Source organism: Oreochromis aureus, linkage group 4 (genome assembly GCF_013358895.1).
Source record: "Oreochromis aureus strain Israel breed Guangdong linkage group 4, ZZ_aureus, whole genome shotgun sequence".
Lineage (NCBI taxonomy): Eukaryota > Metazoa > Chordata > Actinopteri > Cichliformes > Cichlidae > Oreochromis > Oreochromis aureus.
Genome location: NC_052945.1, coordinates 7803955 through 7876043, shown reverse-complemented (window position 1 = coordinate 7876043; position 72089 = coordinate 7803955). Strand labels below are relative to the sequence as shown.

Below are 72089 nucleotides of genomic sequence, written 5' to 3'. Positions count from 1 at the left end.
TCACCCTAACCCATCTCTGTTTTTGTCCAAACTGACATGATATACCTGAATACAAAACTTTAAAGCCAAATACCTTTCCAATGAAAGAATATCTAAATATGAACAACTAACCAGCTTTAGTGCATGTTTTTGGTTTGGGTTTTTCAGCTCTTTAGCATTCTTGCAGCAAATTACAGTCAGGTTATTTACAAGTTTGAACCAAAAATGCAAAACACTATAATCACCTTTGCACATGCACAGATGCTTCATGCAATATTGTGTCAGTCACCTGGGATAATGTCAATTTTCTGTGCTATTTTCCTGTTCTATTGTTTCGACAACAACACTGCTCCTTAACCAGCAGTCAGCAGAGTTTAAAAGGGTGATGGCCTTTCTGTTATTATTAGCTCTAAGGTCAGACTATGTCAGTTTGTGGCAGTCAATGGCAGGCTAAGACAGTTTGTGCCAGGATGTCTGGAGGCTTGAGAGTTCGACAGGAAGAGCCTAGAAGACGGTAAGAAGAGGACAGGTCATCACTGACTCCTACACAGACACATCAAGAATAGCTGGCTACATTAACTCTGTCCATTAGTGGCTGTCTCTTTGCAGACAGGAAATGACTGATTTGGGCAGATGTGTGGGATTTATTTATATCCTTGCCTGTTTGGCTGCTTTGGTTGCTGGTTGCTTGTCAAGCATCATGTCCAGGGTATCTGTGATAGACATGGATAAGCTGGGAGAAATTGTGAGTGCTGTGTATATGCATGTAAATGTGGTTAGTTGCTGTTGTATGTGAGTATGTGTGAACCAGAAAGACAAAGAGGAACAAAGGATCAAGAACTCATTTGGTTCAGGGCTCTGTTTTTACTGTTTTCCAGCATAAATAATCAACGGAGTGCAAAGCCATGATTGCATTAACAAAGGGACACAAAGGGACACAAAGGGACAAAGAGGGGAGATTTTTTCAGATCTAGAAAAAAAAAATCAGTTTCTAATACGCCATCATAAAAACCACCCAATTATTAGCAGGTGAAAACGAACAAAAAGCTGCCATGACAGTTAATTACATAAACTTAAGTCTTTATTGTGCAGTAACCCTACAATATAGCTCCCATTATTAAAGCTTGAAGTTGGTTTTATTATAGGGCTGTGGCTGTGAAGATAAAGAGAATACAATGCAAACAAAGAGAACCAACTATTCCCTTTATCCAGGCAGCAAAAGTCACGAGCCAAATGTATAAGGTGAAGACTAAAATTCCATTATATGCACAAAAACTATAATATGCATGTATATTCTATTCATAAGATTTTTGCAAAGTGAGTATTCATGGTCTGGTTAATGGATTTTCATTTTTATCGAACCTGCACGGCAGTCCTCATTTCTAGACATTACCCAACAGAGGTGCATGTGAGAACACAAATGTCCCACTCATTCAGATCAGACTATAAATACAAAATCCATACGATGTTCGATTCTGGAGATTTGGACCCACACGTGAGTAGCAAAGGTTTGTTCACAGAGAGCAAATTGACACAATATTCAATACCCAATACTCTATTCACCTGACAGCACCTTTAACTTGTGTTCTCACTACCAGGAACACTATCTGACACAGACTATCTCCTGCTGGGAGCTACATATGAGAGAGTAACTTTGGACAATGCCCTGTCTCGATGTTTTTAAGAGTTTTTATAACTGAAAAAAAGCTTCAATCATGATGTAAGTGGATCCATGTGCACAAGCTGACAGCCATAAATCCTCTAATACATGTGCCTCATCGGTAGCTCACTTGAAGTGTCAGGGAAAGAAAAGGCAAATGTTATCCTCAGTGTTGGGAAGGTTCGTTTTAAAATGTATTCCACTACAGATTACAGAATACATGCCCCAAAATGTATTTTGTAACATATTCTGTTACATTACTCAGTGAGAGTTTAGTTCTTAGCAGTTTATTATCATTACAGATTTTTAAAGTTCTTCTGACTAGAAGCTGAAGTACGCAGGGAAATGATGCCTTCAGTGTAAGTTAGAAGAATAAGATAAAATCAGGAGACCGTAATGAAAGGAAATTGTTGAATATTCTCTTAAATGCAGCTTTGATCAGCATAGAATAACATATTTATATTTGGTATTATTTTTATGCATGACACAGCCTCACCTCACCTAATTTATTTACAATCCAAGTGACAAACCCCACTGCAGCTGTCACAGTTATGACTCGTGTTTGTCATCCACATTAGTTCACTTAGGGAGGATGTTAGAGCGGATGATGGGTAAACGTTACATCTGATATGGCACAGAATAAGACCGCTGTGAGTAACTAATGCTACATACTGTAATATTTATGATTTTAGTATAGACAATTTTACTCAAATTATTTTGTGCTCGGGTCTTAAGAATGAGGTGAAAACTGCAAATCATGTTCAGTTCAGTGGAAAGATTACACATCACTAACACATTTTATAGATCACGCTATTATTCAAATGCATACAGCAGTAGATTAAGATATATTTATTCATCCAACTTCAAAGCAGCACCAGACGATATAATGGCTAAGATTTCGCCTTGTGAAAAAATACATGTAAAATATATGGTACATAAAAAAATACATATACAAGATTAACTTTATCTTTAAAAAAAAAATGTATTTCATTTATGTTCTGGTTTCAAAATATACTCTAGTGAAAGTTTCAGCTGTTCTGCAAAAAAGCCTCAGCAATCATGATTGCATCACGAGTGTTCCTGTGCCTTTCACAGTCTTTCAGGAAAGAAGTGAATATCATGGTTGACAGCAGTCTGAGTCACAGGAATGTTAATGCTACCGATTCCGTCACTGACAATGATGATTCAACACACTTAGTTGAGGTTAAGGGCTCAGAGGCAAAGATTTGTTCAGTCTGGCACTGAAGATCTCAGCAGGTGGGTCATGGGGTGTTTTTTCTGCGACAGCCACCATGCAGTGATTGAAAGCAAAGCATGCCTGAGTCTAGCCACAATGCCCACCGACATGTTGACATTCTAACCCATACAGTAAGTACTGATTAGTCACACTGACTACATTGTTACATAATTCAAATCACACACACACACAGACATATTGCAGTATTGTGTTGATAAACTCTGTCCAGAGGTATCCAGACGGCAACATTTTCATTTTCTTCGGGGCCACAGTTTGCTGTAAAGACACACACACAGACTCACAAAAAGCAAACGGTATCAGTCACACTTTGTTGTTGATATGATTTCACAGGAATGTTGCCTGATTGACAGAGTAAGCTACAGAGTAAAAAGTCTTTTTGATATCTAGGACAGAGCCCTGGGGTCTCTCTGAGTGATAGGTGACCTACAGACACTGGCTACTGTTTGTGCGAGCGTGATCCTTCCCAGTTGCTCTGCTCTAGTTCAGGAACTGGAGATTTGAGAAGACTTAAGTTCCTCCCGGGTACACACACAACACAAGCGGAGCTGAAAAAAAAGAACCAGATCACGTCAAGGGAGGCAGGAGCCCTGCCTTTCCACTGACCCAAATACTCCAAAATCAGTCGGTTTTCACTCGTCAGATGTGTGGTTAAATGAGAACGGTGTTTGAACATGCAAGGACGTACCGTGTGAACACATAAGTGAGAAAAACACGTTGGCCCGCTAAGGAAGGATGATTGATAGATGTGGGTTTTTTCCCTCCTGACATTTGGTTTTCTCCAGTTTCAGTGACATTTTTTTTTCTTTTGAACTTAACCACGAAACATAGGAGCATAGTTAGGATTGGCTCACGAGGGACAAAATCTAGCTTCTGTCTGCTGTCCTTTAATAAATTTCATATTTTAATTGTATTCTCGTCATTTGCACCTAATAGCCCCTGCTTTGATGAATAAAATCTAGCATAGCCTTTCAAAAACAATTTGGCACGAGACATATGCTTATAAATATTTATTTTGTTGATGCAGCTGCCATCATTTGACATCTTGTTGACACACATATTGGGTTTTTGACCTGATATAAATTTTTGCAGGAGAATTTCAGAGACTAATGCAATCATGAACTGTTTTTTTCCCTTGCCCCATCTTTCTTGCTCTGTATTGACAAACTATCAAAACATGATTAAAAAAAAAAGACGAGTGCCAGGAGATAGAACCTGTAGAAATATCACAGACTTTTGAAGATATTAGTTATTTTCCTCCCCTGCCTGAGCGTCTCTCTCTCTCTCTCCCAGTCTTTCTCGCAGTCTTTTGTCTCTCTCCGGAGCCTATATTAACAACCGAGGTGCAATATTCTGACAGCTTTGGTTTAGTTTTGTGCTCAGAGTTGGTGTGAATGGCAGGAGGAGATGTTTATTGAAAAGAATGACAAAGATGATGTCTGTAGCCTGAATTTATAAGCAGATTAGTTTTAGATTAGCTGCTGCCTTTTTACAGTTATGTCATTTCATCTAGAAGATGTCGTTACCTGTTCTGATTTTTGTAAATAAGGTAAGTGTTGTTCGCGGACTATGCTTAGTTAGTCCATACTTTTTATAATGTTTTCATACTGTGATCAGATTAACACACAAACAAAACAAATCATTTGCTGTCAGTCATCATCCATCACTGGCAGTTTTGTGTGTGTGTTTCCTCTACATATTACCTATGGTGTGTAGAAATCACAGTTGAAATCACTATTTACTGTTGTCAAGTTGGAAAAACATTAGCTTTATCAGCCATGAATTACTTTTTCATTATCTAATTTTAAATCTAAGATATTGCTTCAATATTTTTTAAAATAATGTAAATTTCAAATACTGGCACTTATTAATCTGCCATAATCATTATGTGGAAGTGCAGTCTTTTAATGTTTAAAGAAGTAACTTAGGGGAAACATTTACTGGACAAGTGTGCTGCTTCTACAAATGTTTGGGAAAAAATGGGTCGCTCTCAGGAGCTCAGTGAATTCCAGTGTGATACTGTGAGAGGATGCCACCTGTGCAACAAGTCCAGTCATCAAATTTCCTTGCCACTAAAATTTCCACAGTCAGCTGTCAGTGTTTTTCTAACAAAGTGCAAGTTATTGGGAACAACAGCAACCTGGCTATGTAAAATCACAGAGCAGGGTCAGGAGATGTTAAGACGGATGGTGTCCAGAGGTTGCCAACTTTCTACAGAGTCAGTCACTGCAGACCTCCAAACTTCATGTGGCCTTCAGATTAGCTCAAGAACAGCCCATATGGAAAAGAAATAGTAAAAACTTATAAAAGACTTGCATAAGATGTGGCCTACTTCATATAGTGAATCATATAAGGCTTATATGATTTACTCATGAAAGTGGCCACTTTCTCATTGCTTTCATATATTGTTTTCGTAAGTATCCAAAACATACAAGTTTCATTTATATAATTTTTCAGGGGATCTTATATCTGTTTTCACTCTTGTATGCTTTTCATACAAGTTTCACACAAGACAGATACAAACTTTATAAGATTTATATATATCTTTTCCATATGGGAGTGTATAGAGACCTTCAAGAAGTGGGTTTCCATGGTCGAGCAGCTGCATCCAAGCCTTACATCACCAAGCACAATGCAAAGCATCAGATACAGCTGTGTAAAGCACCCCGCTACTGTTCTCTGGAGTGAGGAATCCCACTTCTCCATCTGGCAATCTGAACAGAGTCTAGGTTCTTGTCTGAATACAATGTGCCAAGTGTAAAGTTTAGTGGAGGGGGGATTCTGGTGTGGGGTTGTTTTTGAGGAGTTACTCTTGACCTTACCTTCCAGTGAAAGGAAGACTTAATGCTTCAGCATACCAAGATAATTTTGTCAATTTTATGCTCCCAACTTTGTAGGAACAGTTTGGGGATGGCCACTTCCTGTTCCAACATGACTGCGCACCGGTGCACAAAACGAGGTCCATAAAGACATGGAAGAGCGACTTTTGTGTGGAAGAACTTGACTGGCCTGCACTGAGTCCTGACGTCAATCCAAAGGAACACCTTTAGGATGAATTAGAGTGGAGACTGTGAGACAGGCCTTCTCGTCTAACATCAGTGTCGGACCTCATAAATGTGCTTCTGGAAGAATGGTAAAAATTCCCATAAATGCACTCCTAAACTTGTGGAAAGCCTTCCCAGAAAAGTTGAAGCTGTTATAGCTGCAGAGGGTGGGCCAACTTCATGTTAAAGTTCAAAGTTCATATGCGTGTGAATAGACAGTTTTATTTAATAGTGGATGTTTTCCTAATCCTCAGTGGCCGATTTTGTGCGCAGATGTTAACCATAGTGTTAATGTCACAACATAAACATTTTCTTGTATAATAAAATTCACAATAATTACAGTAATTTAAAACAGAGGTGGAAATTACAAATCATGCCAATTTTTAAAAACTGTTCAGTTCAGAGTAAAGTTTATTAGACGTCTACACGTAAAGATCAGTCATTCACATGCAGTCCAGTTCAGTACACACAGCAGTAGATTAAGATATATTTATTCATCCCACATCACAACAGCTTCTCACTACATATTGCCTACACTGTATAGACGTTATGTAAATCAGTGTACATCAATATTTTTGATGTCAAAGAAGACTCTAAATTGGAAAACATGAGCTTTATCAATTATGAATATAAAACTGTAAACATTTTATTGCAGCTGAAATTAAATAGACTTTTTCATTATCTAGCTTTGACTCTATTGAGATGTTATTCCAGAAGAAGTGGAAAAAAATATTTTCCCAAAATCTGAGCTTTTAAATCGGCCATAATTGATTTTTAGAGGTGCTGTAACATCAGCCTTTCTTATAAAGAAGTTTTATTGAAAGCGGTTGCCTGCAGCAGAAATTGGCAATATTAGTTAAGTTAATTTATCTTGTGCAGCCAAGACGCTGAGATAAAACTCCTCATATTCTGTGTTCAATTTGTATATAGCATAAGGTACACAGATATAATGAAAGTGATTGCAGCTGTAATGTTTTGTACTTTTGATTTTTTTGTGTGGACCCCAAACACAGTACGAATCATCCAGCACTTTGGGATCTGTGCTCTAATAAAACTTGATTACAGACTTTGGTCCAGACCCTTTGATCTCCTAAAAGCTGCAAGTCTACCCTGCCAAAGAGATGTGTGTTTTGGTTTGAATTTGTAACAGCGTCAGCAATGTAACTACCGCCTTCCTCTAATACCAAAGGTACATAGCTTGTAGACTAAAAATAGCTATCTTCTATAAGATTGCAGGCCAATGAAATTCAGTCCTATTTTTTGAACATTGGTAATATATATGTGCAAAATATGGTTGCATTTTTATGTGTTAGATGTTATTTTATGTTTTTGGTAATAGAGTCCACTGAAGATTTCCTGTGGGGAAGTGTAACTTTTGAATATATATTTTATTGGTCCATTTTGCAGTTTCTCGTCCCAGCTCTCTTTAAACTTTAAAGTCATAAATACAGTCATAAACAGACAGATGGACACTTTTACCAAGAAAGCCTATAACAAAAGAAAGGTAGTATAGCCAAAATATATTACTTTGTAGCCATACAGTATGTCAGTTACATTAAAAATAATAACCTCTGTGGCATCATGACCTAGAGTAACCTCTATCGTGTGCTTGTCAAACTCAGCTGTGTGCGGAAAACGAGGGCATTTTAAGGTCGGTGTAAAGTGGTTAGAAATTCGTGTTTTGACTTTGTCACATCACAGAAAAATATGTTATCTACAAGCCAGCCAGATTTGAATAATTAAAAGAATTTTCACAGTTGGAAAATGTGAATAAAATGATCAGTGTCCATGCTCTCTGTGTGCTGCAGGGAAGACTGCAGGGTTACTTTTATAGGCCAACCCAGAAATTAGCACTGCCCCGATTCACTGGAATAAGTTGGATTTTTCCATTAGGTTTTCAAGTATTTCAGAAAGCAATCTCTTTGGGAAACAGAAGTTTATGATACATGTTTGGACACTTTTGATTTTTGAAGCTTTAAAACCTAACGCTATTCAAATGCATTACACCAATTGCAAGATAAGGAACCCAAAAATGAACAAAAAACGTTTTGCTAACTTCAGCGTTAAGTGTACTTGCAGAAATTGTTTTACCTTAAGCACACGTGGTCAGCAGCAATACTTGGGTAAGCTGTGGAGTTTAAATAATAATCCTAGAGGCCCCAAATGTGCCAAAAAGGTATTTCCGACAACATTGCACCACCAGCACCCTGATTTGATAAAAGGCAGCATGGATCCCTGCTTTCATGTTGTTTATGACAAGTTCTGAGGCTACCATCTGAATGCTTTAGCAGAAATCAGGACTCATTAGACCAGCCCATATGAAATGTAGCCTCGGTTTCCTGTTCTTAGATGACAGTAGTGACACTTGGTGTGTATATTGATACAGATAGAAAGTGTTACTGTGTATTGAGTTGCCATCTGAGTTGTTGGTCCCCATGTTCCCCCATTAGCAAACTTTATAACTTTATGGTTTAAATGGTCATTGTAGTGGCAGGAAATTTAGCTAAGTAGACTAAGCTGTTCTGTAACTTCTGCCATTTGAAGTAAAATCATTTGCAGAATATTGCCATAGCTAGCTCTAACTCTAGGCTGTGATAAGAATAATAGGTGCAGTAACTCAAGAAAACCCCTGATGCTAATGAGCAGTTAGGAGAGATCTCCTGCTAGGCAAGTTTGATGACAGTGCGTTATTGTAATTCTGGCCGACCCCAAAACAAACACAAAACAAGACCAAAAAGTTGCTGGGTTATTACACTTTCTCACAGGTTGTGTCTAATAATTTTGTACAGCGTGCTTGAAAACGCATCTGTTATTTATTTTTTGATAATTTTATTTTAAATTTTCAGAATATAAAATGAAAACAAACCCCAAAACAAACAAAAACAAACAGGCTAAGATGCGTTACAGAAAAAACTATTTATTCAGACAAACATGCTCTTCACAAAACACCACAGGATAGAGTACCAAAAGCTGGAGTTGATGAGAGTTTACTAATCCGGGTCCAGTTTAGCCCAATCTGGTCCTTGCAAAGTGTTCCAAAAAGGGTTCCAGACACTCAGAAGAGAATCTATTGAGTCTTTGCTGAACTTTTCCAATTGTATTATGGACATCGTGTCTGTTACCCACAACTGAAAGGAAGGAGGAGTGGGGGACTTCTATTCCCTCAGGATTAACCTCTTGGCAGCAATCAAACCTAGTTCCAATGGCCGCTGCACTGTAACCGGAAGTAGCTCTGACGCTGGAGAACGTCCAAAAATTACAAGTTCAGGTTCAGGCTGTAGAGGTTTCATATATGCCTTGGAATACCAGTAAAATATTTTAAACCAAAAGTCTGTTAATGAGGGACAAAGACCAAAAGGCATGGAACAATGTACCTTCTGCCAATCTACACCTGTCACACATTGGGGAGATGGAAGGATAAATCTTGTGCAGTCTGACCTTAGTGCATCAGAAAATGCATGTGTTATTTGATTTCATAAGAACTTGATTTTTCTATAGATTGATAGTAGATGGAGGAGGCTGTGGCTCGGGTAATAGAGCGGGCCGCGTACCAAGAGGAAGGTTGATGAATTGAGTCCTAATTCTTCCAGCCTGCATATGAAGTGTCCTTAGGCAAGGTATTGAGCCCTGCTTTGCCCACCCCCCGATGCACTGATTGGGGTGGTGTGTGTGTGTTTTTGTGATTGGTTGCTTCAAGTGCTCAACTGAGTAGAAGGGCCCTATATGAGAACAGTCCATTTAGTTTATGTTGTTTTTTTGTTGTTGTTGTTGTTGTTGGTTAAAAGTGCTCAAAATGTGTTGATTTGTTGAATCTCTCATGTATCTCATGTACACAGAGGAAGTGATGAGGTTTGCTAAACACCAGCAGAATGAAACTCTCTAAAATGCATGCTTTTTTTTTTTTTTTTTTTTTTTTTTTAAAAGACATATTACAAGAAAAATTACTCTGTAGTAATGTGCGTGGTAGATTGTTCTGGTTCATACTTTGGAGTTTCGTCTTTCTTATCGTTGTCTCTTTATATAGTCCCAAATTATGAGAGGTGCCTCAGTGCCTCATACATCCTCATTTGTATCTGTCACACTTTAATGAATGCTTAGGTCATGAATATTGCATGCCTTAAAGGGTAAGTATATGCAAACTGAATGGTAAGAGACATGTAATTTGTTATGTTATGTAGGGAACAGTATACATTATGCTTTCTGGTACAGGTACATCAAGGGAATAAAATTAGATTGTAATTATATTATAATATAATGCATTATAAGATTTTGCTTAACAGGAGCTGAATGTTTTGACATTTAAAAAAAAAATCAGACAAACCAATGACAGTATATCATATTAATTAGTACTCTAATGGGTGCAAGCGGATTCTGCTTCTGAAGCGATAAACAAATGATGACTGATACAGTCAGTACAAGGTAAGGTGTCAGCACACAGTGTGCTAACTGTGTTTGACGGGGCTAAATGCAAGAGACCTGTGGTTCTGCCTCTCTCCACACAGACCTGTCAGGATCATTTGGAGCCCAACCCTGTTTTGCAGGCGAGGCGCTTTGTCAGCAACACTGCATTTGGCTTCTGTTCCCAAAGGAAGGATTCTGCCATATTACATTCATTGAAAAGAAGCAATAAATGAATAGTTTGTTTACTTTAATCAAGCTCTGGCTCGAACAGTGAACAGAGCAGCACAAAGCAGAGAGAGCTTGTTATCTGAGACAAAGTTTGAGTCTTACTTTGCCAATAGATTTGATGTAAACTGCCTTATTCTAATGTTTCAAAGCTAGTGAAAGGAAGTAAATTGGTTTTTTGTTCCCTTAAGACTCGCGTCTATCAGTGTGAAAGAAATGCAAAGAGGCACTTATTTTACTAATGAGACTTAGATATTCACTGTGGAGCCTTTCTGAAAGGACAGAAAATGCATAGTTTCCCGCCTAATGTCAAGACCCTTACAACCCATAGAAACGTGCCCTCCAGTCAGCTCAGAGTAATCTCCAGTGTGCTCTTGTCAAAGCCAATGGGGTGCAGATAATGGAGGATATTTTAATAGAGAGTAGACAGTGTGATTTTTAATGCAGTTTTACTTCTTAATTTTTGTTAAAGCTCCAAAACTCCTGAATTTATCCAAACCTAAATATTCATTCTGTAGAGGGGAAATGATGAGTTGTGAGTAAAACTCTAACATTTTATTTAGTTTTTATCCATAAATAGAGAACTACTAGCCCACTCAACCAAGCTCCAAGACTCATTTGGCATATTTATTTATATCTGCCACACGCTGAGTCTCTGATGCTACAACCCAGTATCACGGCAAAACGTGTAATAGACACACTGGTCTACTGTGTCCATTTCATGTGTCCTCGGCATGTTTTGCCATGATATCAGGCTGGATCCTATGGGTATTACCCTCATGTGTTGACAGAGACTAATTTCAGTTGTTAGCAAGGAGACTCGCCTAGCTCTAACAGCCTACGTATGGATTTTGACCCCACTAATCCTCTGATGATGTAACCAGCTACCAACCCTAACAGTTAGGTGCGATCAACAGCCACAGCCATTAACAGCCACTCTCCTCAATGATCCTCGCTCTTGGTGAAAAGGCTAGGTTATTACTTTAGTGGCCAGGAAAATAGGCCCCTGGGAACGTTGAATTTTCAGAGCTAGAAAAACTGGTAAGAACCATTAAAAGATGTAATACTTATACACAACCTTTACTGTTTGACAAAGAGTTAAAAAAGGAATTATTTTGAGCGTTTCTATATTTCACACTTTTTCTGTGGTTGCCATGAGGTTGCCAACCAGTCTCTAGGCCTGTGTGACTGAGATTTACCCTTCACCTAAATGCTTTTGATAATCAGTCCCGAATTCTAGAAAATCAACAGTGGAAAAAGACTTTAAAGCTCAAAGTCTTGGGATGATTTCAGGCTTCAAGAATCCTCAAAACATCCTACCAAGTGAAGAACTCTTGAATGGAGAGTTTACATTAAAGAGAAAGTACACGGGGTGAAAACTGGGTATCAGTCTAAAGAATATAAAAGGCAAAACTGGTGAAGACCTGGCAAAGTGTTTGCTAAAAAGCAAACCTAAATTTTGTGCCTCTTTGTCAGTGATTGCGTTCAGTCATTTTTGTCTGTGCAAATTGCCTCTCACACCCACCACAAATAAGCAGACAAAACAATACTGACACATTTTACAAGTGCCTAGTAGTTTTTTATCATAAGAAGAGGTAGTGTTTGTTTCATGGAAAGTCACCCAGCTTAGTAATGCTTTGGGAATCTCAGCTGAATTGTTCTATTTCTATTCTTTTGAATTTCATTAACAATCAAAACTGCAGCATAAAAAAAAGAAATAATCTAGGTTCTCACTAATTAATTTTGTAGCCTTGTTGGTGATTTGCCCATCGCTCAGCAAGTTAACATTTCAAATAATTCTTTTTCTTTTCAGCTCATATTTGTATTCGTGCTCAGCCTCTGCTCACATAAGCGTCTCCAAAGTGCTGACAAAATGTACCAGAAACAATTAACCTCCACAAATTTAAGCTGACAGCAGTCATATTCATTCATTATTAATTACTTATCACAAATTAGACTCTGTCAACTCACCAGAGACAAAGATTAACACTAATATACGTAAATCCGTTCAGACCGCTCTGAAGCTTCATACGGGAGATGCTTATTAACCCTGATGGGACTTTAAATCTTCACAGTGTTTGTTTACACAATGAAAGCCGTCACTTGATGATTGTATAACAGTCAGATACGCCTAATGACATAATGATCTAAATCATTAAAGAAACGGAAAGTCCAATATTTATCAAATCCATTAGGAATCATTGCATATTAAGATGAAACTGCAAGTGAAGATGGAGGGGATGAGAGTGGAACATTTTTGAAATTTTCCACCAATTTGATTTCCACACATTCTTGAGAGAGCTTTTTGTCTACTCCTTCATGCACTCAGAATCCATAAATGCATGTTTTAAGAGGAGTTTCAGATGAATGCAGTGATCCAGTTAACACCATATCCTCAGGCAGGCCATTACAGAGCTACAAGAGCTCAATCACGCTTTCGCCACATTTTTTTGTCACATCGCTTTCTGAGCTGTTTCCATTATCTTGACAGGAACACTCAACACTCGGGAGGGAGAAATCAGCTTTCTCAGCTCACATACTGTTGCTCAGTGCTCAACATTTGCTTCTGTCTGACCATACTGTCGCAAACTCATCGTTTATTTGTTTATTTAAATATCAACTATGATGAAGTGGGAGAAAAAAAGTTTGTTTCGCTGTTTCTCTTTCTTGGTTTTACTCCACTATTCTTCAAGGGGCTCAGATATCAGGACAGGTGTGTGTGCAGACTTAAAAGCTTGTTTGTGTCCCCGCTGGTGAACGTCAGCCATATCTGGCAGAGAAAAATGAATCATTTGGAGAGCCATCTGTCTGTCAAATGTTTTCTTGCCTGTGTAAAACACCAATAATACTGGAAAGATTACATTTCTGGGTCGAATGAGGTTTGACGCCACCAACATGTGTCCAAGTTTTTCCAACTTTAGTAAGCAAAGTCATTTTCCGTTTTTCTCTTGATGTGGAACTAACAGGAACTGACATCCACTCCTCAACGTTCCTTCTTTCTTAGACTTTTTTGCTTTTGGCAGAATGAGAATTCAGTTAGGAAGTGTTTTGTCTTGTTTTCTTCCTTTGATCTTGGAGGCAATTAACCATAAATGTCAAAGATAAACTTTGCATTTTTATCAACGAACCTTGTTTGTACTAAGCAAGTTGGCAAAGGAGTAGTGTTGGTTGGATGTAGCGCTGCAAATTATGAATCACTTGGCTGACAAGTTGACGTGTTCTTTAAATTCAGTTGTGTTTTCAAATGGCACCAGCCTACATTGACACCAACCATTGAGGAACTTCATGTTTTAGAGTATAGAACCTATAACAATATAGAGAAAACACCAGTGATCTTATACCAGGAAGCACTGGGAAACAGTGGGAAGAAAAAAAATCATTGGCAGATCCAGACTCACAGAGGGCAGCCATCTGCCATGACCAGCTGAGATGGGGGAATGAGAAGAGAAAGGAAACAAGCACAGAGAACATAAACAATAAACAGTATAACAACCCCCCAAAAAAAAAAAAACTTGGGGTTATGGTTTTAAACCTGCAGATGAGGTACTCCAGAACTGGTGATACCTGCAGAAAAGTGCAGAGAGAAGTATGTCAGAGGACATAGCAAAAACCAAACAAGAGACACAAAAGTAAAACCATCAAGTGGTGCCATATAAATTCATATGTAGTGAAGGAGTAGGATAAAAAAGAAAAAGTGCTTGGTGTACCATATGCAGTATCTATAGCAGTTTCACCTGATCCACCAGAAGCTATGAGCAAAAAGGGAAAAAAGAAAAGTTAAAGAGTCTAACTGTCTCTTGAAACCAAAATGGGAGATGGTTTGACATGAGAGGAGACTTTGGATTTTGGAATATCTGTCCCTGCACTCTTATAGCAAAAATGCATCATTGACAAAAAAAATTACTTTGAAGTCTTCAGGATATAATCTTGGTCCCTCCTTTGTATGTAAGGAAAGGGTTCGAATTTTTTTTTTTCTTGATTCAATGGGAGCCATTGAAGAGAAGTAAGAGCCTGTTTTAGTTCTTACTAGTGCTCTTGTTGGAGCTTTTTAGATCAGCTGGAGGCTTTTTATGGAGCTATCAGGACAACATTTTTCAACATCACTCAGAGGCAGGATGTTTTTAGAACATTGTACAGGGAAAAGAAGGCAGTCATAGAGACTTATGTTCTTTATAGTGAGTGGACACATACTTTTGTTATGATCAGCTTGGACTGAATCTGTTCCTGTTTGGTTTATCAGGTGTCCATCATGTGGCAGATTATTTAAGATGTAGTCACTGCCAGATTTTAAACATGTAGGGGAGACCGGGGATAGTTGTAACATTTTTGACATTTCTGTCTGTAAATTGGAGCTCTTTTAAGGTAGTGGATTGAAAATTTAATGCAAAGTATTTACATGTCTCTGCTATTAAATAGTGCAGCTATTTTCTCTGCAGCACAATTACCCATTGCATGGTATGGTCTCAAACACAAAGAGTGAAATGTTACAATTAACCCCATAGTCTGGGTTAGTTGTAACATATCCTGGGGTGAAATGTAACACAATGAAATAAGGGTACTGACAAAACATTAACATGTAATCTTTTTTATTCAACACATGAATGCACTTAGAGCCATTTATGTAGCTATGTGTGTGTGACAGAATGCAGAAATCTAGCTTTTGAACATATTCCAACCCCCCAAAAAAGACAAATGATGGAATTTTCTGCAACTGAATATTTCATTAATTTTGGTTGGTCTTCCTTGAGTTTGGCCTCATTGGCTCAGTGGGCATTATAACCTACAACTCTTGCACCAACTTTTGAACATAACAATGAAGCTGAAAAAATGTAGTTGTGCACCAGCATCGCAAATCCATTACTTTTTATCATGGCTTACCTTGATGTGGTTTGCAAAGTGCTTCAGGAAGATGAGGAAATCTGTTTCTTGCACCCATCCTGATTTATTTCCACTACCAATACTTCCTACTGGTCCATCTCTGACACAGTGGTCTGCATAATGTATGTGTGGGAACACAAACAGTGGAGGAATTGTGTTGCCAATGGCATTAACCGCATATACAAAGGCGACCAGTGAACCTCTCTCTGCTGATGTCGTTGCCCCAACTTGTTTAATATAAGTTAAAGTAATAGTGTGGTAAGTTGTAACATCTGCATTATTGTTACAACTAACCCAGACTGTTGCTGTTACAACTGACCCAGACTCCTATAGCCATGAACTAGCTAACATTACAGCCAACGGCTAAAACATTAGCACTAAAGACCTACACAGAATATATCCCCATAGACATACAAATAACATAATTTAAGTTTGATGAGTTTAACTGCAAAGCAGATAATGCTATTAGAAATTGAAATAAAGTAGAAAAACTTACTTTTGGCATACAAATTACTTTTTTTCGTGTTAAATTGTCTGTGTTTGACAAAATGTGCTGATTTTTCACATGTGATAGCAGAACTGAATTGGGCATGCACAGGATGAGTCACATCATTTTAAACTTAGCCCTGATTGGAGAAATTGGAAGTGTTACAACTGACCCACGTTACAACTATCTCCGGTCTCCCCTATGTCATTCGAAATTCGAATCTCACCCAGAATATTTTTCTTCTGCATTTGCTCTATTTTGCAACCTTCTGGGGTTCTATATTGTTTTCATTGTAACTTGGATTTGTTATTGATCTGTTGTTCAGTGTATTGTGTAGTGTGTATACTTGTACACAATTCAACGCTAAGTTGTGAGATATAAGTTTTCCGACTATTCAGTTCAGTATATTCAGTCTGTTGATGATTCACAGTGTTTCAAGCTGTTTTCCGTTGTGAAATATACGTTTAATCTTAATTTTAATTGCATTTCTCAGTACGTCATTTCAGTCTCTTAGAAAACCCAGACGTATTTTGTGAGCAATACACACACACACACACACACACACACACACACACACACACACACACACACACACACACACACACACACAGAGAGAACAGTGTATACACAACATTGTCATCAGTATCACCCTGCCGTGACTGACCGAAGTTGACTAAGGTCGGGCTATTGGCACGCTGGATGTTGGCACACCCATAGCCAGCATCCGAGCTCTTGTTGCGGCTTTGGAAGTCCATGAGAGCACCACCTCTGAGTCCTCTGACTCCTTTTGGTTTGTACACACACCGACTTAATTTTTTAAAAGTGGGACCATGTTTAATTTGAGAATCCACCATTAGGGATACACAGCTTGATTCATATGAAACTAAAAACTGTAGTTGTAGATAATAGTCATAGATAATTACATTTCCCAAGAGGGAATGTTTTTAAATGAGTTTCTGACCAAAAAGTAAGTTCAGTGAATCACAGCTGAGTGCACTAAATTCAGTTTGATGAGTTGTTTGTTCATGCGCTTTGGGTGCCTTGAAAAGCGCTATATAAATCCAATCCATTATTATTATTATTATTATTATGTGCTGAACTCTAGTTGGTGGATTTTTTTATTATCTTTGAAGAGAGCCAGAGATGCTGCTTCTCCCTGCCTTCAGTTTGAACAAAACAGAAAATGCAAGATTCCCCCAAAATATCCAAATATTCTTCTGTGGTTTTGACACAAAATTGCTACCAGGTCTGTTAAATTGTATACAGAATGCAACCTCTAATAGGAAAATGTTAGAGACAAATTTACCCGCAGCAAAAGTGTAGGCTGCTTACACCGAGTATTGTTTCTCGCCCCAACTATGTCAGACATGAGATGAAAGCAAGGTTCAGATGCAAACAAAAGGCACACATGCAAAGAGAACAATACCAAGTATGATACGCTGTGATGATTTGCTCTGTCATCACTCTCTTGTTTTTACTGTACAGATGTACAGATGATAGTGACAGAAAAGTCACAAGGTAAGTGAAGATGATAATTACAGATTATCTGACATCATGCTGTGTGTCACCAAGCTAGGCGACACATTTTGCTGACATGTTGCTGACATATTTTCTCAGTGGTGTCAAACATGCATTGTATCTGTCTGGGAAAAAAAGAGACTACAGCACAGACAGCTGCAGTTGTCCCCTTTCTGTCATGTCTGTGATTTAAAAGCCTCTTGGCTCTGATCTAAATGGCTGGCAGGTTTCTGTCTCAGATCTCTGGACTAAAGCCTTAGTCATGAAAATGAAACGGTGAAAATGATCCTGTCCCACAGAGATGTTTCTTAATCAGTTCAAAAAAAGTCTAAAGACCTTATCTACATCATAAGCATGAGATTTGAAACCATTTAGGGAATGTTAAATGTGCCAATAAATTCTTGTTTTTCACTTATGGAGAAAAACAATGACATTAGGTCTAATAGAAGTAATAACTCTATATCAAATATATTATGATATAAAATGAAAAACAAAGCATTGTATTTTTCTATAAAATGGTCTTATCTTCCTCCTAGCAGCTACAAACACAGGTCTGTGTGAATGTTTGTTTTTCCTGGAGTACAATGGTTGGTGTAATGAGAGCGTTTCTGCTTCATGCATAGATTAGAGCTTGACACACAGTGGAGCTGACTCCATAACTCCAAACAATTCAGCATATGGCACACACCCTGTGGAAGCCTCTCAGAGTCCAAAACACATTGTTTTGTTTGTTGAGTCTCAAATATCTGTGGCTGGCATTCACTACAAAGATGTAACAGACACCAGATTCCTTCAGTAGAAAACATTATAAAACAAGATTAGATTAGATTTTGTTTGTTTTTTTAAACCATCAAATGAAAATCAATTCCATAGTCTTATGTAGAAATTTTTGCTTTCACTGAAAATTAACATGATCATGCAGATAGGAGCCAGAAGGAAGTATTTCAATGGCTAAATTTCACCTGGCGTGTTACATTTAGGGGTTAAATGGGATTTTATTGAATCTAATTACATTAGGAATCTACATATTTAACCAAAATGCAATATCTTACAGATTTTTATTGAGCAGATTTTTTGGTGCCATTATAGCAGGGGTGGGCAACTCCAGGCCTCGAGGGCCGGTGTCCTGCAGGTTTTAGATATCACCCTGGGTCAACACACCCGAATCAAATGATTAGTTCATTACCAGGCTTCTGGAGAACTACAAGACATGTTGTGGAAGTAATTTAGCCATTTGAATCAGCTGTGTTGGATCAAGGACACATCTAAAACCTGCAGGACACTGGCCCTCGAGGCCTGGAGTTGCCCACCCCTGCATTATAGGTACATTTACATTTTACATGTACTATCTACTGTCCATTGTGCCACATTCAGGAATGCTGCCCTATGGGACTATATATAATGGTTCCTTCCACATAAAGTTCAACCTTCTATATTAAGTTGGGTTTCTAGAAATAATTAGTTGGTTGTTGTTAGGGTTGAAAATGATTAAATAAAGCAGTTTTTATTTGTATGTACACAATGCAATGTGCTCATAAACGAGCTGGCGTTCTGTGTTTGAGGGTCAAAAGCTTCATCCAGCGGTATGAAATATTGAGGGTTGACGTAGTAGTGCAGAGCATTTTGCAGCATGCTTACACATCACACTTGATAATGGTTAGAAGGATATTCGCTTGGCCAAAGGGAGTCCGAACAGGATGTCCTGAACTAGATATTAGAATCAGTAATATTAAAATGATCAAGGCTTGGCAGGAAGGTGTTTTTGTGCCTGTCTTTGTAATTCCAGTAAGGAACAGATACGAGGTCGGACGTGAACGGAGAGGATTTGTAAGGAGACAGCAGGACTGCCATGTTGCCTCTGGAAGAACATAGCCATAATAATCATTTGTTATTGTATAGTTTGAAACCCAGAAGTTAGAAAAGTAGGCTTGAAGTATCTAGGTTGGAAGTTTGAGGGTATATAATGGTTTCTCTCTGCTAATGTATATTAACAAAAAATGTTAAAAAAAACTTAAGTTAAGTTAAACTAACACTGATTTGTCACTGTGTGTGTGCACTCTAACAGGGGATTTAAATTTCTGTGTTAAATCTATGCAACCATAAACCCTTCTGAAATCCTAAGCTGCAAAATGATATGCACCCCTGTAGAAATGTAGCCACACGTTGCTGCTGATGTAGTCCACACGGGTATAAAGCTGGGTAAGCCTTCTAAGGCAAGTTTATTCCATGCAGGGGAAGAGGTCAGCTGGCTTCAGAGCTCTCCATGGGGCTGACTCTTGAAGTGAGCTGTGATCTCCACATCCAATCAGAGGGTTAAACGCTGTATTTTCTCTGATATTATTACATGATGCAACCATGCTGAACATATCCTTAAATTTTGAATGGGGTGGCAAGGCAAATTTTCTGTTGGGTTATGTACACCGCTGCTTACAGCTCCCATCAGAACTGAGCTGGAAAGGAAACCAGTGTTAGCGCCTCAGTGAGGGACTGTTCCACAACTGAGGAAGAAAGAGAATTTGTCATTAAGCAATCTGCTGCAAATAAAAGATTATTCTACAAGCACAGTGCGCTACACAGTCGTGGGTCACAGAATGTGATGGATGACACAAACAACTCATTAATTTTAAAAACCGCAAGTTTTTTCTCTAATATGGCAGACAAGCACTTAAGTGTGGGACTTGTTTTCTTTTTGTTATTTTGTGGCAGTTGTTCAAAACGTTGACATAAAACTGCCACTTTTTTATCTGTGCAAATGCCTGTAGTGTCAGGAAGAGACAAATGAAAGATGTAGGTGAGACTGAATGAAAGACACTATGGGGGATTTGTTGGCTGCAGAGCTAAACAAATACGGGCATTTCCCCAGCTAGAAGCAGTGAATCATACAAATGGGGAATAATGACACACTTGTGCTGCATAAAGGTCACAAAAACGATTGGCCTTTCCTGAATCTACTATAGAAACGTGGTTTTGGATACTTCTGAATTATCTGTAAAGTGGTTCATTTGAGGCACGCGGCAACCTTTAGTATGTTGTTGGTAGAAAAACAGAATCTCTTTCTGTGATCACCAAAACACCAAGCAAAAAAAACCTCTGGTTCTAATCCAGCAAAGCCCACTTTGAAGGTACTCATGTGATTTAATTAATCTGAGTGTGAAATGTCTAAAAAAGAAAAAAAATCCAGGGCTCCTTTTAATAGGTGAATTGGCAGGCTGACAGACAGGCAGATGTTCAAACAGAGTGTGCATTCTTCTTTTGTGAGGAAGGGGCTGCTGTGTTTGGCTGCTTTAAAAACACAGACGGTGTGATGGAGATTAGAAGCAAGCTGTGCAATCAGTGTTTAGTGGGTCGAGCAGACAGGCAGACAGGGGGCACATTTTACATATCAAAGACGAGGAGACAGAGGGAAGTGAGGGAAACATCAGGGCTGGTGATCTCAGCTCCACTCCAGACGTCACCAGCCAGCGCAGAGGCTCTGTTGAGATATTTAGACATTCAGGTGTGTGAGAGAGCTGTGAGAGATTTGTTGATAAAGACTAGTTTAAGCAAAGTGAGCGTCTTTATCTCCAAATTAAAAGCTAGTCTTTATCAAACTTTAAACACTTTGCAGTCATTCGTTTTCAGGATGTATGGTCAACAAAGTGTTTGTGCACAGATTTGCAGAACTGTGCAAAAGTATTACGCCTCCATTTCATTATTTCATTATTTTTTGCTTACCGTGAGGCACACTTGCTTGTAACTTTGTTTTTGGCTGAATCTGTAAAAAATGCCAAAGATAACACTGTTTGAACTTTTGGACCAATAAGGTGAAACGATAGTAAATGAATTAGCTGTTAGCTGAAAATGTGGCATGTCTCTGATTAGCATGCAGTCTTATTAGATTTGGGGAAATTGGACAAGTAGCAGAGAACAGAAAAAGTATCAGGCCTAGAAATATCTACAGGAGGTAAACAGTATCTGAAAGTCATGATCTTAAGGAATAGGAAAAATCCAGCAAAGACCGGAAACAGGACCTGGGAGATACATTTGACCCTTCATTTTTTGGTTCAGCTTGTCCATATGTACAGAGGAGGTCAGGAGAGAGGCACAACAGTGAGTGCCTACAGCCATCGGTGGAGGCTTTGTCAAAGTTTGGGGATTTCTTTTCCACCAGTGGTGTTGGGGATCTTGTCAAATTTGGTATTTCCTAAATGAATTTGTTACAGCAGTTGAAATAATAATGAAGTGTTGATGTTGAACATATGTGCTTTGGAACGACATTTGTTGTTATTCAGTTGACTTTTTTCCACACTGTCATTTGACAGTCTTGAAAAATAAACATCACTCCAAAGTAAAAGAGAGAGCTGTCACATTGAGTAATTGAGCCACTAAATATACAACAAAAAAGGCCTCAAAATGTTGAATTGCATAAATACGAATTCAAGCAAAAGTAGGGCAACCTTTATTGCTTTCAGAACTGCAGCAATTGCTCTGGTATCAGGAGCAAGTTGAAGTACAGAATCTTGGCCAGTGCAAGTGGAAGGGCTATCTATTTATCATCTGATTAATGGGTGGCCTACTAATGGCCATTATAAAAGCCTGTGTATACTGAGCAAAATGGTATCGTCTTAACTTTTGTGTCATTTAAAGGGCTAGATGCTTTTCGGATCACCAGTTGCACACATTATCTTCGCAGTGAGAGTCCAGAGAATAAAATACTTCCAGGGTTTAATCTTTCCCAGTTTTAGGGGGTAAATGTTTATGTGCAAAGTGCCTGAAAATATTTTTCTTTCCTTGATAATAGCCTGCTCATGTGCCAGTGTGAATAAATACTCCTCTCTTTGAGAACCAAAGCCAGAAGGAGTCAAGGGTTTTGATACTGCCACAAAATCTTGCAGTGGGAGATTGGTGTGGGTTGTTTTACAGCAGACTGCAGATTGCCTTTGCAAAATTCTTTCCTACCAGCAGCCAGTTTAGTTTAGAGCAGACTGGTAATCTTGTTTGCCAGTTAAGCTTGCAGCAGTGATGTAGAAGTGCAATCCAGAGTGCAACGATTATACTCCATGAGGAGCAAAAAACCTTCAACCCAACAAAGTCTTTAAGCAGTATGTAAATGAAATAGTCGTGAAATTCAGCCGACTGATTCTTGTTCATTGGCATAAATTTTCCCTTTTTTGATTGTACCAAAAAGACTGGAGGCAATTCATAAAATGGACGTGAAGTTGTACATATTCATTTATATTTTTGGACTTAAATTAGACTCCCAGTTTAAAAAAAACAAACAAAGTTGACTTCAGAAGTAGTTAGTTGGTTGCAGGGCTATATGTCACTTGAAAAATCTACATATTTAAAGAATTTATATCTCATGGGGCTGAACTTTTGTTTTTCTTGTTGTTTTTTTCCTTTTTAAAAAATCTACATTCTACATCTACGGATTTCTACATCTAGAGTGTATTTTCAGTCACTGTTTAGTCTTTACTCTCTTTTTGGTTATATATTACATACACACTCATTGGCCACTTTGTTAGGTACACTTTGCAGGTACTGGGTTTCACCCACTTCTGCGTCCTGCGCTGCTTTGATTCTTCTGGAAACATTCCTCAGAGATTTTGGTTCATACTGATGTAATAGCATCTCACAGCAGGTCAGCTGCACATTTATGCAAATCTTCTGTTCCTCAACATCTCAGAGACCGTGTTTGTTGGATCAAGATCTGGTGAATCTGGAGGCCATTTAAGTACAGAGAACTCACTGCCGTCCATGTTCAGAAAAACAGCTTGAAATCATTTGAGCTTTGTGAAGTAGTGAGTTATCTTTCATAAAGGGATGGACATGGTCTACAATGCTAAATTGGTCCAAAAGGGTCACGAAAATATCACCTATACATTACATCCCCAGTCTGACCACTGAGACTTGGCAGGATGGCTCCATGCTTTCATGTTGTTTACACCAAATTCTGCCCCTTCTGTTTAAATTTTTAGCAGACATGCAGGTTCATCTTATCAGGCTTCATTTTTCCAGTCTTCTGATGCTCAATTTTCGCGAGCCTGTATGAACTGTAGCCACAAGTTCCACTTCTTAGCTGACAGAAGTGGCCCCTGGTGTGGTCTTCTGGTGCTGTACCCTGTCTGGTTCAAAGTTCAGTGCACTGAACTGCTGCCCTCAGCTCAAAGCAGTTTGGCCATTTGACATGAGCAACACATTTTCACTGGATAGTTTATCTTTTTCAAGCCATTCTCTGTGAACCCTAGAAATGCTCGTGTGGGAAAATCCCACTAGAGGATTTCTGAAATCCTCAGACCAGACCATCTTGCACCAACAACCACAGCAATGTTCAAAGTCGCTTAAATCGACTTTCCTCCCCCATTTTAATGCTCGGTTTGAACTTCAGCAGGTCATCTCGACCATGTCTTCATGACTAAATGCACTGTTGCTGTCATGTGTTTGGCGTATTATACATTTATAAGCAGTTGAACAGGTGTACCTAATAAAGTGGCTGAGTATACATTTTGTAAGGAGTTTACATCTAGTGATTTGTAACGGAGATTAGCTCAAAAAGACAGTCCTATTTGCCATTTATTGTTTACATGAGTACATGATTGTATTTTCAATCCACGTTAATATTAAAATTATTAATGCAAGCACTAATATATTAATAGAGTCCACCCCACATTTTTGTTCAGGGCTTTAAAGCTGTTTAATCCAACCATACTCAAAATTACCTTATGCTTGGTGTTATTAAGTCCTTCCGTTATTTTAATTGTAGTGATTAACCACACCTATGTGTCAGACATTACTGGGCGGGCAATCAGACAATCCAAATGTCCTGTGGGCCATTCAGTACTTTCTTAATCATTTCAGAGCCTCATCCTAGTAACGTCCCGAGAAATTGGCCTCATATATAAGTTGACGACACCCATCGCCACACAATTAATGTTATTATTCTCCATGCTGCGGAGCAGCTACACAGCATTGGCCGTTAATGTATGACAACAGGGATTATTATATTCCACGGAGCCCTCGAGGACTCCATGCTCCAAGGGTGGGCTGAACAGGGCAGCGGTGGGTGGAGACAGAACAAATGCAATTTAAGTCCAAAGAAATTTTCCCCTGAAAACCCAATTACGTCTCTGTGGGAAAGACAGGGTGATGGGGTCATTTTGTTCTTTCTAATGGAACGACAGAATGGCTGCGTGTAATGATGGGGTCTCTTTTTATTCTCTTGGCTTTCACTCACAGCCCACATCACTGTCACACTTCTTTCGTCACCCCCCCAGCCCCCAACACTCACACACACACACACACACACACACACACACACACACACACACACACACACACACACACACACACACACACACACACACACACACACACACACAGCCTGTACAACAGTACATTGCAGGAAGATCATGATTAAAAGTCCTCCAACATAGTATGATTAAAAAGTAAGAGACTTTTCAGTGTCTGAAGATGGATTTCAAATAATGTCTCAGAAAAGTTCTCTTGCTTTTGCTGAAGTCTGTGAAGTGAGGAATTGAAAAGTGGGAAACACGGGGAGAAGGAGATGTTCAATCTATTTGCAACTAGCCTCTGATGTCAAGGTGTGTGTGTGCTAGAATTTCTGAGATCATATTTCATCAACGTGCGTGCTTGCATGTGACAAGTACAATTTCACAGAAGAGGTGGCCTCAGACAAATGATTTGTCCGGGGAGGAAAAGTGCTTATCGGGCACAAAGTAACGAGGAGAATGCAGCTGTAAAAGAGCAGAAAGAGACCAAAAAGAAATACAGCGAGGAGTGCAGAGAAGGGAGTAAATAGGTAAATGGGGCATAGGGGGGAGCCGTTGCTTGTGTTTACAAGTTTAAGTCCCAGAGTTTTCATTTATGAATGCCAGCGAGAGTTTCATGTAATGTAATTACGGTGTAGCGGTGCATGGAATTACTTTGGAAAGGAGATGTGTATGTGTGCTCCATTTGATGCTTTGACAAATGAACAGAAACTAAATGTCTACCTTTAGGCGCACAGACTCTCTTATACACACCGTTTGTTTTCAAGTATCTCATTATTACTCATTTAGTCCTTCGGGACTGTGCCTAAAAACAACAGTGCATTTGTGTGTGAATACGTGTGTGTGAAAGGTTAACAGTGCCATTAGGTTTCATTCATTGCGAGCTGCTTAATTGTGGTTTTATGATGACTCTATGATGCTAGAGGCTTGAACTTTAATAAATCAGCCCGCCTCCAACACTTGCTTTGGAATTGAATTCCCAGACGTGCTTAAGCTCTCACACCTACAAAAATGTGATAAATATTCAAGAAGCCTTTGATTTTTCTTTAAACTTTGCAAGTTTTCACATATTTGTTGAGCTACAACATGAATGCTGGAAAAACATTCTTATTAATAGCATTTTATTGATTTCAGGTAGCCAGCTTTTACACAACTGAAGGAACAACACAACAAGCAGCACATCCCCTGAAGCTGACAGGGGTACAACAGAAAATAAATTGCAATGAATATTCTACTTTGCAGCTACGATGACTTGCAACAACTAGAAGAAACTAACTCTTGTTTTTGTGATCATTACACACAGGAAGATATTATATAATACAGCTGCATGCGTGTCAGAGGTGACATAGCATCCTGTTTGGGACATCATGTCTTTGAAGAAAGGACTGCAGTCGTGTCAGAGTGTCTCTTGCGTGCTGCTGTGATGAACAGAGCTCAAAGGTATTGATTTCTTGCGAGGGGACGGGAGGTCATTGTGCTAGGTTTGCACCAAAGTTCTGTTTCAACTCTAGATGGACGTCCAATCTTCCAATCACTCCCTCCACCAGCTGTCCCCGCAGAGCAGAGTAATTTTCCAGGCCTCCAAGCATTGGATTGCCTCGTAGGTCGTGGGTAGGGTTGCGACAGGGAGATGAGTATTGATTGGTCCAGCGATCTTTCACTTGGTTATGTTAGCCAGAGCAATGAGATGGAGGTCCCCAGAGGATGTTTGCACAGTGCGTCTTCTCCAAGAAGAACTATTCATTCCAGTAGTCCAGTCACAAGCGCCAGCTTTAAGACCCAGTATTTACACAATCACCATAAGCAGCCCATGGGCATGTATTATGGTGATATATGCATGGAAAATCAATGCGTGAGTCATTCATTATTTTCAAAGCATGTAAGCAGTGGTTATCTCAATTGTAAACCAGACCAGTTGATATTGAAATGCTGCACAGAAAGATATGTGCTGGTGTTATTTGCTATCTATCTCCCTGTGACTCCCACAGGGTTTCTCTTCATGGATAAGGAGGGATAAATCATATGCTGCAGATGAGATGCTAAAGATCTGCAGTTTAGATCAGCGGCCTGCCTCATTTGTACACAGCAATATGCAGACACACAAACAACTCAACCCAGCCTCCTTTATTTGTAAAAAGTAAAACAAACGAATAGCAAATTTTATACAGCAAGATTCAAACAACACCTAAAGTAACACCAATAATAATGAAATCCTGTTTTGGAAGGAATTGAACCAATATCAATAAATGCATTTAACAAACGAATCTAAAGTATTAGGCTACAAATCAAAAACCAGTTTAAAATAGACGTCTTTAACTTTTAAGTATATGCATGAGTGCAGCATTCTGATATCAAGAGGCAGAGGCAATTTATAGATATATAAAAACAGAAGGCAGTCTCACTGGCACTCTTAGAAGATGCATTTAATGGAAAAGCAGTTGAGGACCTTAATGATCTGGCGGGCACATAAAATTGAGAGAAGTCTCTGAGGTTATTTAAAGGTGTGCAAGCAAGTAAAAGAAAGCTAAAAGTAAGCTGGTGCAATGTCTCAAGCAGTGTGGTAACATGATCCCTTTTCCTTGTCCAGTTTTTATGAATCCAATTTAGGAATCCAGTGAAATGGAAATTGCAACAATCTAAACAACTAGTCATGGGAAAGAATAAGAATTTTGGCCTCTCACTGAATTAGAAGTGATCTCAGTTTGATATCTTTAGGATGGAAAACTGATCATCCTGAAATGAGAATCCAAATTTTATTCAGTTTTTGTTTTAAGCTGTTTGCTAAGACTTGCTGGTTCTAACTGTTTATCATCTGATGGTAATTAAAATGATGATTGTTGATGGTATTCGTAATATTTTCTAATGCTTCAGTCACACTAAGGGAAACGGCGGCTGTGTGCAATGAATATTCAATCTCACTGCCTTTGAAATAGTTGCTTTGAAGACAAGGGCCAGGTCTGCAACCACTCACAGTAAGTTACCATCTTATAAATGTCTTTAGTGCGTTATGACGGCAATAAAGTGGTGATAAGACGGAGCCAGCCTCCTATCAGTTTGCGATTGAATGGGGCTAGGTCAGCAGTTACATGCAGTCTGTGATAACACACATTAACTATTCACATTAACTATTTAGATTTAGAGTCTGGCCTCAAAACCTGCTTTGGGACAATTTCAGTGCAAAATAACAGTCAATTTTTAATTCTCTTCAATTCAGTTTTATTTATAAAGCACCAAACTACAACAACAGTTGCCTCAAGGCGCTTTATATTGTAAGATAAAGACCCTGCAATACTACAGAGAAACCTGAGAAACCCTGAAAATCAGATGACCCCCTGAGCAAGCACTTTCGCGACAATGGGAAGGAAAAACTTCCTTTTAACTGGAAGAACCAGGCTCAGGGAGGGACGACCATCTGCCTCGACCAGTTGGGAGTGAACGAAAGAACAAAGGCATTCAGTAACCTTGCTTTTATATAAAAAATACAACCAGCTGAGTCGTGTCCCTATTGCAATGAGATGTATCACACATGCTTTGCACTCATTGCGCAAACTGACTCAGGCTGATTGCAGCGTGTTGTTGATCTGTCTGTGTTTATAAATCAGATAAATTAGATACTTTGTAGTCGGTCTGAGTCAGACTGTTATTGTTGGGAGACAGGTTGTTTCCCATCAGTCAGCCAGTGCATGTGAAAGAGTTCGCCTAGAGTTTGAGAATGTTGCATGCTCAACCCCTGGGCAGATTTAGTAGTAGCAAGGAAATTAGTGCCCTTTTTCTCCTCTAGTGTGACTGAGCCATTAATGAATCATTTATAGAAAAAATTTAATTTAGGCCCAGAATGGTTCCTTGAGAATTACCATATTTAATACCATGTCTCTAATACTAGAGAATCCAGGCTGACAAATAAATAAATAAATAAATAATAACAAAACAGTCTGCCAAGTGATTAACATTTTAATTTAGCCAAGATAAAACAACGACACAGTGACCCAACCTGTCTAGTGCATGAATTAAACATTGTGATCACTTGTATCAAAATCTACAGTGAGGTCTGAGACAAGAAGGACAGTAACCATGTTTGCATTCACGAAGATTTTAGGTCATTCACAGCTGTCTCAGTGCTCTGTGATGAACGTTAAGCAGATGGAAACTTTTTTAAGTAGCTGTTGTTGGTTGATTAAAACTCCCTTTCTCTAAAAGTGGAGAAAAGAAAGTAGGATGTAAAGTGAAGAGAACAGAAATGATGTAGATGGATTAGATTCCTTTGAGTGTTTTACCACTGAAAAGTTGTGGGGAGACACTTGAGTTAAGAGCAGACTTCATTATCTTTGTTGCAGCTTGGTTGATGCTATAACAGCTTTGGAATTGGAATAGTATGTGGAGCTCATCATACTAGTATTTTAATGATTTAGTGATTTTCTTTTTTAAGACGCCTGCTTATTAATCAATGAAGAGATGCAGAGAAATTGTTTTTTGTAGTTGGTAAACCGATGCCATCTTTCTCAAAGGACCAGATCACTGATAAATACTCATGACAGGGGACATCCTAGAGTTGTTCTTTCTTTGCATATGCAAAACAAATAAGCAAATGAGTCATTTTTGAGACTAAATAGAGATGGATTTAGAAGACTATCAAGTGCTGAAAAAGCACTTTGGAGTCTTTCTGAAACAGGCTCGTCCCTCTCTCCATTATAGAAAAATTTAAATACTGTATTTTAATTTCAGAGTGGGCAGTGGAGAGCCCTGAAGAAGAATACAGTGAAAAATACAGAGATCTCCATTCTCACACTCACATATACACCTCCGCTGTATGCTGGAGCGCAGAGAAGCTCCCATGTTGCCGTGGTGACTGTGGTAGAAACAAGGGGCTTGTTCTTGACTGACGGCCGCTGCGTTTGTTTGTTGTGTGTCAGTGTGTCTTCAGATGCACATGCATATGCGTGTGGTTCAGTCAGGCACGTTTCCCTTTTAAACACCACAAGTGGCCTAATTAGCCATTCATTCACAGTTGGGGCAACACAACACAAACAACTGGCTCGCTGTGGTTTATAAATGAACCAGTTATACATCAAAAGATCCCCAAAACAAATCCATCTAAAATAGGAATAACAAATTAATTTACTTTTTTTTCATAGAAAAGAAATTGATGTTCTTTGTCATTTAGGACATTTTCAACCCCCTCATTTTTGTGCCGATGTGAACACGACAGCGGCAGATTATCAGGCATTTTGGAGACGTCAGTGAGAAAGGCTACTAATGAGCCTCTCATTGCCTCGTCTTGTTATTAAGTATTAATGTTCCTGTTATTTTTAACATGTGGAGACATCAATTTTGGGGTCATTATAGCAGAGGCTCAGACCCTCAGAAAACACCTCTGACTGTCTAAAACTGTGTGCCCAGATGTTACTTTAAATAAGCAGAGGAGGCGGTAGTGATGACAGTGCAACTGCTGGAAGGTTCTTACATTGGCCTGTGGCTGTGACAGAAAGCCTGTTGAGTGCAGAAGGCATTTTCTCAGTGAGTAACATAAAAAACAATCAATATTTGTGATTGGATCTATGTGTGTGTGTTAAGAAGCTTATATATATTTAACCATATTTTTGTGACATAAATAATTTCTTTGCATGTGAATATCGTTCTCTTCTTTTTTTTATCCTGTGGAACATTCTTTTGTTTTATTTGTTGACTTAATTTTAGTTTTATATTTTTCTTTATATTTCTTGCTTTTGTAGGAGCTTTTCATAATCCCCAGTATAAATGTTAATTTCCAGTATACTGAGAAATCAGGGTTGAAGACGTGAACCAGTCTTGTGACTGTAGCAGTGCTAGGGAATGTGGACTGCTTATTTAAAACACAGTCGTTTTGATTTTTGTGAATCAAAGTTTCACTCCTCCTCCTCCTAATGTTGTTATGCAGAAAACTAAAATAAATCTAATTTTCCAAGTGACATGCTGTAACAGTTGTCAGGCCACAATACACAAATCAGCTGTTTAATCAGCATAATTCATGTAAGCTTCAGTTTGTTGGACTCAGATGTTATTCTCTGCTGTTTGATTTGGGCAAACAAAATAAATAAACCGTCATCCAAACAAGATGTCAGAATTGATAACTTTTTCCACTATTGATGCTAGATCTGTTGCATACCATAAATCTGTTGTCGTTAACTGGTAGGTTTGAAACCATAAACGTCTGATGAAACTTTGATGAAGCGTTTTGGCAAATGAACTTGTTTATTGTCCCAGTTAGCAGCTGCGATCAGATTTGTTAATTTATTAGTAAATAGAGTGTTACTTTTGATTTTGGCCTTGGCTCTGTGCTGAATTTGTTGGTTTTCAGATTTGTTGCTATATAAATATAATTGACTTCACCTGAATTAAGTTATGGATCACAAAGAAGTAGTAAACCAGCACATAACGCTGCGTAATAAAAGCAGTCCGTCACTTTTGGACATTTCTGTTCTAGTCGCACTTGGTATGGTATTCATAATCCCTTAAAAGTCGGAAACTGGATTAATTCATTTGAGTTTGACTATTTTTCTCAAACTGGCACATAAAACTATAAATGGTCTTTCAATTACCCCTTTCCAAATTTCAGTAATAATTGCACAATGGGTGGCTCTCAGCTGTTGGTGGAAAAATGATTGCTAAAGAATGCATGAATACGATATGAGGTTATTAATATTTATTAGCCTATTACATAAAAAAAATCATAATACTTCAACTTTATTGATCATTCAATCAATAGATCGTGAAATAAAATGTAAAAAATGAACCACAGCTAGCTACATAAAACTGTCTCACTCTCATCAGAACTTTCTTCTTTCTCCTAACTTATCACACTCTTTCTTTCAGTAAAGCTATTATTATTCACTTCTGGCAAATCATACACAGCATGAGAAGAGTGGCAAAGCACATGTGTAGTTAGCAAACATACAAGCGCACTCAAAGCTCTCAGTGCAGCTATATTACAGGAATAGAGCGTGTGAGCATATGTAGGCTCTGTATAAAGTGAGTGGGTGGTCGAAGCTGCAGATTGATGGGGGACCTGGTGCGTACTGTTAAAGCCAGTCAGAAATCCTTTTCCCTCCCTTCCTTCCTTAATGCAGTAGGAAAATTGAGGCTTTGGTCTTCTCTGGATATGCTGACTCTGTATTTGATGATGATGATTTTGTTTTTGTTCTTTAATTGCATCCATGCTGCGTTGTGTGTTTGTACTTGGATTTCATTAAGCCCTATGTGTTCAGGGTTGTCCTACACTTTCAATCTACTATTTCACCTGCTTTTGGTACAAATGCTGACCACATAGAGTATGACAGTTCAATAAATTTATTGTGTTTGCATAAGTTGATAAAAAACAATGAGCCCCACTAACCAAATTGGTGAAGTCGTGTGTTCTGACATATACTGGCGTGAAGACGGTTCACTGCGTTTGGATATGCTTGTTAAACAGGATGCCTCAGCTGACCACATTCCTCCTCAGTCTGCAGTAACAGGTAATCTATAATCAGCTTCCATTCTCCAATAAACACATATATATATTTCCATCTTAACAGCAGTGTATCTCATTATCATCTCCCTCTCTCTGATATCCACTTAATGCACCACGGAGTTATGGGATTGTTCCTGCATAGTGTCGCTTGCCAAAGTGGTAAAATTAGGGGCATTAACAACAGCCTATTAAAGCTACAATTGCATCGCACTGCTGGATTACTTATTGATATTTGGCAGAATTGCAGTACTAAAAATTTTTATGTAAACATAATAAATTCTGGGGGGACGGTAATAAAAACACAATAAAGAGAAAGATCAAACAGCATTTATTATCATCTTAATATAATTTATATTTAGATAAAAGTAAGATTGACAGTTAAGTGTAGTGGTGCATACATTAAACAATGGATTTAGTGTATACATGCACAACTCTTGCAGAATAATCAAGTTTGCTTTAAGCTCAAAGTTTGTGTTTTCTGGTTGTGTGTACCAAAGCGTAAATTAATAATAGCATAGCCTCTGCTAAGCACAAAATCACAGTAATTCCAGTAAAGGTTTCGTCTCAAGAAGTAAAAATGAATAAACTGTCAATAAAACCTTTGTTTTTGTGTTTTAATCAGAACCTCCAAGGGTTTTCATTTGTTTGTGGTCAGAGGTTACTGTCTGTATGTTGTCATAGTCCAAGACTGTCTGGATTTCAGCGGTCGGCATTCATCTTCCTTAGCTTTGGTGGCAGGTTATCCTCCAACCTCCCTCCGGCTGAAAGAAGTGGGCTGTGCATGGGAACCGGAGCAGGGGACAGCGTGGATGGCAGGCTGTGTTGGTACAGGTCTCCAGTTGACTGGGTCATGGGTTCAAAGCCCACCTTGAGAGACTTAAGCCCTAGACGATTTGCTGCCTCGGGGCCAGGTGAGGAACTGAGACGTTGCAGCTTCAGGGGGAGATCTCCGGTGCTGCAGGCCTTCTCTGAGTGCTGGGAGCTAAGCATAAGCACTTTCCTCTGAAGGTCCTCCTTCCCCGACGAACTCATCCTCTGCAATTTGCTTGGAAGTCGAATCCCAGTCCCTACATGACGGCCCCTTTCCTCAGTAGTATTAATACAATCCACAGAAAACACGCGGTTACGCCGGGCACCGTGGCTCTCAGTCAGTGCGGGGGTAGGAGTGGACAGAGGCGAAGGCAGAGAATTCTTCTCTTCGTGCTCCTTGACACTGTACGGTGGTGTCGGCACCTCGAACGTGCTGTGGAACTGAGAGTAGTCGACCCTGAAAAAACCCTCTTCCAGGGACATTACTGGCAGGAAACGATGGCCCCATAAAACCTCATCCTCAGTGTATGACGTTCTTGCCTGGCATGTCATACCTAGAAGAGAGTGACGGCAGTAATCATTTTAATACCTGCTATTAAATGAGGTTCCAGCAAAACAATTATAAGCTGATAACGAGGAATCTGAAGGATCAGCATCACTGGCTGCTATCTCTTTTCCCTCTCCTTTATTTCTTGTGATGACAGCTTCATGCTTCGCTCTGCGTGATTATCCAGTTCAGTTTAGTCACATACTAGAAGCTTTAAAGTAAACCCACACAAAAGGGCTATTGCATTTCCCAGTTCATAAAAGTAAAAAGAGGCTTTTACACCTTAATGTTTTTATTTTCAAAGCATGCCATGTTCCAATACTGATGTACTGTAATGGAATATGGGAGACGAAAATCATCTATGAATTGGCAAAGAAAAGAAACCTCTGCATGGTATATTATTTCTTTCCTGGATTTCATAAGCTGTGTAAGTTTATCTTTCCTTGATCTGGTAAATTATTTTCACATTTTCTTCCATTAATGGTAGCTAAAGTTGGCAGATGGTTTAGGCAAAGCTGGTTGTGATAATTGTTAATTTAAATCTGATCATCGTGATGCTCTTACATCAGAACAACATGGCATGTGTTCTGTCTTTACTTGTCTTTATTTAACTCTCTGTGTTGATTGCAGCTTCAGTCTTCGGCCAGCTAGAAGAAAATCATCTGTTGGTAAACTGGCATCAGTTTTCATCATGCTCTGGTGGAGGGCCTAAATTATAGATGATGTATTAAGCAAAGATTTCTAGTAATGGGGGTGCCTGTGTGTCTGCTTTGTGTACACGTCTTCCGTTTGACCTCAGGCTTGTAAAGTAATTTTCTTGACATTTAGATGTTTGTTGGAGGTCATTTGTGATCAATAATCACTTAGTTTGAGTTTTCTTTCTGATCCAATGGTTTTGCTACAACCTGAGCTCTTCTATGAAACACTACAGTTGGCTAAAGAGTAGGAGTCTGATCCAGTCCCTCTGAGGGATGATATGTTCTGTGTTATGTCATAACCTGATGCTATTCCAGGCACACGACTCATCTTCATCCACAGAAACTCTTCACCATTTCTGCATTATTTTTTTCTAATTGCCTTAAGGCTCAGCTTTAATTGCAGTTGCAAGTTTAAGATAATTTTCCAACATTTTCTCCTCTCGTACCAGCAAATAACTGAACTTCTGTTGATTATAGTTGCACAAGACAACAGTAATATCAATGCAATGGAAGCTTTTGGGTCGAGTCTGACAGGCATGCTAGTCAAAGTTCATCATTTAATCATACTTTAGGTATTCTGGTTCATGTCTACTGCTTTTTGCATAAAAATAAAAGCCCTCGGCACATCAAGACTTTATGTAAAATTCCTGACACTGGCAGAGGTTAGAGAGTACATCAACATCATTTGCTGAGTGTTATGTTAGGGTTAGCAAATTTACATAGCACGTCATCTGCATATCCTCAAAGGGCAGCCTAAAGAATGGAGTCAATATACCAATAAAAAGACAAACAAAAAAAATCTTATGCCATGTTGACTGCTCTTTAGTTTTATAGTTTCTTTTTTATATAGAGCTAACAAATTCTGCCATTCTTAGTTTTCATCTCATTAGGTTGCCGAAGTCAATACCAGCATGGATTTTGTGTAATGCTGGGTTCAAATGACAACCCGTGTGATCCTGTTCTATTGCTACACATTTCTGTTACATGTGCTGAGATGTCTCCTGTTGCATATCTATTTGTGTTTGGTTTTACTGCCCAAATTTTGGGACTAGATATAATTATTGGGTGTATTTCACATCAAGCCTGGCAGGCTGTCCTGTTAGGTTTAAATATCTTAATGCATAGACTAAAGAGCTTGGAAAGAAAAGCGTCTGGACTTCTTGAGTTGCTTGAAGACGTTTCACCTCTCATCCGAGAAGCTTCTTCAGTTCTAAGGGTCAAATGGTGGAGAGTCCCAGATTTAAACCTAATGGGAGTTTCCCCCCCAAAGGGGGACAAAGGACCCCCTGATGATCCTCTACCTAATCACATGAGCCAAGGTGTGAAAGCGGGTGTGGGTCCTAATCAGCCAGAGTTTCGGGTGCGCTCATTGTGAAACCTGGCCCCACCCTATCATGTGATTTCCTGAGGTCAGATGGCCCAGGATGTGAGTGGGCGTTAAGGCGTCTGGGAAGGGATCTCAAAACTGGATTATAGATGGCAGACAGTTGGTGTCGTAAACCACCGCCTCTGTTCAAAGATGGTCGCTCACAGTGGACGTAAATGGCTTCTTTCACTCCTCTTTCAAACCATCTGTCCTCTCTGTTCAAAATGTGAACGTTGGCATCCTCTGGAACACAAACTTGGAGTAATCAGGACCCTACACCACCGGGCAGAACATGTTCCCTCTAAGCCTGAAGGGAAAAAGAAGGAACACACACACGTAAAGGAAGCACTCAAAACATGTGGCCAGCTTAATTGGGCATTTATAAAGTCAGCAAAGATGCACAGAAAAGAAGATCAGACACCAGCGAGGGAGGATAAGAAGGACAGACGCAACAACATTGTCATCCCCTATGTAGCCGGTGTATCAGAGAAACTCAGGAGAGTTTTCTCCAAACACGACATCCCAGTGTACTTCAGACCCAGCATCACACTCAGACAGAAACTGGTTCACCCTAAGGACAAAACTCCTAAACACAAACTTAACAATGTGGTGTATGCTGTACAGTGCAGCGAGGAATGCCCAGACCTCTACATCGGAGAAACCAAACAGCCACTTCACAAGCGCATGGCACAACATAGAAGAGCCACCTCCACGGGACAAGACTCAGCAGTTCATCTGCATCTAAAGGATAAAGGTCACTCTTTCGAGGATGCCAACGTTCACATTTTGAACAGAGAGGACAGATGGTTTGAAAGGGGAGTGAAAGAAGCCATTTACGTCCACTGTGAGCGACCATCTTTGAACAGAGGCGGTGGTTTACGACACCAACTGTCTGCCATCTATAATCCAGTTTTGAGATCCCTTCCCAGACGCCTTAACGCCCACTCACATCCTGGGCCATCTGACCTCAGGAAATCACATGATAGGGTGGGGCCAGGTTTCACAATGAGCGCACCCGAAACTCTGGCTGATTAGGACCCACACCCGCTTTCACACCTTGGCTCATGTGATTAGGTAGAGGATCATCAGGGGGTCCTTTGTCCCCCTTTGGGGGGGAAACTCCCATTAGGTTTAAATCTGGGACTCTCCACCATTTGACCCTTAGAACTGAAGAAGCTTCTCGGATGAGAGGTGAAACGTCTTCAAGCAACTCAAGAAGTCCAGACGCTTTTCTTTCCAAGCTCCTTAGTCTACGATGACCTGGATGACTGAGAACCTTCACAGACATCTTAATGCATATTTATCCAATTTGGATAGAAATATGCATTACTTTCTCTTTAGAAGAAACTAGCTATAACTCGTTGTTTAAAATCAGATCTAAATGAAAGCTTGGAATTGATTTTAGCTGTCAGAATTTTTTTTATCAGCAATGAAATCAAGTAGTTTTGTCACATTGTTGAAAACAGAAAAAAATGGCTTGAAGACACAAACTAAAACTGACAAGAATTAGAGCCACTGCATGGTAATCTGTCAAGTCTGGTTGAAACAAATGGAATGAGTAGGAGAGACAATCAACAAGCTGAACAGCTGTGTCAGCAGCAGCTGGATGTACCGGGAAGCTGTTAATGTGTTTGGGTTAATGGGATGTGCGTTAGTGTGAAGATGCACATATGGAAATGACATTTTAAAAAATATGCTTATTTTTATTGTTGTTATTATTTTTAAGCATTCCTTTTCCATACAGTTGACAGCATATTGTGAACAATTGTAGGTGACACTTCCAGGGCTTCCCTCTTCTACTCCTCAGCTCCGAGTGCTGTGCACTGCGACACTAGACTTCTAGCTGCACCCTGATTTAATGGTGTTATCAACAGAGCACAGCCGTGTTGCCTGCCTGGCTTCTCGCTTCCCGCTGATCCTTCCCTTCTGCTCTAAGCCTATTCAGCTCCATGGTTTCTCCTACAACAGTGACACAGGCAGGGTTATGGGGGGATGCCTAGAAGCACGGCTGAAAAGAAAAGAGGAGGATGGATTTATTTGTATTGGACTTTTGGGATGAATCATTGTGTTAAATATGCAACAGAGAGATCTGTGTTGTTGCTGAGGGTACTCCAGCATGGCTGCCTGTAGCTTACAGCAGCGGCTTTATACCAGTGTCTCACGCCCTCTGAATTACTTCTGCTCTCAGCTGTCATGTGAAAAATAGAGTGGAACTTCAACTAAAACCTCAGCTCATTCATCAAAGTGACACACGCATCTATGACCACAGGGTTTTATTATGCATAGAGTAGGCATAAACTAATTCTGCAGAAATAAAATATCCCTTGAAATTCAATCAGTGTGTCATTCTCATGTGTTGATGTCATCCTTGGTTTCTCCAGCTCTCGTGCTGTTCAAATATGCAAAACTGGGAAGGTGGGGAAATTAGATTCCAGATTATGAGTATCTATTTGATAGGAGTGTTATGTGGCTTGTTATTAATGTCGGACTTTACATTTAGATTGGGAGTGAGTAAAGTGGGGAGAGAAAACAAACAATGGGAATGGGGAAGGACACAGTTTAAAGAAATGATATGTAAGATTGCTCACCGGTGGTTTCAACGATGCCCTCGAGGATAACGACAATTTCAAACTGTTCGCTCATGAGAGAACGCTGGGATAGGTCGAAAAAGGGGCTCTTGGGATTAATTTCATGACAAATGGTGAGAGGGGATACCAGAAAGAGCTGGTCTGCACCCGTTCCAAAGCCCACATCCAATTCGCACTGGTCCAGAGGCAGGAACTCGCCCTCGGGTGTCTGACGAGACTGAAAGATAAAAATCAGACGTAAATAGACAGAAACAGAGGAAAGTGTAAAGAAAGTGAAATAAAAAGGTAGAAAAATAGAAGAAAGAGACAGGAGAGTGATAAATACATTCATGTAGTCTTTAAAAAGTCAGTTCAGTCCTTCTGTCACCTGTAAATGAAATATTATTGTACTCTACTTGGGTATAAGTACTTTATGACAATGTTAAAATGCCCAGCATTATAAATCCAATGCAAAAGGTTAAGTACCTCATTTGTAATTAGTCCCCTAGAGCTGTATGCTAAAAACTATTTAAGCTGCTTTAGCATGCTTGTGCTTTCTGCCCATCTGCAAACTGCTTTGCAACCCACTTCTGCTCCAACTACTCCTTTCATGCTGTTCTCAATGCTGCCTGCTTTCTCCTGTGCTGGGTTTTGTAGTTGATGTCTACCTTCAAATCTAAAGGACAGCAGATGGAAATAACATCAATTAATTCGAGCATAGTGGTCCAGACTGAACTGATATTCTAAAAGCAGACTGATAGAATATAGAAATATTATTACTTCCATCTAATTAATAAGTGTTCCAAAATTTCATGAGTCAAAAGGTGAGAAAATGCTTTTTTCTTAAATATATCATGAAAACGTGATGAAAGAGATTTCTCTCTCACTCTCTCTGTGCTGTCTTGTTTGCCATGTCCACAGACTTTGCGCTTCACATTGATTTCTAGGAGAACTTGCAGGCAGACGTATGAGACAGCTGTGTTTGGACAGGACTTACCCACAGAGCGTTAACTGGTGCGGAAGCATTTAATTGCCCAGATGATGTTAGAGCTCAGCACCAGGGTCCTGGATGTATTTTCTTCTTTCCTGTCTTATTCTGTCTAATCAATCTGTTCACCTTTTCTCTTCACATTTTCTCAATTAGCAGTCTGTTTCACCTGTTATTACTAAGTCTTTTAAATTTCAAGACATTTTCTGACATCCTGCTCCCAGAAAAAAGGCTTTCCGATTTTCAAAAGCTTCAATATATAATTAATGTGAAATATTTTCATAGCTATAAAAATGTACGAAGGGAAGATAAAAACAGGTGTGGGTGGGGAAAAAAAAAGTCCTGAGAATCAAAGATTATCTTGGCAAAAATCCACATTTAAGATAATTAGGAACAATATCTTCTTTGGCATCGTAGAGCTCAGTTAAAGTCAGTTATCAAAAAAGATGCTTAAAGTAAACTTTTTTTAAAGTAAATTAATGTCATTAACTCCAAAAAATTAATCTGCAAAAAGATGATTTTACTCTTTTCTCAGATTAATTTTTAGATTCTTTAATATGACACCCTGCCTTCTCTACTCTTCTCTCTTTTTTTGGGTCATTATTTTACCTCAAACCAATTATTTGGATGTGTCACTCACCAGCCACCCACCTAACTGCACACACTACTCCTCCACCTCAGCTCCACGCAGCTTCATAATGAACTCCCACACAGACTACCACACAGCCTCACCAGCTTCTCTGTAACGCTTTCTGCCATTTCTGGATCTTTTGTTCTTGTTGTGAATCTTAATAATAATTAACACACTATTCCCTAAAAGACAGTCCCCTCCTTCAACCTTGCAGAATTGCCCGAAACACCAATGAAAATGAAAATTGGCCATTTGTAGGCTGCTTAACACACCCCTAACCTAGCTTGGTCATCTGTTTACTGAGTTGGTTAAGGTTTCTAAGCCATTCTGTTTTACTCGGACGCAAATCAGTAACCACTAATTTTGCTCTGCCTAGAATAGAAATTATCCACTGTAGTTAGTGGAGCACATGGATGCTTGCTCCATGATTTGGTTAAAAAGCCAGTCTGCAGACTCATTGTTGATGTTTTCAGCCCACTGGTCACCAGCTGATTGAAGAGAGAACATTAAATTAAAGACACAACTGTTGAAATATATTTACATGCTTAGCCTAAACACTTATCTAAGAGAAAACTTTCTGCTTTCAACTCGCAAAAGAAAAGGAGTGAGAGGTGAAGAGGGGCAGTAGTGTTTGGAATGTAGCTGAAGTAGCAGGGATGTAAACCTAAACCCTACATCTGAACGCTGAAAGTTTCAGCGTTCAGGGAATACTTCTGGTAAATGGTAAATGGACTGGTTCTTAAATAGCGCTTTTCTACTCTATCTGAGCACTCAAAGCGCTTTATACAACTAATTCATTCACCCAATCACACCCATTCACATGAGTACTTTTTCTAAGCTGTTAAGTGCTCCTATCTAACATTCATACACATTCACACTCTGATGGATGCATCGGAGAGCAACATGGGGTTAGTATCTTGCCCAAGGATATTTTGGATCGAACCACCAACCTTCCGGTTAGTAGCTGACCTGCTCTACCACCTGAGCTACAGCCACCCCACTTCTTAACAATAGGGAAATAAATAATGATGTGCTATTTGGCCTTGAAATAAACCAGACCAGGCGATGTGCTGATGCCGGTCTTGCTACAGGTGCTCCACAGAAAACAGTTGGAGACCACAGCACAAACAACCTTTATCGTGAATGTGTGCAATGAACTTGCAGTCTTGTATCCTTTGAAATGGTCGCTTCAAAAACGGGGTCTGTGACCACTTAGAGTCAGTTGCCATCTTTAAAGCGACTCTGGTGCATCAAAATGACAATAAAGTGGTAATAAGGGACTCTGCCATCAATTCCTGATTGAAGGAGTAAAGTTTGCAATTCCATTCAATTTTTTTGTGATAACAGTGATAAATCGGTGGAAATTTACAAATCTCTTGCTGTCTGTTGCAATTTTGTTGCCGTTTGCATACGCGTTAACCACTTACATTCAGAGTCCAGCCAGAATCTCAAAGATTTGAAACAGAAATGAGTGATGTCATTGCCCCAGGACATCATTTTAACAGCAGAATCAGACGTGAACTCAAGCAGTCTTGCTTTCATGTAAGAATATAACTAGAATACGACCAGTTGAGTGGAGTGCCCATATTACATCTATTGATTTCAAAGTGTTTGCAGTCTGTTATAAATCAGCAATTACTAGCAGACCTTCATTAATCTAAAGGTGATTACAATCAGGCCCAATCCAACCATGACTGTTTGGAGACAGACTACCTTTTACCAGGGGACCTATGCAACCACACTGCGATTGAAAGTGGTTGCTGTAGTACTTTCAGATTGCTAAATGTGAAGAAATTAATTGGAATAATCTAAAAACTACAAAGGAAATTTCCTCTTTTTTATTCTCCTGTGTCTGCACCATTAGATTAACATGCCTTCAAGAGAGCTTAAACACATAAGCACACTTTTTTCATACATAGTATAAAGTTTTTGGAATAAAATACACTTTGCTTGTGCCTTACTCTTTGTTTTTTGGTACCGTCTTTAAATGTGATGAAGTTTAAAGTTAACTAGGCTATTTTTAGGCTGTCTAAGGTATAACTGAGAATGACGTGAAGGTAATTAAGGCATTATACCCAATGGGAAAACAAAAGTAAAAGCAGAAACTGTTTAAAAAATAAACCAAAGACCATACATCGGCCATCATATTTACCTGAAATACTGATGCTGACTAGTTTAACAAAATGTCATCAGGTAATTTTTCTGATACATGCACATAGACTGCATATTAGTCTTAGCTAATGTGACGGTGCACAGAGATGGTTCTGCTTTTGTTTCCTCGTGTAAATTATCTCAAAATGTTGCAGCAGGTAATCATTAATCCAAACTCCAAACAACCGTGCATATTAAACAGCATGTCTGTAAACATGATTTATTGTTAGTATCTGTATTGGTTTTTACTAGATAATAAAATAGCTACCGCTGAGTTTGAAGTGCTGCATAAATAAGTTTAATTAATGAAAATTTTCTTTCAGTGTGCTTCTTTGTACTTCCCGCCCCCCGCGCTATAGTTACTCCTCCAAGTCCGATTTCATCCTGACCTGCCGGTGATAATTTCCTATCTCCCAGATGCAAACTGTGAATAAGGTGTGAGTAAACAGGTTTTGCATTGCCAGAAAACACTGCATTCTATTTCTATCTCCTGTGAATATCAATGAGATGCTCGTCTGGATTTATGTCGGGGAATGACTTTCGTGTCGAGTGGGCATTGTTCACTTGTCAGGTGCTTACAGGCCACTGAATACTATTTGGCATTGTTCCTCCTTTGAGGGTTATCTCATGCTAGCTTAGGGAAATTCTTCTTTTCACTTTCTGTCTTGGTCGCTTAAGATTAAAAAGATGGATGACTGTATGCAAACATTGACAGGCAAAGCTTCTTACAAAGGCCCCCTGGCACTCTCCTAGACTCCTTCTTGCACAAAGATCCAGAGATAGCTGAGCTTGTCGACTTTTTTTTCCTCCTGTAAATTTGACATGCTGTTCCAACCAATCAACAGATTTTTCTCTCCAAGCTCTCACATAGTCAGACAGGAACTGTTTTCATTCCTTCTCCACAATATTTTTGGGGAGCAGAAGCACTGGATGAGCACACAAACACATCTCTCTTTGAAATTTTACCTGTCACGTCTGATTGCTCACCGTGGCATCAACGACTCAGCTACTCATTATCATTAGAAAAGCAAGGTGGGTTTTTTTTCCCCCTCTGTGCTTGCAGTGGAAGTGTCTCAGTGGTGTGAATGATGCTCATGGATAAAGACAGGTGATAAATAAAACTGATTAGACCTAAAGGGTCCTGATCTTCCGACTCAACTCCACTCCTGCTCGGCCAGACCCTCATCAATCAACAGCCTCAGTGGAGATGGGGGTGGAGGTGCTTATAGGCAATCAGATCGACCAGCCGACAGTCCGACCAAATCATGCGCGCTTTCACGCTGCAAGTTATGCACAGCCTGGTCATTAGGTTTAGAAAAGATAGCCTTGGTTAACATTTCATTGAAGCCAATCCAGCCAAGACTGAGAGAGATTAATTGGAAAAGTTAAATCACAAGTTAAATTAATTGGGAAAAACAACCCGAGGTAGACTCCAACTGCAAACAACTGCTTGTGTTTAAGACTCTGCTTATGAATGGGTTTAAAATGAATGTCTGCATCTTCCTACACTTTCAGCTGTTGAAAGGCAGAATCGCTTAATGCAGCCAGCCTCTGGTAAAAGCATAAAAGACGGCTCAGTTTCTCTGCAGAATATCAAACCTTTGTTGCACCATCGTCACCAAGATGTGTTCCTACCACAGCAACTCAAGATTTCATTTTTCCTATTTAAATGTGTTACATTTCTCCCTTTATATAGCTGAACAACACTTACATGGAGCTTTCATTGCTTCACCTAAAAGCTACCTTTAAGCAGTCAAGCAGCCATTTCTGCTTTACTGTAAATCGCTTTTTACATCATAATCAAATACAGTTTAATACACCTCTGCGTGATCTGTTAATGAAAGAGCTCAGAGGGGAAACCTCACTGAGCTGAGCAGGCACACTATTACACAATTGAATTGTGAGACCAGCATTTGGTGGATTTATCCACTTTAGAGAGCGTTTGTCTAAAGGTGCTCTTTTTTATGAGTGTGAAAATGTCAACTGAGAAGAGGCGAGTTTTCCTATTTAACATGTTTTACTGAGAGTAAGGTCCAGGTTACTTTTCTTTGAGACTGCATATTTTTGTTGTTGGTGTACTTTTTACATAATAGAACTGAAAGAAAGCCATTCAAACACACATGGGCGCATTAATCGGACACACATAATTGAGTCTTGAGGCACAAGAAAAATGCGGCTCATCCTGATAATGTGAGTCCAGCTATTGTGCACAGATCAACTGAAAAGCTTCCAAAGATGACACCTACTCAGGGCTGTACTACAAAGTTATTCATTATAACTAGACTTTGCTTTCTTTAGCTGATTCAACAAAACTTAAAGTTTTTTTTGTTAATAGAGGCTCTCTTCTACATAACAGGGGAAGATTGATGTTGGCGTTTCACTCCAGCGCTGCAAGTAAATCAAGAGATGAATGATGGCAGAAAGATGTTAATCTTGAAATTTTGTAAGTTAATGTTTTTATTTTCACAGTAAATGCAATCTTAATGCTGCCGTTCATTTCTAACGTGCACAATAGCACTCAAACTTTAAGCTTGGTCCATTTAAACATAAGACTTAAAGAAGCACATTTAGGTCTAACACTGTCCTTTAATGAAGGAGACGTGGGAATCGGTTTAGTTTTGGACCAAATCAAAGTAAAATTAATTTTATTGATTGGAAATTCTCTGCAGTGCATACTAATAGACTAATCAATCTTCTAATCTGTGTTCTGATAGTTGCAGCAGTGCAAGATGGGCTTTGCTGCGAATTGTGAATCCATGTAAATTCCCATGACAACATAAGCAGTGCTTTTGCTCTGCTCTAACTTTACTGCACATCTTCATTTGTGGCATTATTAACATACAGATTAACGGGCTCTGCATACAAGCATGAGAAATTATATTGTTAGGAAATTAATTCCTTTTAGTTATTGAAAATGTGGCGCTTACACCTGATTTTAATCTGGTTAGAGGTGCACGTTGGTTAAGCCAAATTAAGAAAGAGCCACTTTTGTGACTCATGTAACCCATTAATCTTGAATTGTAGGATACTCCTGTAGTCTATCAAAAATCTTCTTAGATTTGGGATTAATTTTGAGCGATTGTTGAAACATGTTCACGTTTTTGAACATTCCCTGCAAAAAAGTGGTATTTATATTTTTATGCTGCATCTGCATGTGGCTGCTCCACTGTACACTGTGCACCTTTTAACAAATAGCTCACTTTAATTAGTATTTGTTTTGGGATCCAATCTCAAGCCTCTGGCAGTGAAGTCAGACACAGCGAGACAACATGACCTCCACTGCTCCAACACCTCGCCTCTTCTCCAGCTTCCCACACTAGACTCAGCACACGGCTTCATAATTAGTTTATTGCTAAATCTTAACATGGAGATAATACCAAAGGATGCTTTGCTGCTTTCTCAGTGCGTGAAAATATGCAGTAGTAGTAGAGAGCGTACTGGAAAGTAACAACCTGCCACATTTGCCTGAGTGCAGAGGCATGTAAAGTCATGCTGATGAGGTCGCTGTAGAGGCTTACGCTCCGCTAAAATTAAAATGAGACAAGATTAGGTGTTGCTTGAAACGCTGAGACCAGGTTGGAAAGCGATTCAATTCTCCATGTGGCAACTTTGTGACTTTGGCAGATATGGTGTCACAATGTTCTTGGCCAAACTGTGTGTTTGTTGTCAGCGTGCACCCTGTGAGTTCTTCTTGTGTGGAAAATTCTTTAACGAGGCTCATGCTTTTAGTATTGTTAGGAGCCTAAAGATGCTGTATTTATGCAAAAATAATGGTCTAGTGCTTTACCCCTGATAGAAGAAAGAAAGACTTCACATTACAGATCCGGAGCCATAGCAAATGCCTCAGAAAGAAACCTCAGGAATCCAAGCTGTACATCTATATGTTCTTATGTATTTTTGAGAATGCACACTCCTACATCAGAATGTTCTGTCCTGTGTGGACTGAATTTAAGTATAGAATACAAAATCACGAGAAACATGAACAGAGCAGACTTTCCAGCTCTTGGACTCGCTCATCAATACATGCAGGGATTCAAGGTCTTTTTTTCCAGCCCTCTACAGCCTGATAGTATAATTGAGTCTTTTCTTATTAGAAAAAAAAATGGAAATCAATTCCAGTTCTAGTGCCTGTGTAACCTGCTGTGCAATCCTCTGAGGAGATATACAGCCACGACTATTTTACTCCCTTGTATATCTCTGAAATAGAAGGCACCATTCATACAGTGAAAATATTAAGAAAACAAAAATCTGCTAGGCTCTACCCAGCTGTTTCACTGCTCTCCATCTCTTTCAATCAATGTCCTACACGCTCACACCCGCCTCCCGCCCTCACAGCTACACCAGAGTCATATTTTCAGCTTGGATGTTCCACCAGGATGCCCTCTGAGGCTGCCGTGGATGCCTTCCAAAGCTGCATTTCAGCTGCTTATGGTGGGACTTTAAATGTCGGCTGTCATTGGTCAGTCTTTTCTCTATTTCTTTTATAATGCAGGGATTCAAGGCCTTTTTCCATGTCCAGTGATCATCCGCAGCAGTACCGCAGGGCTCTTTCCAAACACAGCAGCAAAAGCAACAACTTTTGCAAGCTGGGCTGAATGCCTTAAATTCTAATGTTTAAGAAGTGAGAAACGGCATATATGGCACAGGATAATCACAAGGCGGCATCCTGTCTGAACATCACAAACACACTGTGTTAAATGTTAATTTTTGACTTTATCTAACAAAGATTATGCTAGATTGTCCCTCAGTGCGGTACAGATTGCTCACTGCTTTCTTAAGCCAAGAAGAAGTGTTCCCCTCAGCTAATACGAGTCACAAACCTCTCTTTGGCTTCCTGGGCAAGACCAAAATGAGAGGGAAAACCAAAAACTTTGCACGTAGGTGTGAGCTCATGGCCCAAGGCGCTTTTCAAATGAAGGCTCAGTGTGTCCATGAATTCCAGTAGGAGGTGAGACAGACTGATATGTGATTTTTCTGTGTGGTATTTAGTGTATTTTAGTTGGCAGAGTACAAAAGGACAAAAAATAAAGCAGAAATAAGGTTACTTACTACTTTACGTTTGTTCTTTGACAACTGGAGAGTCTGACAACAAGCTACTCTACCTTTGTTTTTACATATGCATAAGGGGTACAGCCCAATTCCCTTGATTGTTTCCGCGTTTCAGTCAATTTGCTTCATTCTCTTGCATCTTATTTCCTCTCATGAAAACACAAGGCAGTGTATTCTCTGAGCCTTCATCTGAAGCGACGTCCATTTTTTATTATATTTTTTACATTTTTTTCTGGTGACAGGGACACAGCTGGTCTGTCCGTCACTCTGATTTCAAAGTCCAATGGCAGCTTTTGTTCGTTTAGAGTTTGCACAAATAATGTTGCAGTGCACAGATACTACCATCAGCGCAGCGGCCACAGCACACGATATTTGAATGTGTTACCTGCACTGCATTTATATTGTGTTTATTTCAGTCAGACTTCACTGTTGGCATAAATAATGGCAGCAAATAACTAATTTGAATCAACATTTTTTTTTAATATATTCTCTTTATTATTTCATATTAATCCCAGTTGTAACCTTAATATTTTCTCATTTTGGGGCTAATAAATCAGTTCCACCAACTGTCTGTGTAATATTTTGGTAAGCATTACATAACAACACTAGGGTAAAAAAAATCTTTATTAAAATTTATGGTTCTTTTGACAGTCAGACCTACAGTTGCATGGTTCTAAATTTAAATGATGAAGACAAAGTAAATAAAAAAATGCTATTGATGCTGACTTTTCTCTATTTTCTCATTTTAATGAGCTGACAAAAGCACTTTAAATGTGGAATGATTTAAGAGTAAAGCGAAGACTGAGTCTGTGGATTCACCTAAATTCTCTTATTTAATTGTTCTCCAAACACTACAGACACGAGAAGATGCCATTTAACATAATAGAAACCTTGAGAAATGTGCTGGTACAACCCACCACTGTTTAAAGACATTAAAAAAAAATGCCTTGCAGCGCTGGATGAAGGAGTTGGTTCAGCTTTGTGCAAATCTCGTTTGATGCTTGTTTTGATTCCCACAGGAAACGGAGCTACGCAGGTGTTTTCAGATTCAATTCGGCTAAAGTACTTCATACAGAGTGGAGGGAAAAGCTGATCGTTGTCATCTGTGGTGTCCCACTTCTTTTTTTGTTTTAATGAGTTCGGTAAGAAATACTGCGCAAGGAAATGAACGACTTTAACCACACTGGTGGCAGCAGGAGAAAATACCTGCTCAATTACATCTGTGCATGTAAATGAGGCATTGAGTGCTTAACAAGTTTGCAAGTTACAGTTTATGAGAAGCAAGAGAAAACGCCTCAGTTAGAAAGACTAACGAGTAATGAACATCGTATTGCAGGCACAAACTTTATAGGTTGATTTATGTAGACGTCCAAAGCTTTTCAAGATAAATCTGCAATAGTTTTTAGTATTTGAACCCCACTGATACAACTATGTTTCCGCTTGCAGTTCAAATAATAGAGATTTACAGTTGAAGTTGAATTTTGATATAGTTTGATGATTGTTTTTATTTCTGAAGTTTGAGAGCTGTTCGCGGATTCCACTTTAGTTTCTTAAACTCTGCCTCTCTTTTGAACTCTTTTTAAACAAGTTAAATGATTCCACTGCCACTAATGTCTTTGGGTATCTTATGATGAGGCAAGATTTTAAAAAAGGCTGCAGTTCAACAGCACCACCAACATTTCTACACAGGGACTGCACTAAAAGGCAACAACTTAAAACACTACTACCATGGTAGTAGTTTAATACAGCATTGTATTTGATGATAAATATTTACACGTATGTAAATCCTAAACAAGGCTTGTGGTCTGTGCAATGACTCACCTGACTGTTATTTTTTTCTTTGTGTGTGTGTACTCTGGCAGGGCTGCTACAAATATTCTGTCTTGGTAAGAGAGTCTTTGAAGCGAAAGAATAAGGTTAGACCAGAAAGCCCTCGAGCAAAAAATGATAAAAAAAAAATCTAAGAAGCACACAGTGGATGCTGTATTTGTTGTATTTCACAGAGAGGGGGAGTGTAAAAAGGATGTGGGTCTTGGAATATATACTGATTGTATTTCTGGCAGTCCGGAAAGGAAGCAAATGGGTTTTACCTCAGCTCTATTTAAAAAAAATAAAATAAAATAAAAAAAGGAGCTTCCATTATTTTTAGTGATGTCATGTCTGTTCCAATCTCATTGACAATCCTGTTTGTTAAGTTTTGGATACCCATGTTTTCAGGGTTTTTGAAATTGCCTTCAGTTTCAACTTACTTAATTTAAATCTGAGCTCCAGTGTCCTGATGTACTGCAGTTCACTCTATCATTGGTGTTTTACGCAGGTGGAGAGAAGCCTATGGTTCAGTCTTACAAGAGAGGCGAGTGAAATCATCGCAAACATGTGCAATTTTACTTTCTGCCTATGGGGTTGTTCACTTTCTCCATGCTTGTAACTGTGGAATAGCACAGTCCTCCCTGCCTCCCTCTTTGCCTGCATGCATCATTAAGCTGACCAATGCTGTGCTCGATGTGGCTGTGCGGAGGAGAGAACACACACATAAACAAGCTCCAAGCACCTCTCTAATGCTGTTTGTCTTCTTTATGGCCCATTTTGCACATTGAACATGGATGTGGCTGAATGGAGCTCTATTACGATAATTAACAGAGGGGGGCCTGTCAACCTCGGTGCTGTTTGTGGCAATTTTCTGCATTGCTGCCTGTTTTTAGAGTTTGAGGTTTATTAGCTGTATTCTCCCAAAATCTGCTGAGTTGAAGCCAAAATGGCACAAACCCACTTCCACAATGGATAGGCTTCTTCTTCTTTTTCTGCAGCTAAATTCAAACACTGCAGTGCTTTCTAACTCTTTTTATAGTTCAGAAAGGAAATTTTTTTTTAAAAAAATGCATCACCTTAAATACTTTTTATGTCTTAACACTCTCTCTCCAGAGTGTTGTTTTACTGAGTCCAGTGCTCTGCTGTGGTGTGTCAATCTCAGCTCCCTACTGATTCACTGAGCCTAACTTTCTATCAAACACAAGGGGGAGGGGCATCTGTCTGTCACATCTGCTTTCTGATACACTTCTATCTGCCCATGTGTCACCAGTTGAAGCGGAGCCGATGCTGGACACAGTAGGGACCATGCATACTGCAGCCCTCCCTACAAAGACAGAACAACCCTTTCTCTCTTATTTCAGTGGTTTGTGAGGCACCCATCTGGCTGCTGCTCAGCTTCACCATATATACTTGATATATACTTGAGCAATTTGCAGCTTGTCTTTGGCCTCGTGGGCTTAGGTTAGAGATTCAGCGACGCAAGCTGTCATTCAAGTGTGCTGTCACGCTTAAAATAAATGACTGTGGAAGCTTAAGGAAAGTAAAAAACAAACAAAACACGGGATGCCAGCCTTCAAAGAAAGTGCTCCACGCAGATGAGATAAGACAGTGCTGATGAAGCTCCAGTGTATCAGCAGGGAGTCTAATAAGTTAGTGTAAGTTAACTACATTGCATCTATTTCAAAGTCATGATTTGCTTTACTGATGAAAGGAGATGTGGTCTAAAACGAACTGCTCTTACTCTTGCAGATTTAGCTTCTTTTTAAAATTTATTTTAATGTTATTAGCCGAGTATGTCGATATTAAGCTTACCTTTATAAGCTTGCACCTGATCTGTGCGGACACCATGTGGCTGTTCCGCAGGTTGCCCACACGGAACATGAGGCATAGTTTGCCGTCTCGCAGAGAAATCACCGCGTCCTGACTGAACATGAGCGTTTCTGCGCGTTTCTTGGGTTGGGACATTTTTATGAACATACAACCGATGAGAAAAGCGTCCACTATGGAGCCCAGCAGCGATTGGAACAAGAAAAGGATGATGCCCTCCGGACACTTCTCCGTAATGTACCGGTAGCCGTAACCAATTGTGGCCTCAGTCTCGATGAAGAACAGAAAAGCTGAGGGGAAGTTGTAAACATTGGCCACACAGGGGGTGTAGGATGAGTCGTGGCCATGATTTAAATCTCCTCTGATGTACGCAATGACCCACCACATCGATGCCATGACCAGCCATGCGATGGTGTAAGTTAGGATGAAGATCAGTAGGTTCCATCGCCACTTTAGGTCTACCAAAGTGGTGAACAGGTCAGAGAGGTACCTGCTGGTCTCTCCACCGAGGTTTCCGTGCTGCACATTGCAGCGACCGTTCTTCTCCACGAAACGCTGGCGTTTCTTCTTCACCGGAGCAGAAAAAGATGAAGCCCGATTTGTGTTAACCACCTGATAGTCTTCGCCAAATTTTCTACGAAGTGCCGCCATTTCAGCTCTGCTGAAGAAAGTGGGAAAAAATGCTTGCAGTTTAATCCATGCTTTTGATTGTATTAGACTCCAAAACACTGGTTACCTGCAGTGCGTAAAATGCGCCATGGCCACTTTAGCGCGCACATGAAATCCTATGAATAATAATTAAAAAAAAAGAATCTCGCGTATTTCAGTGCTTTTAAAGCACAGTCATCATCCTCTCATATAAAAATTTCCACTGTTCTGCCAGTTACTTTACATGACATCTGAGGATCGCTGACTGTAGCTGTGCGCTCTGCTCAGCCTCCCCACACTCTGACTGGCGTGATACTCGCCAGTGGAACGAAATACGATGAGTTGTCTACCATTCACAGCCTCTGGTGGGCTGTAAAGAATTGGAAAAAAAAAACGGAAGAGGGAGAGATGTGAAGAGAGGGAGGGAAGGGGGCAGGGAGAGAGGAGGAGAGAGTTACACAAGAAGGCGTTTGTGTGTAAGAGAGACATGGAGGGAGGCGTTCAGTTTGACTCTTCTGTCCAGTTCATTCATTCAGTTAGTCCGTGTGAAGCTTAATTGATATATTTATCAAAGCTTTGGTTAATTTATTCATTGATTCCCTTTGAGTATTTATATTTCCTTTATATTACAGCTGCTTATGCTGCGTCTGCACTGAGACACAGGCACACAAAGTAAAGAGACTGGAGAAATTTTGTGTCTTTAAGTTAGATTGTGCCATCTACTGGATAGATAACATAACTTACATATTTATTTTAGTGGACTGGGCAACATGGGGGCTAGGGTATCACTAACGTAACTGCCGATAATATATGGTCTTCTGCTAGCCTGTGCCAAATTGCTAAAAACCTAATAACCTGAGATAACATTAGCAAGTAAATTAACAGTAACTTAAAAGAAAAACGCAGTAGCTATTTTTCTGTTAAATATCCTTCTGTACTGAAGACATTGCATGGGTTTAGGACATTTTCAGAGATGACCATTCTTGGTTCCATTTTGGCCTCATTTTAATCAAAGGCACACAAAGGTCTGCACTTCATGTAAGTGCCGTTATCATTATTAACTAATGCATAATCACACTTTGAGTCACACAGATAGCATAGTCCTCCAACCAACCCTCATCTCAAGTGTTTTTGTTCAGCCCTTTCATTTGTGTTGAGACCCCAGTAGGAGTATTTCTGATATAAAAGAGCTGTGCCCTCTGAAAAACAAGATCTATAATCACTTTGTTCCTCTTTCAATGTATTTTTAGCACTTAATCAATAAGTGATGTAATGGCCTGATTTTTCTGGAACTTGATTTTTCTGGTTTTTGATCCCTGTGGACTTTTTAGTTGTTGCTTCGGGTAGGCATGACAGCAGAACAAAAAAGATTTTAAAAAATATATTGCACCAGACAAAAAGTGCAATTTTAAGTAGCTAAAATGAATCCAGTCTAAGGAAACCGTCCAGCAAGAAATCCTGCTTTAAATATTTTAAGTTTTCAAGTAGATGAGGCGTGTACCATGGAACAGAGGGGTGTTTGTGATTTTTCCCTTCACTTATTTTGACAAATTGGATAGAAAAAAGCACAACCTGCTCTTGCTCATACAGTTCAAAGATTTTTAGTCAGCTTCAATCAGTAAAAAGGAGTACATGGAGTGGAAATCTGACTGCTCAAATTATCATTCATCACAACCTCAATAAGAGACAGAGATGGCATAGATGCACTTGTTGTAATGTTTGTGTTCTAGCTCATTTGAAATCACTTTGTCACCGTATCGTGAGTATATTTTTGCACAACACATGTTCTGGATCTGTTGTTTGTCTTTGTATAAGTCTATCCCCTTTAATGGTTTATTAGGTAACAGCTTCTACAGCTTCATTTTTCTTTTATGATCTGTTCTTTTGTACTACGTGTTTACCTGATGGCTGCTGTGTAGATGTTTTGTTGTTGTTTGTCAAAAGCACCTCTATTGTCCCTTTGGTGACAATAAAAGTTCTCTCATTTTGAAAGCAAAGGTAAGAAAAGCTGAGGGGTTTTATTATGCCAAGTTTAGATGAACACAATATCAGCTCGATAATGGCCCAACTTGACAGATGTAGGGCCCTCGGCAACAGGCGAGACAATTCTTCCCACTATTCTCACCTCACAACATGCTGACAAATAGACTCACTTTTTTTCTACCTTTCCCTGCCCTATAAAACAACATCTGCAATGTTGAAACACAAATTACTATCCCAGATGCTAATATACATGGAAAAGTAAAAGATAAGCTGAAGAAATTAGGATCATGCTGTTCTCTTCAGACAGCCCACAGCTATTCTTTACTTTCTATTACTTTTCCTTTTAGAGTGTTTTTCAATTTTAAGGCAGCCAATACTTGCTTTGAACATCATTCTTTATTTACTCTCTTGGTGAAATAAGTCGGTTTTCACCCCTGCTACAAGACATCATCATGCCTGGTTGAGGTGCACTTAGTTGGGGACCAAAGTAACTACATCATGTCTCACAGGCAAAAATTTGTAACATATAATTTGAAGTATTATAGTTATTTAATATCTGTTATAGTCAGAATATCTTATAGTTTGGTTCTATAGCACCAGTAGCATAAATAGTACAGAGACACACAAGTCATTTTAGGGTACTTTATGTTGCAAGTTAAAGATCCTACAATATTAGAGAGAGCAAGTACTTTGTTACTGTGGAAAGGAAAAATTCCCTTTGAACAGGAAGGAAGAGAAGACAGAAAAAGGAGCATAGATATATTAACAATTGAGACAAAGCAGGAACAGACAAAAGTTAGTGACATGCTGTAATGGCAAACAAAAGCACAGCGTGCACAGAGTGAAAACAGCTCAGTAACGGAAAAATGTTCAGTGCATCATGGAAAATCCCCACACCTAAGGGATGGTTAAGGGTCACCTGACCCAGCCCCAACTATAAACCTTATCAAAAAGGAAAGTTTTAAGGATGATCTTAACTTAACTGGGAAGAAGGGCCTAAAGGTTCTGCCTCACATTCTCCTTCTAGAAATGTTTTGAAACACAAGTAAGCCTGCAATCTGACACATAAGTGTTTTATTGGGACGCTGAGATACTCAGCAAGATACATAATTTGGGACTTGTAAGTGATTTCAATTGAATTCTGGATTTAACAGGAAGGAAATGAGCTACATATTACAGCTCTCACATTAGGTACACCGGAGTAGTGAGTTTCAGAGATGCGAGAGTGCTCTTTCTAGCATCTGTCAGTACTCTCGCTGCGGCATTTTGGATCAAATTGAGGATTTTTAAGGAGCATTTTTGAACAATCAAATAACAAGGAATTACAATATTCCAGCCTGGACATAGCAAATGGACAACAAACAGGATGTACCCAATTTTGACAAAAATCGCATAATGACAGAAATGAATCCAAGAAATTTTGCAAAATGTGCAGGTTAAAGGAAACACTCTGTTTACGAATGTTGAAGTAAGTACTGAGATTTGTAGGGTCAAATATGATGACTGAATGTTTTCTGAATGTACAGGCATGAAACTGCACATCATCCAGGCTGTTGTGTTTTAAGACATGCCTATAGATTTGCCCTGTGCTGTGAAGTGAGCCATAATGATAAAGGCTTTATATTCACCACATCAAGAATTTCACTTGCAGTGTCAGTTCTTCAGCATTTTTACTCCGAGTGACTATTGTGCAGTAGTAGAGGCTGCTTAATATTATGCTGAGATTACTCCTAATGGAAAAATCTAACAGAATTTGAGGAGAATTAAAGATAAACTGAAAGCTTAATCATTTGAACAGAGAAAAAGACGTCTCTGCACTATCTTCAGGTCACAGTTGCAAGAAAGGGATGAGAGAGAAGGCAGTTTAAGGCACAGGATGAACAAAAGAGCAGTTATCAAAAGCACTTGGGAGTACTTCTGGAACACTGAAATATTTCTTGTGATAAAGGCAAATTCTTGTAGACATTAAATTGCCTGGTATGTTAAAGTGTATCACCTCTAAGTTATAGTAAAAGGCAAACCTGCTCCACAGTCCCAGCTGTGGGTGATAAAACTGGCATGATGCAACAAAATGGAATTGAAACTGCAATTTTCCAACTGATATTTGTTTTGAAAGTTACATTTTTATTAGAATAATTATTATTATTCTCATTATGAAAGCATTAGCTTGGAAACTAAAAGTGAGAAAAGTTTGTACATGTCACAGGTGTTGCATTTTATCTTTATATCAAAGCACATGAACAAACGAGGACAATACAAACTCCAAACAGATTTCTGACGAGATGAAAATAAACAGAATGGCTCATTTATGATCAGTTAAAAGTAGCGCTGTGCTGACTCGCACTGTTGAAAGGAGCAGCTGTTCTTGGTGATTCAGAAAAAAGCTTTTGAAACAACTTTAAATGACTCCAGTCAACATGGAACCTTTGAAAATAAGTTATTATGGCCCTGCCTGATAATGTTGGGCTAAGCAAATGTTTATTGTAAAACAAAATGTTTGCTTGCTCATATTTGTGCTGAGAGTTAAATGAAAAGATTGATAGCACTTGCTGTGATTAATGAGATGCTACTGGCAGCAAATGTTTTCCTCAGCTTAACCTTAAGAATGAAAATGAGGAGAAAGCAGCACCAGCACCAGTCTCTATTAAGGTAACAAAGATGCGTCTTGGTGACTATCTCCAGGCAGCCTCTGCAGCTGCTGAGCTGAGCTGTCCTCGTACACCTTGAAAATAACAACACCTGCATTAGAAAGCTGTTGCTCTCAGCTCTATATTCAATACTGCCACACTGATTAGCATTCTGAGCTTGAGTGCCACTCCCTGGAATTGGTTATTGGTCTTCCTTACAAACAGACCGCAGACACTTTGGGTTGGCAATCACATCTTCCCCACTCAACACCAGAGCCCCCGTGGTTTAGGTGCTCAGCTACCTCCTGTTCACGCTGCACATCAATGACTGCATGCCCAGACATGGCGAGAACACTGGGACGTTTGCAGAAAGCATCATCATCATCAGCCATCTTTCTGTGTGATGCTGCTTAACATCAAGAAAACTAAGCAGGCAATCGATATTGTTAGAAAACAAAAGGCAAAGACGGTGAAGCTATCTCAGCTTCACCGTCTTTGCCTTTTGTTTTCTAACAATATCGATTGCCTAGATTCTTGGGAATTAATTTCACAGAAAATTTGGTCGGAAAAATTCAGGAATAATTGTGCCTAATAAAAAAAATTAAAGGAGTCACATTTTGTTCATGTTTACGGAGGCGGTGTAATAACCATCAAACATCACAAACTTGAACTGTTCCCTCTTAGTTTGCATAATAAATAGAAATGGAAATAATGTGTTTTATATTATAGCCATCTGCTAGGATTGGCTGGTTAAAATCTTTATCTTAACAAGCATAAATATATACTGGAGTCTGTAACACATAATAGTGTGGGTGTAGTATTGATAGTATTTTCTGATTTGTTTCAAATGACCAAATATTTTTTTTTAAAAATCATTATATAATATACCAGCTGCACAGATTAACTAATGAGGGACTTGTTTCAATAGGGTGAATTCATATACAGCTGTGACCCTCGTGACAATGGAGGATTAGAGTGCAGACAGCCAGGATCGCCATCTGTTATGTGAAGGCATCAGGCTTTCCCAGTGAGAGGAATTGAAATCAGCACAACAAAGGAAATCTCCAAACCTTGACCCTCAGCTCTGCACTTCTTCTTTTTGGCTTCCATCATTAGAATTGAGGCAATATTGGCGATAGCATCCAAACTGTGTGCATATGTGTTCAGGGCTGAGGTACATGCTGCAGAGAAAGGAGAAGGAAACAAAGACATGCAGCACAGGATGAATTATTAATGAGCAGTTAGAAGTGATAACCATCTGTGTCATAAGATACACAAATTGCCTGAGATGAAAATGTCAGATTGGTTGTTTTTTTTCTCTTGCTCCACCCTTCTTCAGGTTCAGACACGCTCACTCTTGTGTCTCCTCCACAATGAGGGCATTCATTGAACAGGAGTCCTAATGTCTCTGACCTTAAAGTCCCAAACACTCAGCTGATAGTAGACACTGAGGGAAAGTTGAGCCATACATTGATGTTTCCGAACATTGGCTGAGACTGACATTGAAGATTGAAAACATGACTTTGTATTTACACCATATAGTTCCAGGGTGTCTCCTCACTGTCTGCGAGCTTGTGCATAGCATTTTAGATGCGTTTACATACCTTTTGATTTTTGGGTTAATGAGACTTTATGGCAGATCTAAGCAGACTCGAGTGAAGTATAGTTTAAAGGAATAGTTCAACATTTTTAGAATGAAACATAAATTAATGTTAAACTTATTATGAAATTATAAATCCAAGGCAGTTTGAATTTGGGACAACCTTCAATTTACCTAACATTATATCTGACCACTGTATTTATAATTTTGCATTGCCTCCATATTGTTTTTTAATTTTTATTTTTTGTGCTTTAATCATATGCTTGTCACTATTTAACACTGTATGCTTAAATAATCAAATTAATTTATTATTCATTTAATTATCTGGTTTGAAACAAATGCAAATTCTCAAATTCTAATGACTAATTTTCTACTAGACTGGGCTCATCAGGCCGACATCACCGCCATGCATATTTAAACACTGAGATGAGAGTGATTTCAAAGATATCACTGTCAGCCGTGTGGGTTGTCAATTTTGATATATGAAAAGATCAGAGACATCAAAAATCCATTCCCTGACCTTTTTTGCATTTCTCCACTCTCTGCATTTTCATTGTACCCCACTCTCTGAATTAATTGGTTCATTAGTGAAGGCAATTAGGAGCGGGGGGTGCGAGGACAAACTCTGATGTCCTTTTAGATGTATACAAAATCATTCATCCAGCAGATCTGAGAGCTTCCAAGCACATCTGTCATGGTCCCTTTAAAACGCTGAGCTGAGCGTCTGAGACTCGCTGTGTGAAAGAGCAGCCTCCGATATGTGAACTTTAGGAAGATTTATTGAAAACAAAAGTGGAAAATTGATGGGTGTTCTAGCACTTTTCCACTTTAGTGCTCAATATTTTCAGAAACTGAGGTAGAGTATTTATTGATATGTACTGAGGCACTTGTACCTCTACCTACCAGTTAATGTCACTCCACGACATGTCATAGGTAAATCTTGTACCTACCTACCTTAAGACTTTGTTTAGATATTAATATACTGTATTAACAGTATGCTGTTGTAAGGAGAGTCCTATTGTATAATCACAGTATACTGGTTTGAAATTTTAAGAAAGGGGTGCTAATTATCGTAGTGCATTTAACTGTGTATAGGTTACTTCATACCATGCATTTTTACATAGCCTAATGGCAGTCTGAAGTCAGTACTCTTGCTTACAGTCAGTGCTTTAGCATTTGTTCTGAACACATATTTTGCAATTACTTATTTATTTAGTACTTTTTAAAAAGAAAACTCCAGTAGATTTTCTACTTGCTTTTGAAAACATTACTCTGAACTGTTTTTTGGTAACTGTGGCACTTTACCAACCTATATTCTTCTTTCCTATCTGGCTATTTTGAAATACCTTCAGAATTTAAAGGTTAAAACAAAGGCTTATACAGAAGTTGAAAAGGTGTCGGTTTGATACTTTGCATAAAATACATTAATTATAGCTGATTCTCAAAAACTAACAAGGTTTATTTTGAAGATTGTTTTTAAAAAAGACACTGAGTGATGTGAAAGTGATAACCTGAGTACTAGTACGGTAGGCTGTACGTGAACATAGGAGGTGGTTTGTTTTGTCTCTGTTTAGGACGCGTCCGCCTGCGAGACCCAGAATGCTCCGCGCCGAGCCAAGATGGAAGAACCCAGCAGCTGCGGGAGAACAATGTTTTGGCTCTAGATATTAAAAAACGGACAGCTGAGGGTAAACCACGCGAGCCAAAGCAGCAGGGTCATGGTCCTGCACCGGTAAGATAAATTCATAAAATCCAACTTTGGTTACAGGGTCGGCGGGAGCTGTGTTTGAACTCCTCGTACGGGACAGACAACAAAGCGGAGCGCAGCAACGTTACCGCTAGTTAGCTGCTAAGTTAGCTGTCTCGGCTAGTCGGACGAGCATCATTGTTCGCTGGAGTTGTGTGGGCCGTTTGTTATGGGTCATGCCCGTGTTGTCGCTCCCATCATTTACAGTCGGTTAAGTGTCCGGGAAACAAAGCCAACAGTTAAAGAAGCCCGTCAGTAATAGCACACGATGTAAGTTGTTGTCATTTATTTCATATTCCCACTCAAAACAGCCTTCGTCCTTGATCATTTCTCCACCTCACAGGTTTAGTTTGGCTTGTGTGTACCTCTGTGGTGATACCTGCCTCTAATTCAGATATTTAAACCCAGCTTTAAGAAAAAGTACTTAACTAACTTTGTTCTGATGCTGTGAAAGAAGTGACTCTCTTCGTATTAAAGACGTTTTCCTGTTCGTGTTCGCGTCATTCGGCGTTTTTCTCACCGTAAATCTGCTTGCTGTTATTGCATGGGGATATTAATTATTGCCTGCTCCTGCATCACAAAGAAGGGCCCCGCAAGAGTCGTTAGCCAGATGGTTAGCCAGGGAGCTAATTTCATAGAAGACGAACGGTAGCTTTCCTATATGTCCACATGGGAGCACACCGTTTATCTGCTTTAGCGCATTTAAAAAAAACATAGTTAATTACTCCGACTAAGTTTTATTTACTCATTTATTTGTTCTATTTACAAAGTTGGGTTTCTGCTAGCTGAGTTGGTTATTTCTGCTAGCGTACCCCAAGAGGCTGCAGGCAGAAAGCACTCACGGAGGGTCGCTCCTGCGGAGGGGTGAGAGATATTTGTTCAACATATAATTGTAGTTTTGTCAGGTTGTATTCTTATCCTGGGAATCATAATGTAAACAGACATCTTAGCAAATATTGGTCCAATTAAATTAGGATGTAAACAATGACGTTTTAACCCCTAATCTTGTTCAGATGCGTCCATTTGGCTGCAGCCTGAGTATGTTTACATGAACACTAATATCTTGGTTATGTGTTAGATGTAAACATCCCATTCTGGTTTCAGAAACTGGAAATACTACCTGGAGCTCTCTGTGATGGAACATGCTTTGTTGGTCTAGTACACAGTGGGTCAGATAATAAACGGGTCCCGTGTTCATGCATTATGCTCACTATGTTCAAAACTGGCATACTAGCATGTGCTCTGATCTGTTCCCCTTGGTTGCTGTTGTTTATGTAGCAGCCACGTAATTACACCATCAGCCTTTCTAATACAGCCCGTGTGAGCTCTCGTTGGCAGATAAGCTCATTCAAATAGGATGACTGGGTCAGACAGCCCCATCAAACAGATTACATACAAGTTCAATCCTGTCCCCTCTTCTCATGTTGCGGCCAGAACAGCTCTGGCTGTCACCTTTTTGTCCTGTAAAATATCAAGCACGCACACAGTAATTGGGAAAAGAGTTTTCCACACTGTACCACCAGCTTATTTCCACTTGTCATTGTTCCAGACTGTAGCCTTTTGTTGACCCACAAATCGTCACTTTAATCCGACTAAGCGTCTAGTTGTGAGATCAGAGACCGTGACACCGATTCCTGTAGGCTAAGCTTAACCGGCTCCATAACTGTTGTCTATTGACTATTATTTGTATGTCCTCACATCCTGATTGCTAGTTATAGTTATCCTTCAAAGTTTATTGTGATTATGTAATATTATAGTCCTACACATCAGCTACTGTCATTCTTTTCCTCACAGGATCACATTGATTTTCACCACATAGTTTTCCTGCCTGCCAGCCTTCACCATGAGCATCATTCAAGACAAACTAGGGAATGAATTCCTGCGCTGCAACGGGAGCATGGACTCCAGTTTTGGAGCAGGCATGATTATGTTCAGCCATCTCCCACCTGTCACCAGCTTCACACGGCTGGCTGCCCATTCTGTAATGCAGGACCTTCCACCTCAAGAAATGATCCTTAAGAAGGAGCGTGACTCCCCTGATTGCAGCATGGACAACCAGGGTGGCAGCCTGGGATGTGTAAGTGTGGGAGACTATGTTCACACTATAGGTATCAAGCAGGAGAAGCTGACAGAGCACGATTATCGCTTGCCTCTCTACCCTGGTGGCCTGGTAAAGAACACAGAGCTGCTGGAGGTGAATGTCGGTAACAACCAGGATTTATTGGTGCACGATCTCAACATGGGCAGTGTAAGTATTTCTGAGAGGATGGCAGACTGTGATTCATTTCTAGCAGTTTTGTAAGTAAATTATATGTGTATGATTTTTAAAGTTGAATTTCTTTCCATAATCAGGTTACAACTAAAAATATTTTAAAAAGTCATTTAATTTATTAAAGTAATCAATAGTTTCTCTTGAAGCATTTTTGAGCCTTCGCTGGACAAAACAAGAGAACAATCACTTGGATTATTTTCTGAACTAACTACCCCCGAATGCACCAAAACAAAGATTTGCAATATAAAATTTAGAAATATTGAATTTTACACCATATATAACAAAGAAATTGAGCATAAAATCCTTAATTGTTTCTGCTCTAATCATAAGTCGGTCTCCTAGTGGTTTTGATGAGTAAATAATATAATATCGGCAACATACATTAGAGAAAAGTGATAATATGCATTTAATCGTGAGTGTGTTTTTGGGTCTTGGAAAGTCTGATCCCCAAGTAGCGCTGCTGTGTTGTCAAGCACCTCATAAGCTGAAAAACCTGAGGTGGAGGAGCCTGATGGAAACCAGTTATATAGCGATAAATCTACTGACGGCATGAAATGCAAAGTAGTTTCTCTTTCTGGTTAGAAGGGTGACGTCATCCAGCCTCAGCATGAATGAGAACGTCGTGGCGAGGACACAGCTGTCTTGTTTGAGCTCGCGCTTCATTTCAGATCTCCTTTGTGTTCATTCAGATACAAATATACACATCCACGTTCTCCTAACAATAGCAAGCCGTCAGAGGTCGCCAGTGTTGTTTATGGAAAAACAGCCAATTATTGTCTTCGTTGAGCAGCATTCATTTAAAATTGATGTTTAACATTTTTTGTAACACAACATTGGGAGCCTTTAGAAACCACAGATTTTCACAGCAAGGTTGCAATAAAAGGCTGTTTTATAAATGTACTACTTAAAAAAAATTGCTTAATAATTACCATAAGATAGTGAAAAATATTTGCTTTTTACCAGATTTTCAGAAGTGGTATGTTCTTCTCAGACAGCTAAAAGTTAATAAGCTGCAAATTGAAACATAATTCAAGGTGTAACCAAGATGTGTTTCAGCTTTTTAGTTATTAAAAAATGTTTTTTCCTTTTCTGGTAATAAACCAATGCCTCCAAAATGGTTTCTTTTAAATACTCCATAGTCTAGACATAGATTACTCCACAGTCTTGGACCCTTTTTATTTTGTTTAGACTTTCCCCAGGTTGACCTAAAGACTGGGCTGATTTGAAAACAGCAGGTGCATCCACATTTGTCCCGTCAGCCTCCATATGGCAGTGAGGAGTAGTGTGCTTACTGGGAAAGAAATTGCAGGGCAGGAAGGCAAACAAATAGAAGAAAAGACACTCATTTTCCTCCTTTCTGAATTAATGCCATTCTTTGCAGTGAAGTTTACTAAGAAGTTGTTATTTTGAATGTTTAGTTTGCAAAGTGTGCAGTTTAGTAAGAATAATAGATGAAAAGTGGTGAGTTAGAGGCTGCTGAACCATAAAAGAACAATAAATTCTGCCCACTAGAACCACATCTTGCGCAATCACTTTCCAAGAGACAATCACAAGAGATTGTCCAAGCGTTTTGTTTGTTTGCATGAGCAGCAAACGTGGATCTGTTTGCGTGATAGTTTGCAGGCCTTTAACCTTCAATCAAGTGATTTTTCTTGTCATGGCTCGCTCTCACGGCCCTCTCCCTCTCCTATTGTCGTCCTCACAGCTGCCAAGTCAGTTAGAAAAGGAGCCCACTGGGAAAAAAGGTCGAAGGTCAAATGGTGATGGACAGGAGGGTAAACCAAGAAAGAAGAGAAGTGATGCAAAGGTTTGTCTTGTATTTATAAAATTGTGAATGCAATCATATTTTATTTAGTCCTCATCACATCAATAATTATCACAAAGAACATTAAGTGTGCTAATTTGCTTTTGGCAGAAACAAACAAAAAACAGAATGTCGGGAGGCATGAAAAGATGATTGGCACAAAGTATTTTGTCTATTTCAATTTTAATCAAAGCAAATGCAAAGTGAAGTAATACAATCACTTTACATTTAATACAGTTTTTTTACTGGAGCAGAGATTTCCATGTATTTACAAACATCTGTTTCATTTCAATTCTGTTGTGAGTTAAATGGAGCTTTAAGTGCAAGTTAGACTTGAGTTTAATGTTGAAAAAATAGGTCATGCATTTTGAGTTACAAGACTTTACTAATTGCAAAAAAAGTGCAATATTTTTCAGACAGTGATATTTTAGATACATTCTGTAGAGAAAGATGGCTAATTGGTACCCATCCCCCCTCTCTCCTGTATTGTTCTATAGCAGTCAGTGATGCTGGATGCAGATGGAGGTAACCTGTCTCCAGGATCCAGGCCTCACATGTGTGAACATTGCAATGCGTCCTTCAGAAGCTCCTATCATCTACGCAGACACGTTCTCATTCACACAGGTATTGTAGTGTGTCGATTTCACCACAGTGCTTATATTTTTCTACTCTGTGCATTTCCTTGTGGGTTATCTCAGTGGTTAGCACAATAAATACAAGGAAGGAAATGATGATGTCATTTGGCAGATGCTGCATTGGCCCATGCATCATAGCTTATTGCTTTTCTACTGTAATATTATCTTCAGATAGTTCTTTGTCCAGTATTTACTAAGTGCTTTGGATTAATCAAATCTATTGAATTTGCTTCATTTAATAGAGGTTATCCCAGGCCACGAGCTTCACTGCTATCCTAACATTCAGATTGTTTTAGATGCTCTTTGTTCCTGACGATTTCGTGAAAGGCAAACACAAATATGATGCAAGGCCTATCCTCTACCTGTACAGCCTTTTATCACTACTCATCATAGGGGAACCCATGCCTTTTTTCTATAATTAAGCTTAATTGTAAATGTGTTGTTTGCTGCTTACACATAATCGCACTAGCTGCCACTTCTAAATTAAATCCATCTTCTTTTAAGGTTTTTTATTACAGTTTCTGGTTACAATAAAGCTTTATCTACTTGCTGATTGAAGTTCCTGTAAATAAAAATAAAATCCCTGCATGTGTACATAGTGCACATGCTGGTTAATTTTTCTGTCTCGTTATCAAGTAAAATATAATTTAATTAAATAACAATATGATCTCATCTCAAAAGTTTCTTTTTTGTTTTGTTTTTTCCCTTTTGGGATTTTGTTGTTGTTTTTTAATCTTAGAGGAAGCCAGCTTTTTAACTTGTTCAAACTTGGGACGGATTTCAGGTGTCATGCTGCCGCTCAGTGCTGATTGAATCTGAATTGAATAACTGCTGGTGTCAAATCTCACGTGGCAAAAATTGTCCATTGATGTCCATATCAGCAAGCATACCTTGTCAGTAGTTTCTGCCATTGTGTCACAAATGTAGTTTTAAGTATAAAGCGCATTCTGGGTCAAAAAAATTTGTAGTTTGGCTCCTACAGACCTTGTCTGAGAAATGTTTTATTTTCTTTGTTTGCTCTTTGCCTGAACGTTTAGCTGTTGCATGATAAATGTATTGTCATAGACTATAGAAAATTGATTAAAAGAGCAGGCCAGGAGCTGGTGTTAATATGCCAGATCTCCTTTGGGGTGTACTAATCCACAATCTACAGATTTAAGGCTGATATGCAGAGTTCTGCTAGACACTAAGGTGTACCTTACATATCTCCCCATCCGTCCACTTTCTGTCACTTATCTGTGTCCGTATCATGTGGGTAGCAGCCTAAGCAAAGACTAGGGGTGGGTTTTTATAATCGATTTATCGATTAAAATCGATTCTGGCTTGGATAACATAAAATCGATTCATTAAAATCCTGAATCGATTTTTTAATATAAATTTATTTTGCCCGAAATGCCAGAATCTCTGGTGAAATCTCACAAAATTTCAACAACCACCAAACAGCTAAGACAGTAAGTGAGAGCAGGAACACTGATTCTGCACAAAGACGTAAACACACAGCGCGACACGCGGATCAGAATCAGTGAGATATCGCCTTTCTCATGGTCGGGCTGAAAGCCGACAGCTCGCTGATTCTGATCTGTCGGCGGGTCCGCGCTTTGTGTTCACGCCCTTTTTGCGCTGATTCTAAAGCTGTTAGTTTTATCTCTCCAAACAATATTGACCGAACCAGCAGCAAAAGAAGATCCAAACTACGCTTCACATAAACAACAACTCTGACTTTTACTGTTTTGCTTCCACCACGATGCACAGCTCTCTCTCTCTCCCTCCCTCTCTCTCTCTCTCTCTCTCTCTCTCTGTACTTCAAGAACAGTTTCCCGTCTAAAAATCTGTTTTCTGCATTATTTGCTTGCTTGTTACGCACAAGTCTACCGTTGTTTACAGCGCTGTCGCCGCTGTTTTTTTTCCCTTTTACATTCTTCCGAAAAGAAAACCTAATTTCTGCTGTTCAATACTGAACCAATTTAAACTTTTAAAAATTATTCAAAATGCAAAACGCTTAACCGTGTCTCTAATAAAACCGCTGTAACGTCAGAGAACGTTCATATGTTGATTAATGGTTTTCTTTCGTTTTTGATGTACTGCAGAATATTTTTATAAAATCCCAGGCCAGGAAAACCACCTTCATGTTTTTCTGTGTTTTATCTTCAGCTACTTTGACACAAAGGCATCTGCTGTGACGCTCACACCTTTGATAAAGTGTGTCAGCTTCCTTTTTATTGATACAAAAATATGTAAATGTACTGATCTGAATTATAATATTTCTGACTGTCAAAATTTCCCAGATTTAAATCGAATTGAATTGAATCGAATTAAATCGAATCGTGGATCGAATCGATTCGGGACCTTGTGAATCGGAATTGAATCGATTCTAGAAATCAGTGACGATAGTCTCTGCTAGGGCTGGGTATCATTTATTGGAAACGACCTGGATTGTGTGTACCAACATGAGGTAGATCTAAAGCGCAGAAGTTTTTGACCTGCACAAACATCCAGCTGATTCTCCAAATTTTCCTCCTTCCTTGAAAATGAAAATGAAATTCACATTTAGTGTTTTGGTTTACTGGAGGTGCACTAGTGGAGATTGCAGAGGCATAAGTACAAGAGGTCAGATCAGGACTTCTACAGCACTTTCTAAAAGCGGCAGCTGTACTGAAAGTCACTCTGTATTTTCAGGAAGAGGATTTTTAAGTTGAGATTTGTCATACTTGAATAAATTTAAATTGAGAATGGTCTTTGATTTTTGTGTGCTGGTTCCTTTTTAATAAACAGACCTCATATATGACTTTTATAAAAAGAAAAGTTAGACAAGAAGTTTTTCTTTCTTTCCTCTTTAAAATAATGGGATTTACTCTTAAGAGGCAAAAATGAGAGAATAAAATATGGTAAACACCTCTGAAATCCAGTGCCGTGTGTTGCAATAGCTGTGACACACCCACATACACACACATTTTGTGTTGAGTGAGCCAGGTATTTGTTCAAGCTGCCAGAGTGCCAAAGTTGACTAAACACCTTTATGACACACAGACGGCTTGTAAATACTGCCCTCAATTGCGTAACTTGCACAGGGGTACGTGTTATGTGTATATCCTGCTTTAAAGAACTATATCACATGGGTTATTATAACATCACAGTGATCATATGATCTTATTTCAGGTGAAAGACCCTTCAGATGCACTCAGTGCAACATGAGTTTCATTCAGAAGTACCTTCTGCAGCGACACGAGAAAATCCACAGTGGTGAGTAATTTATGACAACTAATCATATGACCCAGGGGCCTGATGCAAACTCAGAGTCATTATGTGTTTTTTACCACACTAAAGGATGACTAACCTATAGAGTGGCTGTTTTTGTGTAACAGGAGAGAAGCCATTTAGCTGTGACCAGTGCAACATGCGGTTTATTCAGAAATACCACATGGAAAGACACAAAAGGACGCACAGTGGAGAAAAGCCGTACAGATGTGAGACCTGCCAACAGGTTTGTGAACTAATTAAAGCCTCCTCTTTGCTATCCATCAAAAGGGTTTATTGGTACTGTTGTTATTTTAAAATAAGTTCAGTTATTTTTAAATGCAACTCGTGTTGTTTCAGTATTTTTCTAGGACAGACCGACTGCTTAAGCACAAGCGAACCTGTGGAGAAGCCATAAAGAAGGGGCTGGATCCTGGGATGATGGACTTGAGTTGTGTAGAAATGGGTAATGGCAGCTATGGGATCACTCAGGGAAATGCTGGGAGTGGCGGTAGGAAGAGGGGAAGGTCTAAAAATTCTGGAGAGGGAGGGGAACGCAAAAAGAAGAAGGGAGATGGAGGGGGGTTGAGGGCATCCCACATGCATGGGGCTCTATCTGGAGGCTATACTATCCATGAATACTCACTGGAGAATCAAACGGTTCCTTCCTCTTCTGAGCCAGACCCCAGCATGCAACAAGGCAACAACGGCCAAGCTCCAAAGATGGCATTCAAAAAGGCCAATCGTAAGGGCTTGGATAAAGCAGGTCTGGGGCAGGTCAAAGCAGGTACGTTGGAGCAGGGTGGGGGTATGGCTGGCCTTGGGCTCCTGCAGGGTAATGGGGCTAAAGTTGGACCCGCCAGCAGCAATTACGATGACGCCATGCAGTTTCTGAAGAAGCGTCGCTACCTTCAAGCAGCAAACAATGCAAACGCCTCGGGGCCTCCTGTGGCTGGAGGATCTAGCACTGAGTACGATGTAAGCGTCCACTTGTCTTCCCAGCCTTCTGTGATCCAGGGTGGCATTTCCGGTGTAATGGACAGCGATGCTTCTCTTAGTCTTGACAAGTCGGGGATCCCTGATGAAGTGTTGCAGAGTCTGCTGGACCATTATGCCCAGAAACCTGATAACTCACACCAGGATGTTCACTTTGACATCAGTGACCAGCATGTGGCACTGAACCCCACCACATCTGATGGTGCTGACATCAGCCACAACACCAACACACCCAGCCCATCAGGAGACAAGACTGTGATGATGCACGAATACTCCCGCTTCCTGCTGCAAGCTTTGGAGCGCACCAGCCACAGTGCCGGCTTCCCTCTGGGACCTCCTGCCTCAGGACCCTTCACTGGTTCCCACCCAGGAAATCCCATCTACGCTGACAAGAACATCTACACTACGTCCCCCCTGGAGTGCGGGTTTGGCCAGTCGCTGCCTTCGCTGTCCTCCTCTGTGCCAAAGTCTCACTTTGCGATGCTGACAGGCTCCTCACCACAGCACAGCTTCCACTTGAGCAGCCTGGAGGCCTCCACACACCAGCAGCTCACCCCTTCTCAGGAGCTCACCGAACAGATGGAGAAACAGCACTCCTCCACTCCCCCTTCATCGTACCAGATCAGCCCATCTGACCTGAGTAGCCAGAAGGACCACCCGCCTGTCAAAAACGGTACAGCGGCAGCCTACCCTCTGGCCCCCTCGCAGGATCTGGCCTCTCTGGACTCCTCTAAGCCTTCCTACCAGATTGAAAACTTTGCCCAGGCCTTTGGCTCCCAGTTTAAGTCAGACGGCAGAGGCTTGTCTTACGGCACTGACTCTGGCGGGGAGGTGGATCACAGGATACGGACACCCGTGTCTGAATTCTCAGGGTATAGTAGTTTGTTATCTGATGTCAATGAGCCAGTAAGTACAGGTTCCAAAACTCCGACAAGCCAAAGCTACAGATGAGAGCCTGAGAACGAGTGAATGCTCTGTTGTTAAAGTTGATGTCCTTGTTTTAATTTTTCATTGCTCCTATTTTATTATTATTGTTATTATTTTTTTAAGTGACATCTATATTTTAATTATACTGATGCTTTGTCTTTGTGCCCACTCCTCTTCCTGCAATGAGCCTGGAAGGCTTCATGCAAATGCAATTTTTTTTTTTTTAAGTATCTGTAATTTTAAGTTAAATATGTACTTTACTGTTTATTCTGGTCACATTAGTGACATTAGGTTTGGTCATTAATTATGAACTTTTTCAGTAAGTGTAGGGTAAGAGCCAGACGTATTTCTTTTTCAACGAGCTGAAGTGTTTGAGCAATCAACTTTACAATATAGAAATAACCACGATGGCAGGGATTAGCCCAGAATAAAACTAGCAAAAAAAACAAGATAAAAACATGTGTTTGTCTGTTACAAGGTTAAAGTATTACTCAGGAAAAAGTGAGAAAGGAGAGGCTTACGAGGTGCAGTGAGCACTCTTTTCAGAAGTGTAAATTTGCGACTTCAAAGATGATATTTCTTATGTTTTATTACTTGTTGAATGAGTGTGACATAAACTGACTGCTGCCAGCTCACTTGAACACTGAGAACACTTTCTACTTGGCTATATAGAGATTATGGTACTTTAATGTCAATGTGAAACTCATGTTTGCTTCAATAAGGGCCATATATAAATACATATATCTATATATATATTTAAAAAAATATATATTATGTAAAAGAACAGTTTTAATCATTCTGGGCATCTTCCAGTCCAAATTGAGGAAGAAAGGGGGCTGGTTCAGGGGTCAAACGTTGTCCTTGGTGTATTTTTGGAGAACAAAAATGATGTTAAGGCTTTTCTTTGGCCAATAGAGGTTGCTGTTGGACAGCGATAGAATGGCCTTCCCCTTTTCCTCTTCTGTTCTTCCTCTTAGTTCAATTAGCACTTTGAAACGATTTCTTACATTGAATAAAGTACCACATCGGATCAAGGAAGCTCAAACATCAGACATGTTGCTCTTTGGGCGTATGCAGACGGGGTTCCTGGGGCTGAGCATATGGGATGAAGGGGGAGGGTTGATATGGGAAAACTGGGATTTGATCTTTCTCCTCCTGTTTTTAGGGAGGGGTCATCTTTTTGAGAAATGCTAATATTTAATTGGGATAATGTAAATGTAATTCAAACCCCTAGTTTTAGTTTGACTTGTTACTCAAGTTTATCAGCTTTGCTTTCATATTGACTTTAATGACAAAATGTGATAGTGATCAAGTATTTCTTCAGCTCAGAAACATGTATACACATAGAGAAATGTGTTGTGTACATGTAGAGCTTTTGCTTGTGCTGGCAGTACCAAGCCTGTTTGTCCTGTTAGAAATTGGGTGCCTATTCCTTAGAAGTACAGCAACAAGATATTGTCTCGTAAATGTTTAATGTAATTTCTCGCTGGTTTGAAAATGTACTTTATGTAAAGACAACAATATAACAATAATTGCGCTGTCTTCCATAGAAACGACTGGCCCCGAATGCTGGAAATTATATCACTTTGCTGACTGAGTCGCTGAACCCCTTTGTGCCCTAATGGCCTCTTTTAAGCAATCATCAAACATGGCAGACCGAATGCAATGCTGTAATATCTGAAATAATATGTTGCCATGTTGGGGCAAGAATTTGCCTCACGTTTACCTCATATCACAGTAATCCAGGGACAAAAGGAGTGAAGGTTTGACGTATGTAGCAGAAATGCTGTTGTGTGTGTAAAAACGTCATGATTCTGTGCGGCTGTTTTGAAACATTTGTGTACATGACATTTGTACATGTGACCCATTAAGATGCTGTTTCTGTAAATGTCTCTTGCCAACCAGTGTTCAGTCTCTTTAGTTCAACCTCCTCTCGCCCTCACATCTTATTTTTGCCATATTGTTTCGGTATTCTTGTTTACAAAAAATGTACGAAACACTACACATTACTGAATTGTTACCCCTGTATAAAATTTATTTTGCTACCCTTTTTTTTTTTTTTTTCTTAAAATAACAGCCGGATGTTTGCAGCTGATATCTTTCACTTTTATGTTCTTTCAAGTTCATGTGACACATTTCGCGAGGCTAATTGTCCAATGAATTAAGAACTGACAATAGGAGAAAAATAATAAAAACTGTTACCAAGAAAACTGATTTGTTTCAAAGTTCTTACCAAATGTGTAGTTACTCATAATGAAGATCTTGGCAGATTAGTGTAGTGTAATGCATAAGAGGCTTACTAAAGCTAGATAGAAAGATAGACATCACCATCTAGTGACCGCAAGCAGTTCTTTAAATAGCTAATTTTTTTTTTCCCTCCCCTCATCCCCAACTCATCATGGGCAGAGGATTGTCCCTCCCAGAGGTTTCTTCCTGTTAAAGGAGAGTTTTCCTTTCCACTGTCAACAAAGTGCTTCCTCATAGGGGGTCATCTGATTGTTGGGTCTTTACAATACAAAGCACCTTCAGGCCACTGTTGTTGTGATTTGGCACTATATAAATAAAATTTAATTGAATTGTATTCAGGAAACAGATTTGTAACCAGTGAGCTCCTAAGGAGGCCTAATGGGAAGACTGGTTTGCTATTTGTTAATGAAAGATGAATCGGATTAAATTCAATACACTTCTGCATATGTTGGTTTTAATGTTTGAGTTACTTTTACCTTACTAACAGCTTGAAATAGTCTGGCCATTCTTGTCTGAAGTGTTTTCAACTAGAGAACTGCCGCTTGCTGGATATTTTATTTTTTGGACCCTTCTCTGTAAACCGTAGAAATGTTTGTTTGGGAAAATCCCCGAAATATCGTCAATTTCTGAAATACACAGACCATCCCATCTGGTAACAACAACATCAAAGTCACTTTTATGACCTTTCTTTTCCATTTTGTTGCTTGCTTTGAACTTCGGCAGGT

General features: G+C 39.4%; 2 protein-coding genes across 4 annotated transcripts; one reads left to right on the top strand and one right to left on the bottom strand.

Moving 5' to 3' along the window:
* Positions 1–32802: 32802 nt before the first annotated feature.
* On the bottom strand, positions 32803–51625 carry kcnj19a (potassium inwardly rectifying channel subfamily J member 19a). 3 transcript variants are annotated; one of them, XM_031725855.2, is made up of 3 exons: positions 50630–51625; positions 38211–38427; positions 32803–33565 (listed from the first exon to the last, which is right to left on the bottom strand). In XM_031725855.2, the coding sequence occupies exons 1-3, from the start codon at positions 51293–51295 to the stop codon at positions 32901–32903; spliced, it is 1548 nt and encodes a 515-aa protein (XP_031581715.1). In that variant the 5' UTR covers positions 51296–51625; the 3' UTR covers positions 32803–32900. The 3 variants fall into 3 exon arrangements, with proteins under 3 accessions (XP_031581715.1, XP_039467567.1, XP_039467568.1); XM_039611633.1 differs by lacking the exon at positions 32803–33565 and adding an exon at positions 37449–37581; XM_039611634.1 differs by lacking the exon at positions 32803–33565 and adding an exon at positions 37460–37630.
* Positions 51626–59052: 7427 nt separating this feature from the next.
* On the top strand, positions 59053–71327 carry znf281a (zinc finger protein 281a). The gene is made up of 7 exons (XM_031725849.2): positions 59053–59234; positions 61044–61497; positions 63227–63328; positions 63823–63949; positions 67117–67200; positions 67323–67441; positions 67555–71327. The coding sequence occupies exons 2-7, from the start codon at positions 61093–61095 to the stop codon at positions 69139–69141; spliced, it is 2424 nt and encodes an 807-aa protein (XP_031581709.1). The 5' UTR covers positions 59053–59234; positions 61044–61092; the 3' UTR covers positions 69142–71327.
* Positions 71328–72089: the final 762 nt, after the last annotated feature.

Bases quoted from the DNA above. Each gene is read 5' to 3' on its own strand.
- znf281a (XM_031725849.2), top strand. From the start codon at position 61,093: ATGAGCATCATTCAAGACAAACTAGGGAATGAATTCCTGCGCTGCAAC. The intron at 61,498-63,226 runs GTAAGTATTTCT...TCGTCCTCACAG, and splicing joins ACGATCTCAACATGGGCAGT to CTGCCAAGTCAGTTAGAAAA. The intron at 67,442-67,554 runs GTTTGTGAACTA...GTGTTGTTTCAG, and splicing joins GATGTGAGACCTGCCAACAG to TATTTTTCTAGGACAGACCG.
- kcnj19a (XM_031725855.2), bottom strand. From the start codon at position 51,295: ATGGCGGCACTTCGTAGAAAATTTGGCGAAGACTATCAGGTGGTTAAC. The intron at 38,428-50,629 runs GTAAGCTTAATA...TTTATCTTTCAG, and splicing joins TCAGGTGCAAGCTTATAAAG to TCTCGTCAGACACCCGAGGG. The intron at 33,566-38,210 runs GTGAGCAATCTT...ACTCTCTTCTAG, and splicing joins GGGCATCGTTGAAACCACCG to GTATGACATGCCAGGCAAGA.